General features: G+C 45.0%; 2 protein-coding genes across 2 annotated transcripts; one reads left to right on the forward strand and one right to left on the reverse strand.

Annotated features, from left to right (window-relative positions):
- Positions 1 to 532: 532 nt before the first annotated feature.
- LOC141737954 (vitelline membrane outer layer protein 1-like) lies at positions 533 to 2199 on the reverse strand. Its single transcript, XM_074572966.1, has 3 exons — positions 2029 to 2199; positions 1346 to 1449; positions 533 to 827 (listed from the first exon to the last, which is right to left on the reverse strand). The coding sequence occupies exons 1-3, from the start codon at positions 2197 to 2199 to the stop codon at positions 533 to 535; spliced, it is 570 nt and encodes a 189-aa protein (XP_074429067.1).
- A 25243-nt stretch (positions 2200 to 27442) lies between these two features.
- LOC141737955 (vitelline membrane outer layer protein 1-like) lies at positions 27443 to 29352 on the forward strand. Its single transcript, XM_074572967.1, has 3 exons — positions 27443 to 27613; positions 28253 to 28347; positions 29064 to 29352. Exons 1-3 carry the CDS (start codon positions 27443 to 27445, stop codon positions 29350 to 29352), a joined length of 555 nt encoding a protein of 184 aa, XP_074429068.1.
- Positions 29353 to 71439: the final 42087 nt, after the last annotated feature.

Below are 71439 nucleotides of genomic sequence, written 5' to 3' on the forward strand. Positions count from 1 at the left end.
ACGAGCCTCAGGGGCTGGAGGTGCCGGCACTGGGGAAACCGGGGCCTGAGGCCGCTCTGGGGCAGAGAGAGTGGCTAAACCCAGCTACCGGAGAGACACATTTTCCATCTGTGAGTATGTATTTCACTAGTGAACATCAATCCTGATCAGACAGAGAGGAACGGTACCTGCCACCCATGGTGTCCATGTGTGTGTGAGTGCTCTGTGTGTGAGTCTATGGGGGTGTAGACACAGTGTACAGACATTGCTCTCTGTGTTCATCAGTGGCTGGCTGTGCGTCTCTGTGTCTGTGTGTGTGTGTGCACCGTCCTCAGCCTCGCTGCAGGCTGGACCTGGGCGCCGGGAGCTGCAACAAACCCACCTCCACTGGACGGGGGCAGGAGGAAACGCCCTGGGTACTGTAGCCTCAGGATCTGGCTGCCCTTTACAAAATGCAACGGAGAAAAATGCACACTGCTCCTTGTGCAAGGACAGATTCAAGGTTTAATGGTCGATCACTTTGTAGATGCTGGCATGGTGTGGGGGTTTGGGCTCATTCACAGCAGAAGACTCTCATGTCGTTGAGAGCTGTGTCATCCCCCTTTCCCTGGGGTTCCTCCACCTTTGTCTGGAGCCCACAGATGGCTCCGGAGGTGCAGTTGCTGCTCCATGGGCCGAAGTGACCCCACAAAAGGCCCTCGCCCTCCAGCTTTGTCCCATCTGAGCAGGTAAACCTCACGTTGTTGGCTGCTGTGTTGTCACGCAGGTGCCGCATCTTTTCCACACGCAGTGAGAAGGAAACCAGCTTGTTGCTGGGGCAGAACTGGGCCTTGGTCCAGTTTCCCCACCTGCCAGAGAAGAAAACAACTCACCAAGATGTGTTCAGCCTCTGCTGTGCTGCAATCAACACCACAACTTGCCTGGGATCCTGGAAGTCCTGGGGTAGGGCTGGTGGGTTTCTACAAGCACATTTCACTCTGCTTCCCCATCACCCCCTAGATGCCTGGCCACCATCAACCCTGTTGCTGCAGGACCCCATGGGAATTTCATCTGCTTGCTTTGTCCCTGCTACTTAATAGCAATGTCCTTTTCAAAGTAAGAATTTGAGGAAAAGGAGAAAATACAGGTTTAAGATCTGCATTTTTGAACTCCTTCATCTTTCAAAATACTGTCCCCTTCCCTGGGACCAGATCTCTACCCTAAGACCTTCACAGTTTGTGGCCAGGGGGACCTCACCCACCTCCTCAAGTGGGATGGGGAGCCACCGTCACAGGGGTGCCTATGGAGAAACCATCACACTGGTTTTCCTTCATGCTCCCCCAAAGCTGCTGCCCTGAAGGAGGATGAGAAAGCGAAGACTACTCACTGCCCCACGGAGGACTCGATGGCTGTGCCGTCCGTGCAGAGCAGGCGGATGCCGTTCAGAGCTGTGTCGTCACCAAACAGCCAAAATCCCTGGTAGGGCTGCACCTTAGAAGAAGGGAAGAAAATGGGAGAGGTCAGTACCCTCCCCCTTTTAAAAGAAGAGACGAGGTGAGCCCTTGTCATGAGGCGTGGTAGGAGGCTTCAGGGACAGAGCCGGACACAGGTAGGGCTGTGAGGCAGCTCCACGGCATTTCTCAGGGGGGCCTTTTTGCTGTTGCCCACCTCTACTTTCTTTCCAAACTGCGGAGCAGAGGCTCTGGACACAGGAACACCTGGTGGCTGCTGCCTTGGGTCATACCCACCCTCTTGCTGTGTGCTGACACCCAGAGCTGCTGAGCTGGCAGCTGGGAGTTGTCCCAGCCCCTTGGGAATGGGCTCTGCAGTACCGACCCCAAGTCTTTTCTTACCCCATGGACACCTGCTAAGAAATCGCTCGCTGGCAGAGAGCCTGGAGAGCTGCTCTAGGCTAGAGATTTCTTCCTGACAAGCCTGCATGAACGATGCAGAGACAATGCAAGCTGCTATAAGGGGACAAAGTGTTGTGGCCAGCCCTGCTGAGACCAGAACAAAATAACATCATTTCACAGCATGACTTTTTTCCACCCCAAAGGAGTGAAATCTTACCTTCACTTCAAATCCCTTAGCATAGCCGCTGGGGCAAAAATGTTGGTGTCCCCAAGAGCCCCAAGGGCCTCCGTTGCGCACCATGAGGATGGACTCATACTCCCGTGCCTCAGTGTCCTGGAGGCAGCAGGAGCCCAGCAGGCAGAGGACGGCAGGAATGAGCAGCTGCATCGCGGTGAACCTGCTTGGGGCCTCACTGCATGGAGGTGATGGCACAGGGGAATTTATGAACCAGCAGAGTGGGTGGGAGTCCTTGGGGAGTGTCAACAAACCCCATGGGAAGTGCTGGTTGTTGCTATGTACTGCTCCTGTTGCCAACCTGTCCCTCGGTGGTGGGGCCACCCTTGCCAGGCAGAAGGGCTGTCGCTTGTTTGCACTGGACAGGGGGCTTGCAGGGCTGTGAAAACTTGTGGATGTGAGGGAAGGGGGGGCAGAGCTGGGGCCACTCCCCAAGAGGGTGCTGTGGTTTTGAGGAGGGTCCTGGCAATGCTGCGAGGAGGGTGTTGGAGAGGGTGAGGTGGGAGGAGGAGTGGTGGACTGGAGAGGTTAGAAACCTCTGAAGGGGCTGAGGGAAAATGGAGGTGGAGGGTTCTCAGGGTCCTTTGTACCATGGAAGTCCTCGCTTACTTCCTCTTCCTCACTTTCCTTCTCTCCTTACCATCCTACTGGGGCTGAGGAAAGTGCCTGACTGGAAGCCATTGCATTTTGCTCTGGGACGTGCATTAAGTGTAGGTGACTATGTAAACGGTGGCAACCCCTTCTCACAGGGAAACTGCTCCAGCTGCCAACCATCTTGTGTGGCCTTCACTGAACTCACTGCAGTTCATTCATGTCTGTCTTATACTGGGGGCAGGGGAACGAGAGCAAAACTGCATGCGGTCCCATCACCCCATGGACTTGTGCAGACACAGCTCCCAGCTGCTCAGAGGTGTCTTTAGGAGGTGTGAGCACACAGAGCGGGTGGCAGTTCCCAGCAGGAGCAGACCCTGCTTCTGCTGTTGTTCCGCTCTCAGATGTGAGTTCCTGTTGCATGCCTTGTTCCTCCAGAGGGACTAGCCAGAAAAGAAACCCCTGCTGGCAGCAATATTCATGGGTATCCTGTGAGTAGTTGCTGAGCAGGAGGATAAGCTGCCCATGGTCCCACTGAAGAGTCAGTGATGGTGCCACCTGGGAGATATGTCCTGTGAGGTCTATAGCAGCATTATGTCCTACACTATAAACACAGCCAACACAGGGAGAAAGAGTTATTCCAGGCTTCAATTTCTGAAGAATGGAATAGCCTGCTTCTATAATAGCCATTTTTTGCAGGTGAGGGAGGAAGTGTTGCTTTCAGTTCAAATCTGCTGATATTATCCCTTGGGTAAAATCGTAAAGAAACCCAGTTACTCACGGCACCCCACAGGAGACAATGAGGATGAAAATGTATCTCATAGGCAACAGGAACCCAGCAGAAAGAAGACAACAGGGATGAAGGGCTGTGTGGTCAGGGTCCCGATCTGGAGAATGGACACTTTTCCACTACATCGAGATAGGACTTTCTAAGCTTGAGGTGTCAGGTGGATTTCCTCATAAGAGTGGCAGTCACCACAGCAAGAGCAATGGGCGATTGCCAGGTACCATATCCAGTAAAGAGCTGTGAATAAGTGATATGATCAGCCCTCTTCATTACCGATGATGGCTGCATGATGAGGCTTTCAGGATATTTGGAAAGTTATGGCTTTAGGGTGGAGCGGTGGCAGAGACACCTAGAACCATGGAAGGATCTTCAGGAGAAGCAGTGAAGAGGAGCTAGGTGGAGGAGGGGGCCCTGAAATGGCTAACCCCAAAAGATAGAGATGTTTTACAGTTTGTAGTTATATCCACAGGGCTCAATCTTGCTCTGTTTGGGTCCCTCTTATTGAGAGGGCCTATTTTTGTTGTCTTCCACTTTCACACAACTTCTCCTGTTTCCTCTCCGTCGATCAGTCTGAGCTCTAGTCCCAACGATCCTGTCACTGCAGGTAGGAGAAGGGGGATCCCGGCTGGGAAAAGACACTGTTCAGCATCTTTGCTGTTTTTTCTGCTGCCTGGGGAGGAGGCAGCCAGCGGCAGTGGCACCGGGTCAGTGGTTCTGAGATACTCCATCAGGAAGCAGTGAAAACAATTCATACTGGTAATGAACTCTGCCTGTGGGAGAAAGCAGACACGCAGTATGCCTTTCTATAACTTCAGAGTGGGGAGCTAGAAAACAAGCAGGGAACGAATCTCGGCTTTATGTTTCCCTCTCTTGTCTCTCATTAATTTTTAACCCTTCCAGAGTGATGAAGCTCCTTCTTCAGTCAAAGAAATTTTATTTTTTTTTCCCCCACAGAAAACCTTCCCAGCTCTAGGAGTAACACATGGACTGGAATGAAAATGCTGGGATCAGTATCAGCAGCTGAATTTGTGCTGCTGGGGTACAGGGCCAATGGGTACTTTGGGATAAATCTGCGTATACGCTGAACTTACCTGAGTATCCAGCGATGTCTCCAGCGTCCCTGCTAATGGACATTTTCTCATCTGGGGAAGCTCTTTCTCTTAACTCTCTGCTTCTTTTTCTCTTCCGTTAACCTGCAGTCCTCCAGTCAGGCAGGGAAAGTACCAGCTTGCAAGCCCAGGATGGGTGGACTTTTCATTATGTTAGATTGGGAAGCTGGAGTTTGAACTTCTCAGTGAGCCTGTCGGCTTCTTTGCTGGTTAGCTTTGGCAGCTAGTTGTAGGGTCATGTTATGTGACACATCTTTTTTTCTTTTAATTGAATTATTGGAAGACAGGATAGCATTAGACTCACTCAGCAGTGGAATTGAAGACATGATAGCAAGCGTAGAACAAAGACCAGTTCTGTATTTTTGCAAACATATAAACCAAAAAGAAATTTATCTTATTTTTTGGACAACTTAAGTGCTCCTCCCTATGACAAAAAATAACTGAGAGTTACAATGAAATCAAGATCTTTGGAAACAGTGCAGGTGTTCAAAATAATCAGAAATCAGCAGAATAGAAAAAGGCACTCACAGAGCCAAAATATCAAGATAAAAGCGTGAAGTGCTGCAGTAGCTTTGTTGACATTGCATATATGCATTTACATTGTAGATACTGAAGTGTAGGTTAGGTGAATCCCACTTTTGGTGTGCCAGAAAGTATTTAATTATTTACTGCCCATTTACAAGATGGATGGGCTCTCCAGGGAAGGCACAGGAGCTGTGTTCTCAGTTGGCCGCCTTCTCTAGCAACATAAACCTTTTTAGATGATGGTGAGAAAAAGTTACTTTAAGTTGTATGTGGACTGAAAACATTCTTGGAATGTCCTTTGTAATGTCGTTGGAGATAAAGCCAGTTAAATTTTTTCCACATTTGGAAACTAAAGATTTTGGATAAAAGACGTAGTTTCAAGCATTCTTTGGTGCTGCCAAGGCGCCAGTCAGCCTTTGAAGCATGTAGCACTCCCGCCGCTGTCATGTCAGTTTAAAAACAGATGCAGAGGCTCAAAGCTTTCTATGCTACTAATGGTGTTCTTTGAGGGACAGGGGACAGGCACTGGCCGACTTTGTTGGTGCACCTAGACCAGATACACAGGCACATTGCCAGCTGGGTGGGGGACAGCACTACTTGTCTACAGCACAAGAGTGGTGACGTGTGATTCCTGTGAATATGAGAAATATATATGAATATATATGAGAATATGAGAAAAGTGATTAGAAACATCCCTAGTAACACAAAGTCATTAGACTGAGGCAGAGTCTGTGCCTTCTCACCACTCCCAGTGCAGGGCAGCTGGTACTGAGAATTATCTCTCCAAGGCAAAAGTAGAGGCAAAGACATCTTTCCTCTTCACAGTTTCTTTCTTGTTTCTGCTGCTTCTTGCTCTTTTCTGTTGACTGGTGAGGCTGCCAGAGCTGTGGTTCAGGTTCATCTAAGTTGTGACACCCCCATTTATTTGTCTATACGAGAGTCCCCCTGTGACCTTTGTGTCTGAGTTGCTGCTACAGTCAGTGGGGATGCACACGCTTGGTGCAGTCTAGACGTTGAATCCACTGAACAACCTTTATGCACCTTATTCAGCTGCCCAAGGTTAGGTGTCTAGTGCCACTGGAGACTGTTTACCAAGCCAGAAGGTGCACGCTTTTTTTTAAGCCTGGTAATAAGAAACTAGGTTCTACTTTATGTTTCCCTCTACTTATTTTTTTTTCCTATGGTTGTCTTTCATATTTCACGATAACCATTTCTCATGGATCTTTTTATCTCAGCTGAATACAATTTCTATGGAGAGTCTCCGTGAGGACAGAGTGGGTTGTTTCTGGAGAGAATCTGTAATAGAGAAATGCTGTCAGTGGTTAAAGTATGTATTAAAAGATGCATGTGAAATAGGTAGCAAGCTTATCACACAGCTTGCTAGCTGCCAGGTACCCACCTAGACACTCTTTCTCTCCCCCTCCTCATCAGGACAGGGGAAGAAAACAAGATGAAAAGCTCATTGGTCAGGATAAGGACAGGGAGGTCACTCACCAGCTAGTCAGGGGCAAAACAGATTTGACTTGGGGAGGGTTAATTTAATTTATTGCCAATGAATAACAGAGTAAGATAGTGAGAAATAAGATCAAAACTAAAAACACCTTCCCCCCCACCCCTCTCTTCTTCCTGGGCTCAACTTAAGTCCTGACTCTCTACCTCGTCCCCTTGAGCTGCGCAGGGGGACAGGGAATGGGAGTTGCGGTCAGTTCATAACACTGTCTCTGCTGCTCCTTCCTCCTCATGCCCTTCCTCTGCTCCCGTGTGGGATCCCATTCATGGGAGACAGTCCTTCACAAACTTTTCCAATGTGGGTCCTTCCCACAGGCTGCAGTTCTTCACAAACTGCTCCAGCGTGGTTCCGTTCCATGGGTGCAGTCCTTCCGGAATGGACTGCTCCAGAATGGGTTTCCCATGGGAACATAGGTCCTGACAGAAAACCTGCTCTGCTGTGGGCTCCTCTCCGTGGGCTGCAGTTACTGCGAGGAGCGTGCTCCAGCATGGGCTCTCCACAGGCTGCGGCTTCCTTCAGAGCACATCCACCTGCTCTGGTGTGGGATCCTCCACAAACTGTAAGTGTGGCTATCTGCTCCTCCGTGGACCTCCATGGGCTGCAGGGGGACAACATGCTTCACTATGGTCATCGTCATGGGCTGCAGGGAAATCTCTGCTACAGCGCCTGGAGCACCTCTGCCCCCTTCTTCTTCACTGACCTTGGTTTCTCTCACAGTTTCTCACCTTTCTCCCAGCTGCTGTGCAGCATTGTTACCCTTTCTTAAATGTGTTACCACAGAGGTGCCACAAGCATCACTGATGGGCTAAGCTTTGGGCAGCAGTGGGTCCATCCTAGAGCTGGCTGGTGCTGGCTGTGACTAACACAGGGGCAGCTCCTGGTGTCTTCTCACAGAAGCCACCCCTGCAGTCCCCCCACTACAAAGACTTTGCCATGTAAATCTGGTACACATTGGCAGACCCTACTGTAGTATATAAGCTGGAATAAGAAGTCTGTAGTTACTCAGATCACCCTTGGAACAATTTTTTAAAATTGACCTCATGTTTGCCCCTTTAGCCTTCCAGTAATTTAAAATGACACGTTATCCATCACTGCAATGACCTTAGCTCTTCCACTTTAGAGACATCTTAGACCACTTGAGTGCTTAGTATCAGTTCTAGTTATTTTTTGCTATTCGCTCTGTGAATTTTTTTCATCTCTCTTCTAAGGTAATTTTAATTTCTATCTATTCTTTCCTAAGATCCCTAGCGCCCAAGAGTGGTTAGAACCATCTGAACTGAAAGTTTCTTCCACTATGAGCATTGGTGCAAATAAATAATTTAAAAATGGACATATCTACTGCAATCTTCTTTTACACCATCAGCTGGTCCTACAGATTTTCTGACAGCTGCCTGAATCTTTGACATGAAGAAACATTATTAGCATTAATTCCCTTTGCCATTTGTTTCTCAAAGTGCTTTTTGTCTGCTGTGTTTTTACATGCAATCTGCCACCAGATATGTTACTTCTATTTTTTTTCCATTTGGCCACATGTTTAGCTTTTACTGTTTCCCGCAGCCTCCCTTACCTTATGCTTTAACAATGCCTAGTTCCTTTTACCCTTCCTCAAGTCCTTGTTAATAAGTTCTGTGCACTGGTCCTGTACGTCCAGCACCATGACCCTTAGGCTGCTCCTGCTGTCGGTCAATGTGCAAGCTCTAGGGTTTCCTTTGCAGGCTGCCTTTTGGCAGGAAGAATGGAGAAGGACCCCCTGCAGGGTCCGTGCCCATGGTTTGTCTGTGAGCAGTGGGGAGAGAGAGCCAGGAGCTATTCCGAGCACTTCTGAGGACTTGGTGACAGAGACCTTCAGCATCACCTCAGCCCTGCGATGGCAGAGAGAGACATGGGCATCCTGCGACTGTGAACATGCCGCGTGCCAACAACAATCTCTACTCCTTTTTATGAGATTACTGAGAACTTTTTTGAGAAATAAAACGCTGCTGAGGAGCATGATAACACAAATTATAGCTGTTGCCCGAGGAAGCTGGCAGGCAGGTCAACAGCCTTTCCCAGGGACCTGCCTGCCTGTTGCCCACTTTGTTCCCACCCGATCAATGAGCAGGAATCCTGGCTGCAGCTGGGGTGGGGAGTGAGGGGCTGAGGCTGCCCCACAACCCCATGGAGAGCTTGTGGGGAGGGTTTTCTGCAGATCTGGAGAGGAGAGAGCCAGAGTGACTGAACTGGTACAAAACTAGAGATATCACAGTGTTACTGACATAACTGTGAAAGCAAAACTCTTCTCTTGGCTTGCCCTCTGCATTCCAAACACATTTCCTTTCTGATTTATGCTCTTCCTTCCAGTTTACGCTGTCCCTTCTCCGCTTTCATCAATTTCCAGACACTATCTCATCCCTTCTCTTTCCTAAGTCACACAGATTTATCCTTTTGAGCTCTTCCTTTGCACTTCCTTCTGATATTTTCTGTGTTGTCTGGGAACTTTGGACATTTGAAGAGTTAAACCCCTGTTAAGTGTTGTCTGCAAAGTCTCTAATTTGTTCTTCGGTCCCAGATCTGAATTTCAGGTGTTCTTTAAGCTAACACACAGCAAGCTGATTGCAAACCAAGGTGAAGAAAAAAACCCAGCCAAACAATGAAAATACCTCAAGCACAAAGGAATTCTCCTTGTGAGACTGGATATTGCAAGTAGAAGGGCAGAAGGGAGATCATGGAAAAGCAGACTTTTTTTTTACTGTCAATGCAAATCCCTCGGTATAGCCACAGGAGGAAAAGTGCCTAATCCCTTTGTTTCCCCAGGAGCCTCCGTGGGCACAGCAGGGATGGAGCTGTGCTATTGAGCTCCTTTGTGCCGAGCACGGCAGGAACAGAGCAGGCAGGCAGAGGGCAGCTGCAGGAGGGTTACGTGACACCATTCATCTTGAGCCTACTGAAAGAGCAGGGGCTGGGTGGCTCCCAGCTTTGGAAACAGGGGAACTTATACTCCAGCAACATAGGGTGATCCAACCTTTATAACCGCTGCTGGTATCTGCTCCTGTGTCCTCTGAGAGCAGCTGTCAGGCCGAGGAGAGACACTGCTCAGTACAACAGCAAGACAGGAAAACTGGCCATGTTTGCTGGCAATGAGGTGGCACGGTTGGGCAGCTCCTTGAAGTTCGTTGTTAGGAAAAGTAGATGTTAGACGGAGTGTAAAACAGGTCCTCAGTTGGTCAAGTAAAGGTGCAGCCAGAGAACTTTTATCTCATCACAGTCCCATACGGAGGCTTGATGGCTGTTTCTATTGACCCCCAACATCATTGGTATCCCCTTTCTTAGGGTCCCCCAGGCTCCCTGTTAATCTGTGCTCCAGCCACTGCATGCACCGACCTCTTCTGTCTTTCCACTCCTGTCTCTCTGGGACACGCTGGCATGTGGGAGGTGATCTTGATTTGGTGGCTATGTGACATGCCCGCAGCATAAGGACTTTCTGACTTGCTACTGGCCAGGACCTCTAAGATGAAGCACGTGATGTGCATTATGTGTTATTTTTTTTGTCCTCAGATGGGAAACAGATAATAACCTGAGTTTAGCTTTGTTTGTTCATATCTCTTGCTTTGTCTTGTTTCTTACCAGCCCCTTTGTATTCTGTTCTCATCATGAATCCTCTTGCCCTGACCAAATCCAATTTCCACAGAAAAGCTTCATGAAGAATGAATAGGGTGGCTTTTGGAGAGAAAGAGAGTAGCAGGCAAATGTCAGGCCAGGTCATTATTAATGGTTTCCTATAAAATAAATAATAAGCTTATTAACTTTGTAGACTACAGCAAGCTGTAATAGGCTGCAAGCACTTTGGAGGACACAGCTTGAGCCTGACAAATGGTCTTTTCGAATTGGAGAAATAGTTTGAGAAAAATAGGAGGCAGGTCTGCAGGGACAAGTGCGAGCTCCCACCTTACGCAGAAATAAGCATCTGCATGTGGAAAAATGCCTGCATTAACATCTCTCTGCAGAGAAGGGCCCGGGGGTCATAATGGACCAAAGGCAAAGCATGAGTCAGCGGCGTCAGGTCGTCTCCATGCCGAGATATATGAACCAAATTACAGCCTGCAAGACAAATGGAGTGATTTTTCTTCTCAGCGTGTGTGAGCCCCCAGCAGGGATGCTCTGCTCAGCTGAGGGCACTGAACTTCCAGAAGGACGTGGCCCAGTTGGAAAGAGTCCAACGGAAAGCAACAAAAATGGTCAGCGGTCTGGAAATCATGACCTGTGAGGACCGAGCGTGAGAGCCGGGGCTGTATAATTGAGAGACGGGAGGCCTGGGGAAAGGGAGTCATGGGAGGAGCAGTTCAATTAGGGCTGTGCAGCTAGTGCTGCTGTGGGAAGACGTGGGGAGGGCAACGCAGGCAGCACGGGGGGGAAAATCTGCCCCAGCTTTTCCTATCTCCTTCCTCATCGGGCTGCCTCTGTGCCACGTAGAGCCAGGCTGGGCAGCAGCTGTAAGGGGCCAAGGTGGGCTGCAAGGAGAGTCTGCGTGTGGGGCTCGGTGGCTGTACGGGAACCCCTGTTCAAGGGGGAGATGTAAAAAATATATTGGGGAGGTAAACATTACTTCAGGGCCTGAGAAAACATGTCACAGTATGAGTTGTGTCACCTAGGGTACGTACAGAATGAGAGGATCAGCAAGTCCCCACACCCTGCATTACGAACAGCCCGAGGCCACTGCGGGGGGGCGGGAGAAGAGCCTGAGACAGTACAAAATACTGCTGCAAAGAGAAAGGGAATGACCTGGTCTCTGTCTGCCTGGGACAAAGAGTAATGGATGAGCATTGCAGCAGGCAGAGATTGGACACTGGGGTGCACTTGATAACAATAGTTATGCCAAGGGAGGCTGGGAGAGCGCCGTCGCTGGAGGATTCTTGGCAAAGTTTGAGCAGATGTGCGTCAGGGATGATTAGCATGCAATGATTGCCTTGGAGCAGGAATGCGCTAGAAGACTTCTTGATCATCCTTCCAGACCTGCATGCTCTAACTAAATGACTCTTCGTGCAAGTCCAGCAGTTCAAAACAAGGAGCCCGCCCTGACCTTTGGATGGTGAGTGGGGGCAGAGCCCCCAGGAGCTGCTTTCTCCTCTGGGGACTCACTGGGCATGTAGCTGCACCTGGGACCAATGGGGACACGGGTGGGAACAGCACGAGAGAAGACCCTTATGGAGACCAGCGCAGCTGTCGTGGACACAGCTCTGCTTGTGGACCCTATCTGCTGTCAGCGCTCACCACAGGGTGTCTGCAGCAAGGGGGGCTTTGCTGAAGCATGGGTTGCTGGAACCCATGCGGAATGCATGGGTTGCAAATGGACCGAGGTGGGAGGGAGGTTCCACGTCTCCCCCTCAGCCACGCACGATCATGTCGTATTTGTCTGTAAGCTCGTTGGGGACAGCTTTCCCTGGGGCCTCGCCTGGCTGCTGGCCTTGGCCCTGGCACTGCTGTGCTCCCAGGGAGCAAAGCCTCCATCGGTGTTGCAAAGAGGGAGTGTGAAATAGCAAGTGACAGGCATTTACGGGAGCTTCACACCAGAAATTGGGTGAAGGCTGCTGCCAAAAGCATCGTTACAACGTGTATCTTTTCTTTGTATTTGCAGGGTAAAATTGGAGAAAAAATATGAGCAAAGGCAGTTGGACAGCTGGGATCTAACTGTTTACACAAACTGTTGATGGAGAATGCAAGTAACCAGGGTCTTATATACATTACAGCATGTGCTGCATTTATTAGATTAAGTATATAAAAATATTTATTAGATCACATTTTATTATGTTTTACTGTGATCATAAGCTTGTACTGAATTTCCCAGCTCCTCTACAACTGGCCAGCAGAATGGAAGTACTAAATAATCTTGAACTTTTATTAATACAAGTTGGACAAGGGTTGCAGATAAGAAAAAGTTGGACATCAAATTCCTGCTGTGCTGGGAGTCCTTTTCCTGACCAGTAACACGAGCCTAGCAAAGGGTAAATTTCCCCCAAGCAGTAGTGAAGAAAACAAACAAGGAAATAAATCCTGCCTAGCACTGACAAGCGAGAAATACCATAGAGCAAATTTTCTAGGGATACTTGGCACTTCCCTCTAGCTACAGCATTGTTTGTGGATCTGGGTGAGCCTGAGTGTACCTGCCTGGTCTGGCCCAGGTTGGGCTGAGGAAACATCCCTCCAGACTGGCATGAGCTCCTTTCGAAGGTAGGGATAGGAAGTGAAAGGACATCTGGGGGTCAAGCAGGGGAAGGAAAAAAGAGTAGAAACAGTGGTTTCCTTGGGCTGAGTTTCTCTGCCGTTGCCAGATCTGGAGCAGTTATTCAAGTGAAGGAGCTGCTTGTGCGTCCTGGAAAAGGTTCACTTCTGTGGGACTGGAAAGCCTCGCCACTCTGGGTCCCTGGTGGTGCAGCAGCAGTGAAGACCTGATGGGGGAGCAGGGACAGCAAATCTCCAAAGCATCTGTAGCAGCCAATGTTGCAGCAGTGGCTGGCTGGCTCATCACCGCTGCTCTCCTCTGCCTTTGATACCGTACATGGATGCTCTTCGGAGCTGTGTCATCACCTCTACTTTTAGCAGACTCTGCCTGGGAGGAAGTAAAGATCTAGTGACAAGAGAAAAGACGGGAAGATTGGAAAAGTGTCACCTCAGTTTTATTCAGGGGTTCAATAAAATTCTGTGCATATTTCGATTTAAATGAGCCTCTTAAAAAAATGAAATTAAAACTGAAGTTGACACACCACATGGTTTCAATAGTGATCCACAAAGCTGTTTCCTGCACATTTCCTTCTCATCCAGGCTGTAAAGCTGAGGTCCTGGACCCCGTCTGGAAAAAAATGAGGGGGCTGCCTTGCCCTTGTCTCCCCTCTCATCAGCTTGCTGTCCCCAGGCTCCTGCAGAACTTTCATTTCTTGCAGCAACACAGAGATCACGACAGCTCCAGTCGGCATGGGAGGGGAGAGCCCAGGCTTGATTTGCATTAATTTATGCACTAAGGCTTCCCTTTGTCTGAGGAGCTTTTTGCTAATAGATCCCTCATTGGCAGGAGCCAAGGTCTAATTACATGATAAAATTGTGCAGCTGTGGCCAAAGAAGAGACACACGCTGCTAATAGAGTATTTTTCCACAGTGGTCTGTCCCAGTTTGGAGAGAAAAATAAACTCTCTTTTTTTTTTTTTGGCTTGTATGACTACATCTCATGTAGGCATATGGTCAAAATAAAGAAGACCTCAGCCTCACTGGTGAAGCTCTTATGGCCAAGGTGTTTGGACCTGCATTTCAAGAAACTCAGGGGCTTTGCCCTTCTATACCTGGCCATGGGTGAGGAATGGACACAAGGATTGAAGCACTGAGGAAATTCCCCAAAGCAAGTAAAGATGAGGGGAACAGAGCATTTGAAAGGCCGCCAGCTTCCCATTTCTATGGGGAGTTAAGAGGGTTTGTGGATAGGATTACCCTATTTTTGTGAAAGTTGTTCTGGGCAAATGTCCATAAGTTTCCAAGAAATTGAGAAAAATCCATATTCCAGCTGCATAAAATTACTGAAAAGCTGGACATGCAGGGGGACATGTAGATATGGGATAGTTTTTGGCATGCAGCCTGGGAAACTGTGAACTGCTGTTGTCACCACAGATGGTGGTACCTGTGAAAAATCATGTGCTGGGATCAAGGAAGGTTTTCAGAGGGAGTTAATGAGATGTGGGCATAGGACCATTTTCTCTCGTTGTTGAATGCGCAGTCCAAGTGTTTGTGTGCACACTAAAGCCCGTTAGAGGCCTCATTGAATGCATCACTTTTTTTATTTTCTTTACAAAATTATCTTCTGGGGTTCCACCTGAAATAAATTTCAGTTTTTAAGAGGAACTGCAAGATATTTGGAGTCAGAATGATGCTAACATTTTCTTCTAGGAAGAGTTATATGTGTTGTTGCTGTGTACAGGCTTGCTAGCAATACCTGTTGAGATTTCCTACTGTTTGCTTCTCTAAGACTGATTTCAGCTGCTTGTAGCTTTTCCAGTCTACAACCATTTGTGCTGAAATTTTCTATTTGTGGTTGCAGTGCCTGACTCAATGCAAAAGTTTTTCCTGGAAATTTTTCTGGAATGATGATAAGGCCGTTGCTTGAGGGAGATGGGCAGAAAAACTTACATACTAAAAATGGTAACTTACTTCTCCTTGTTGTGAGGAGTAGTGATCTCCACTTGTGATCAGTAGTGATCCCCACTGAGATGGTGGAGAGTTGTACTATGAATTTGCAAATTTCAATTCTACCGATGCCAGTGCTCATAGCTTGAGGGGTTTAGCTCCTTTTAAAAATTCATTAGAAAATTAGACACTCTAAGAGGTAAATGGGAACTCAAGAACTAGCGTAGGAGGAGTAACCAATTATTCATTTCATTTAGTATTTTTAAGTAATTAATTTAATACTGAGGTCAAGACAAACTCATCAAAGTGATGCAAGAAAATGTTTTTTGAAGGGATGAAGGGTGGCAAGACTGGGACAGAAAGACCCACTCCAAAAGGACCTGTTACATGGGAATTTTATCTGAGTACAAAAAAAAAGAAGGGACCACAGCACAGCAAATAGCTGAGAAAGGGAGATTTTTCACCAAGGCACTCACCTTTTGTCCCTGAAATAAGAAACCAAGCAAGAACCCAAAAGAGCATCTGAAGGGCCAGGTGTGTTTGCTCAGGCAGGGTGACACAGTGGCAGCCAGGGGACACCCAGACCTGCCCTTTGGCTGCAGCCCACACAAACCTGAAGGAGTGAAGAGAGTCACTGAGAAAGGGCTTTGACCTGGAGGTAATGCCATAAAAAGAAAAAAGAAGGTGTCTGCTTGCTTCTCTCTCTGCTGTTCCTGAGATCCTTCCCCCTACATCTATGTGGCAGGTCCTGCGTGGGCCACCCTACAGTCACTCTCCCTGGTATCCGCCTTGTCCCTGCACTGAACATGAGGGTATCATCTCCCACGTCTAGTTGTGAGTATGTTATGAGGGATGAACACTGGGGGAAGGAATGGAAACAGCAGTGTCAAGGTTTCAAGGACATGCCAAGAGCAGCATGATGGCAAGCGCATATAGGCAGACTCTTTCAAGTTAGAGCAGTGAGATAAATAAGCAGAGCCTGACACAGTCGATGAGTGTGAGAAAGTGATGAGTCTTTCATGAGAAGAAACTCTTGGGGCTGTCTGAAAACGTGCATGTGGCAGCAAATGGAAAGAGTTAAGTGGGCTTCCCGTAGGGCTGCTGGAGGACACATGCTGTGGGCAACACCCCGTTCAGATCGCCAGTTCTCTGTTAATGCTTCACTGACAGCTAGAGTGGCAGGCTTCGGTGGGGGCTAAGCAAACTTACACTTGCTGGAGCATTTAACCCTTTTTTTAATACATGCATATAAATTTACAAGCACATTATAAAGACGAGATGTCACTCACGTGCACCTAGCCTCTCTCTGAGAAGTTCTCAGGACAGGTGATTTTCATTCATACCCACACAGAGATTTGAAGTGTATTCAGAGACCGGCAGTTCCCACCAGCGTGGGACGTACCTCTGCTCTACAGTGACTCCAGAGAAGAGGGGATTGGGAAGCTTGTGCCCATTGGCTTCAGCCAGGATAGTGGTACATTTTAGTGGGTAGGGGTGTGGGTAAGTGGCTTCTGATAAAAAAAAAACCCAAAGATCATCTGAGACTTACAGAAGCAGTAGAGGACTTAGAGGAAACTGTGGAGGGGAGGTAATTGTTCCTCTTTTCCTTTCCTTTCCAAGTCTCTCTGGGCAAGGGGCAAAGCAGAAAGTGTTGCAAGAGGGACTGCATCTTGGAACCAGGGTCATGTGCAGGGAGCCAAGGTCTGGATATGATCAGTCTGGGATGACTGGGCAGCAAGACAGGGCCTGGGGACTGCAGCCTGAAACCCTGCTGAGTGTGAATGCTGCATAGGGCACTTCTGTCATGCCTCCCTTGGTGGTTCAACGTAGATCACTTCAGTCATTCATAGATGATTTCCTAATCATTGGTTGTTTTCTGAGTTGTTTGCACTGAGGCACTAGGGTCTCAACTGCAGAACGGAGTTTTCTACAAGCAGCTGTAGCTCTGCCCTGAATTTATTATGTCCTATGTACTACCTGAAACCTTGAAATCTAGTCAAGGAAATCTAGCACTCAGAGCAAATGGGTTCTTTTTTCTTTAGTTCATGTGCCTTGGTGCCTGGACTATTATACAGAGAAATGTCACTCCGTTTCACAAGAGTAACTAATGTTTGTGGAGCCCTTGGATACCTCAGTGAAGAACACTATGGAAACTCCCAAAGCAAATAACTGAACCTTTCCAGATCAGGGTTTTAACATGGTGTAAATAATAAATAGATCATGCTCTAAACAGCTACCATTGTTTGCAGGTGGTGACCAATTCTTGCTCTTGACGTTTATGACAGAGGTGAGGCAAGAGACGAAGGTTCGGATCAATGCGTTTGCAGGAATTGAAGCCAAGCAGATGGCAGGTTCAAAACTACAGAATAAATACCTATTCACAGCTCAGAAAGAATAGCCTTCATGTTTTCACTCCAAACTACATCCAGATAAAGCATTTCCACTATAGTCATCTGTTCCTAACAGAGACCCCAGAGTAACTCAACAGCGCTGGTCATGCATGATTTATCTTCTGGTTAGTCCAGAGCCTCCCGCGTAGTGTGAGTCCAGATCCCCACGCAAAGCTGTTGGCTCCAGACCAACACTGTGGTTCACATCATATCATGACAAGCGAGAAATGAAGTAGTGTCAGGATCAGGGCTGCCTCCAGGTCAGCCATCCACTGGTCACTGGTGAGGGCTGTGGGACTGAGGTTTGAAGGCTGCTAATTGAAGGTCTCAGCTTTTAAGGTGCTGCAAGCTTAAGTACAACAAAGCCCTTTAGCACTTGCTGAACTTTAAGAATATAAATGAAGTCCAGAAGATTAATGCTGTCCTTAAAGGCTTTGCTGGATCAATATACCTTGCAGCAGCAGTTCCAGAGGTGGATGGCTAACTGTAGATGACAGGGTCTGTTTCACAGTAAATTCTCTGGATCAGCATGACCGCCTGTGAAGACCTCTTGAGGGAGAGAAGGCTTTTGCTTGAGTTTCCCCGTGTAAGTATTCAAACTGCAGTGGCCAACAGTAATTCCCAATGACCATCAAATTCTTCTGCCCTGCTCCAGAGTGGAAGGGGACTGTAATTCCACATGTGCATTTCCTGTAAGAACATGGTCTCTCTCCCATGAGTCTTCATCTGAAGGCCTCAAGACTCTTTGTCAAAACACGTGGTATAGTAGAGACCATCATGCTGCCTGGCTCTGGGTGTAGGCCAGGGTGCAATCTGCTCTGTTTATGAGCATCTCAGAGTGGTGGCTAAACTGTTTTCAGCCAACACCTGAATCACCTTAGGAGATACAAAATTTTGATATAAGTAACAGGTCTTTACAGATATTAAACACTTCTTTTAGATATTTTGATACCAACGACATGTCTTCTCCTTTCTTTTCATCCTCCCCTTCACTTGTGCTCAGGATCTGCTAATTAAGTCCTTTTTAAAAATAAAGATATACTTTGAATGATCTGCTATTTATCAGACTAATCTACAAATATTCAATTTTCTTTTCAGAGCTTTGTGCGCAGTTTCTTTCTTTCCTTTCCTTCTTCCTTCCTCCCTCCCCTAACCCTGAGCAGACCTCAATCTGCTCTTTTGGCGTTACTGAGCATCCATAGCCACCCTGTCGCTGCAGGCATGGCCAAAACCCAGCCACAGCACAGGCTGCCTTTTTCCACAAGGCAGTTAAAGGGTGAGGAAAGAAACCGGGGAGGATGGTCAAGATCCACCAGTAGGAGCTTGGGGAAGGTGGCGTCAGCGACAAGAGCAGTCCCAGCTCTCTGCAGGGGACACTCTGGGACTGAAGTACCCTTGCTGGCATTGCTGTTATCACCACACAGGTTTACACGGCCAAGTGGTGAGGACTGAGTGACCTTCATTACGCTGATTGATCTGCATCCCCATGCAGAATATGCTGTAGCTGGTGGCAGCCTGTCCCCACCAAGGGAACCCCTTGGTTTGCTAGGGAAGAAAGCCCAGGTATGCATTGGTGTGTCCACAGCATATACAGCCAGGGGAGTAGGACCTTGACATGGATGAGGGGCATGAGTCACTTTTGGACATATTAGATACATCACAACACTCATGTTAGGGGACTGAAGAGCTTTGCGGCTGTGGTTAAGGCTAATGCTGAAAACTTTTCCCAATGCATTTTGAGGATAAGTTGTTAGGAGTTTTCATATGTGACCTTTAGTTGAAGATATGGTCATAGATTTGTAGTGGGTGTAAATTGACCTTTGGTCTCTGGCAGTCAGTAAATCTGCACCACAGGAGGCACAGGAGGGGCTTTTTTTTTTTTTAATTAGCTTGTAGAAATTTATACTGAGCGATGTTCCACAGGAGACTGTTCTGGGTCTGGAATTACTCGATATTTTTATTAATGACTTGCATGGTACAATAGAGAGTTTGCTTATTAAATTTATAGATGGTACCAACCTGGGAGATGCTGAAGACACTAGAGGATGGGGATCGAATTCAAAATAAGCACAGGTGCAAAGTATTACACTACTGTGAGAATAGCCACCTTCAGAGAGAGCAGAGAGAGAGTGACTGGTGAGGCAGCAGTTCTACAGTAAGGAGGGTGCGGGTCCCACCCTTGCTATATAATTGGGCATTTTAACTAAATAAGCAAGTAGAAATTTTCCACCTTTCCAGTACCATGCTGCAATGGCCAGGTCTCTATTGAAATGCTGTTCAAAACAGGTGTGACTGGCTGGGTACAGTCCAGAAGAGGTCAGCAAAAAATGATGAGAGGTCTCGAACACGGCATATGCAGGATTAAACCTTCAGAAAGAGTCAAGTGTCAAAGCCAAATGAGACAATGCCTTAGTTTCTGTTGTCACCTCATGGTGTCCTGTACCCTGGGTATAAATGGACTGAGTTGTCTGCTACGGCCTTATCTGCAGGTCCCAGCTATTCTCTTTGCAGCTTCCCTCCACCTCCTTCCAGCAACCTGGGCTGCAGCCAGACAGCACCTCTCTCCATCCCCGGCTGCCCTTGTACAATCCTGCCTGAGCAGATATGCTTACTTTTTTTAGCTGCTATTCTCTGGTCCTTGTTTGTGAACCTCCTTTCCTGCTGATTCCGACCCCTAACACAACCCTGAGGAAAAGAAGTGAACGCGTTGGTGCAAAGAGTGTAAACAACTATGAGACATAAGCAAAACTATTTCTTCGTTACTGGCCATGGTCTCTGCTTTCTTTCTGCTCAACGAGTTTCTTAAGGATGTTTGATTTGCTTGCTGGCCACCCTATGCATGTAGAAATCACAATGAGATCTAGTGACAAGCGGACCCTTTATATGTTTGCAGACCTTATGTGGGCATGACGGACAGCAAGTAATACTGAAATTAATTTAGTATGAAGGAAAAGGGCAAGGATCCTCTGTAGCAATTCTGAGTGTAGCGAATCGTAACTTAAGCATGAGAAAAAGCGTCATACTGTTGTGAAAATGACAGGAATCGTACTGGAAAACATAAACAGAAGTGCAAGCTTGCAGCCATGCTGGATAATCTTTCTTGTCTCCTCAGCATTTTGGTTCATCTTAGCTGGGATATTGGGCATGGTTCTGGACAATGAAATTCAAGGAACCTGTGGACCTACCAATAACAGAGAGCAAAAATTATCCCCAAACCAACCCCACAAAACACCAGATCTAGAAAATGACATAAACAATAGGACTGAAAGAATTTGGATTATTTACTAGGAAGACAAGACTGAAGAGGGATGTGCCAGCAGCCTTCATGTGTGTCAATGGCTGTGGAGGGAAGAAATTAATAAACTATAATATTATGAACAAGAAAAAACAATTGTCTTACATTTCAGGAGATGTTAGGAGAGCTGGTCCAAGAGTAAGGACAGCTGAGCACTAGACTGCCTTGCTTAAGGGATCTGAGGTGTGTTTATCATCGAAAGTTTTTAAGCACAGGTTGGACAAACATCCTTCATCCTTCGGGAACACTTATTGGTGGACTGATCCTGCCTTAGGGCTCCAGGCATGGACAAACTGTCTTGTTACGTCGCTTCAGGTTCTCTATCTCAGATTCATTTATAGAGAAGATTGTTCTGTGGCACTCTGGCAAAAATAAAGAGTTTTGGTATGCTGGAATCAGGAACTGAAAGAAACAGAGAGCTCCCACTGCAGGGCAATTAGGCTTTCACAAGAATGTGTTAAAATAATCAGTCATTGTAAACAAAAATTAGAATAAGCAAATAAAGAATAAGGCTATACAAAGAACATGTACATAATTCATAGATGAAGGAAGTTAGTTCTATCAATAATACAGAAATAAAAAATACAAGAAACTGTAAAGATTGTAATATCTCTGTTAGAAAACACTAATGAACGCTCAGTCTAGTAGGTAAGGTAACCAAATTGTCTAAGGTTCTGAGGAAAGTTCTACGTGAAAGCTGGGGTCATGGGCAGGTGGGAAACTGCTTGAAAATAAGTTCACAACAAGAGGAGGACCATCTCGGAGTGGAGCTCTTCTTTACACCCCATCCCTAATGCAAAACTGTCTCCTCCTACATCTGAGAAACAGCTGTACTTACTCTGTTGTTTGCTGTAACGCTTCTTTCTCTGCTCATACATCTAGAAAATCCTGGCTCTTGTCTCACTTCTGACATCTCTCACTTGCATTTTTCCTCCTATTCTATTCTGTATTAATCTGAGTCAATTTAACAAATGAGAAAATGAGGACCAGGCAGCACATAATTTGATTACTCATGTTCTCTTAAACATTTGCCCATATTACTGAAAACTAATTCTAATTCAGCACTACTGTTTTTAGCCTACTAAAGCCTAAAAAGAGATTGAGGTTATAAGACTAGTCCAGATGAGGATCATGCCTCCCTGTAGTCAGCAGAGATGAATGGGTATTTTTAGGGAGAGGTTTGTATCTGTTTCTCTCTGTTGTCGTCATATTGTCTCTCCCAGCAGCTATAAAGGGAGCTATAAATGGTGATTACCTCAGATGGAGACATATGCACTGTAAAAGTCTACATTCAGTCAGAATCCTACCTATTTTTTCTAGATAATGCAACCCTACGCTTGTTCATACTTTCATAGAACAGGATAGGCTCTCTGTTGCCCTTTCATGTTTCTTTGGCAATAGGTGTGATTTCTGTGTTTGCTGATGTACTGTTTCCATGAGACAGTGGGTTCTTTTGCAGGATTCAACTACCTGTAGGGTGTGTCATCTTCATTCCAACCTGCAGGTGAGGGAGGTTTGACAGAACTGGGCTGTGTGATTTGCACATGATTTATGCCTAATTGTAATGGCCAGTGAGGGACATACATGGCTACTGAGAGCTGGTTTGTGGTAACCAGGATCCTGGTAACAGAATAGGAGGAGTATAAAATGGCCTGGATCACACAGAAACACACAGTCATTCAGCCAAAACCACCCCTCTGCACTTACTGACTTCTTTGGTGGATGCTGTCTACCTTCACTCCTCTCCTGAGATCCTGGGCACACGTTGCCTTCAACCCTTCCTTCAGATCATTCAAAACACATCACAGAGATTATCTTTGTGGCCATTTATGCTGCCTTGTTGTTCCTATTGACATCTCTCTTCCAGTTCACAGAATCACAGAGAAAGGTTGAAGGGACCTCTGGAGGTTGTCTGCTCCAACTGCCCGCTCAAGCGGAGTCACCTAGAGCCGGTTGCCCAGGACCTTGTCCAGGTAGCTTTTGAATATCTCCAAAGATGGAGACTCCATAACTTGTCTGGGAACCTTGGCCAGTGCTCAGTCACACTCACCACAAAAAAAAGTGTTTTCTGATGTTTAGAAGTCACCTCCTCTGTGTCAGTTTGTGCCCATTGCCTCTGGTCCTGTCACTGGGCACCACTGAAAAGAGCCTGGCTCCTTCCGCTGTGTATTCTCCATTCAGCTATTTATATACATGTATGAGGTGTCCCTGAGCCTTCTCTTCTCCAGGCTGAACAGTACAAGATCTCTCAGACTTTGCTCATAGGAGAGACATTCCAGTCTCTCAATCATCTTCATGGCCTCCCTCTGGTATGTCCCCATCTTTCTTGTACTGAGGAGCCCAGTATCGGCCACAGGACTCCAGGTGTGGCCTCAGCAGTGCTGAGTAAAGGGGAACAATCACCTGCCTTGACCAGCTGGCAATGCTTTGCCTGATGCAGCCCAGGATACCATTTGCCTTCTTTGCTGCAAGGGCTCATTACTGTCTGATGTTCAACCTGGTGTCCACCAGGGCCCCCAGGTCCTTTTCTTCCAAGCTGCTTCCCAGTACGGTGGCCACCAGCACGCACTGATGCCTGGGGTTGTTCTTCCCCATGTGCAGGACTTGGCACTGCTCCTTAATAAACTTCATGAAGTTCCCATCAGCCCGTTTCTCCAGCCTGTTGAGGTCTCTCTGGATGGCAGCGTGACCCCCTGGCATGTCAGCCACTCCTCCAAGTTTTGTGTCACCAGAAAATTTGCTGAGTGTACGCTGCCCCATTATCCAGATCGTTAATGAAGATATTAAATGGATAGGACCCAGTATTGACCCCTGGGGTACACCGCTAGTTACTGGCCTGCAACCAGACGTCGTGCTTCTGATCACCAACCTCTGGGCCTGGCCGTTTGGCCAGTTTTAAATCCACCTGAGTTTCCTGCAGGCTTTATTCACTTGCAGAGAAAATGAATTCACCAGAAGTTGCCCAGAGGACCTGCTGGCAGCTCAAACAATGATTTAGGAGCGTATGTAGACCCCAGACCTCAGTCTAAGATGGAAATTCTCTCCTATTGGCACACAGAGAATCATAGAATCATAGAATGGTTCGGGTCAGAAAGGACCTTAAAGATCATCTAGTTCCAACTCCACTGCCATGGGATTGGACACCTCCCACTAGACCAGGCTGCTCAAAGCCCCATCCAGCCTGGCCTTGAACACTTCCAGGGATGGGGCATCCACAACCACCCTGGGCAACCTGTGCCAGTGTCTCACCACCCTCACTAAGTAAAGAATTTCTTCCTAATATCTAAGCTAAATCTCTTCTCTTGCAGTTTTAAAACATTACCCCTCGTCCTATCGCTCCCCGCCCTGATAAAGAGTCTCTCCCCATCTTTCCTGTAAGCCCCCTTTAGGTACCGGAAGACATAAGGTCTCCCTGGAGCCTTCTTTTCTCCAGGCTGAACAATCCCAAGTCTCTCAGCCTGTCTTCAGAGGAGAGGTTCTCCAGCCCCCTGACCATCTTCATGGCCCTCTTCTGGGCTCATTCCAACAGGTCCATGTCCTTCTTGTGCTGAGGACTCCAGAGCTGGACACAGTACTCCAGGTGGGGTCTCACAAGAGCAGAGTAGAGAGGCAGAATCACCTCCCTTGATCTGCTGGCCACGTTTCTTTTGATGCAGCCCAGGATGCAGTTGGCTTTCTGGGCTGCAAGCGCACATTGCCAGCTCATATTGAACTTAAAGAAGAAGATTTAACAAAGGAGGAAACCTTTTTTAATTTGTCAGACTGGAACAGAGAAGTTCTTCTTCGCATCTGACCAGCTGATTCATGTGTTTGTTTCTGAGTTATGGACACCAGTGTACAATGCTTGGCCTTTGCTCCTGTTTCTTGGCACACCATCATACTAGACCCCTCCCTTCTCCTGGAAACTTCTGGAGTGAGCTGGATCCTGTGAAGAAGGGAGCAAGAATGTCCAAGATGGAGGGTAATATGAATAGCTGAAAGTTTTGATGCAATTCTCATTTCTACTTATATGTCTTGTTGATAAAAGAAACTTCAAACTTTTTCTAAATTAGTATATTTAATCTATTGCAGGGAATTCTACAAAGCACTGATTGACACAGAAATAATATTCATTACTAGGTTTTAAAAATGCCCAATCCTTACAATTTTAAGGATGTAAAAAGCCGAAATGACCCTAGTACATGACCTTCTTCAGAACACTGATGAAGAGTACCACACTGAAATACATCAGGATCTCCATGGGCTTGCAGAGCTCCTGACAGACCATCAGGAGCAGGGTGGAGGTATGTGGGCTGTGAATGGAGAGCAGAGCCCTGGAGACTGAAATGGGAGTGAGAAAATTGAAGCAGTTGTGGTCTTGCATGACTTCACAGTCTATTGCTGTGCTTTTCAAAGGCTATAGGACGAGGCTGGACAGTCTGGGAAGTCTCTCAAACAATCACTGCCCTTTGGGCAGCAGCAGATGCACATGAATATGAGAAACTGAGAATATGAGAAAGACAACACACAACAGTGTCGAATAAAGTTTGTGTTCCTAAGTGTGTGGTATTTTCAGGTGTAAAAATCTGAAATAAATTAATTTTCATGAGCGTATAATTTTTTTCAATAACTTCATAAAATAAAACAAATTGTGTATGGTATATGTCTTTATATGGCATGGATATAAATTTATTTTGCATGTTCTATATAGATTTTTAATATTTCATTGCATCAGAGTATTAATTTTATAAAATGATTTTTCCAATTAATATTGAATTAATCTGTTTATTTTTAAATTTTTAGAAGTATTTATAAAAGCTGAAGAATAATGGCATAATTTTTATGCTCCTCTGCTTGCAGAAATAATTGTATTCAGCTGGATGAATAATGAAAACATGAAATACCCTGTACCATCATCATTTTAGTGCAGTCATGTTTTGTTAATCAAATTCATCACTTTGCCAATTTTCTTTAAAACTGTGTCCTGGCATTATTTCAAGGATATTAAAATACAGGAAAGGGAGTGAGGGGTACGTGTGTCAGTAAGAAGTCCGTATCTCACCACAGTAAAGTTTTTTTTTATTTTGATATGTGAGGTTAGCTGATCTTAGAAAACTTTTCAAGGCATCCAAAAAAAATTAGCACCATTACATGGTAACAGAAATCAATGGCATTTGTACATGTAAAGTGCTATCTCAGCCATGTACTCTGAAACCAAGTCCAAGGCAGCTCACATTGGCATCCCAGGTTACCAGGTACTTTCTTTGGTTATGAATGGGGACAACGATACTTCCCAAGCCCCAGAGTGACCACGCTTGTCCTAGGACTGAGTTTTCTTAGGGGCCTCTGAAGCGTGCGTTTCTCGTAGCCAGATGCCTGAAGGTGGCCTCACCACTCTCCTGCCTCACCCTGCTTCCCTGCCACAAAGGGGGCTCACCGTGCCCTGGGATCCTCCCTCTGGGGCTGGGAAGAGGCGGGAATCTCCTGATCAGAGCAGAATCCAAGGGTAGGTGGGTCCTGCCAGTCTGTGGGTCCGCATGACTGCTGCCAGAGGTGAAGCAGCCAAGGAAGATGACTTGGGGCCAGCAAAGGTGAAACGAATGTGGGGATCCTGCTGCTTCTTTTGTGATGTTAACACCAGGTCCCAGCCATTTCTTTCTGAGTCCTTCTGCTTCTTTCCATTCACGTGCAGCCAAGGGCAGGTCTGGGTGTCCCCAGCTGCCACTGTGTGACCCTGTCTGAGCAAACACACCTGGCTTGCCAGCTGTGATTGCATGGCTCTTGTGTGGGAAAGTACTTTTCCTCTGGGTTTTGACACCCTCCTTGGAGAAGCAAGATGAAAGCCCTGGTTTGAGAAGGAAAACAGGCTGTGTCTCCATCACATGACGTGCTGTTTGGGTGCCTTCCACTGAAAGGCTCGTTCAGCTTCCCGTCATCTCCATTTGCAGATATTGTCACCTGCACAAAGCACTGACAAGCAGAAGGGGACTACAGAGCCAAGGGTGGGGAAGACAACATGGTCTCCTAATGAGAAGGGAACAGAGGGAGCCGAGCAGAGATTGAAAGAGAAAACTAGAAGAGGGAGACTCTGTGTCTTCTGATAATTGAAGGTTTGGCACCCCATCTTGCTATAAAATCCTGAGCCTTGATATAGTTTCCTCAAATATATTCTCCTCTTTACCTCTTGAACAGAGAAACAGCTTCTGCCAGACTCTGCAAGCCTAAGAGCCCTAGGAAGAATTGCTTATCTGTATGTTAAGAGAGTCTCAACTCCAGGGTTTCAAATTCACCTCTCCCTACATCCTGGCATCCCCAAAGACTGCACAGGTTCAGTATCACCTTTCTGTAAAATCTGCCTTCCATCTCCCCTCCCAATGGCATTTATTTTACCGTCTCTCTGAGAATCACTGTGGGCATCCCAGCATGCCTGACTTCAGTTAGGCTTGTCACAAAGCAGAGTGTTTTTTATTGAAAAAAAATTCACATTTCAAAAAATGACATTGAAACTATGAATAGCCTACACACGTGTCAAGCTTACCAGGAATCCTATTCAACACAGGGTGCTGGGAGACACAAGGCTTGAGTCTACTTATGCTTGTTAAAGACCAGGCCCTCTGTGTTTCTTAATATAGTTTCACCTGTCTTGCCAGACATCCAGCAATAACTAAAATGATTATGACAGTTTCCCTCAAAAGGCAAACATCCCCATGGCCAAGTATATGCGTGGCCAGCAGCAGGAATCGATATCAAGCCTCTGCCAAGTTGCTCCACAGGCACCATGAGCACTGCAAGGATCACACAGGTCTCACTATAGCCCTTTAGTGGTGGTGGATACCCCTGCAGCCACAGCATCTGCTGCATGTTGGCTGTGGAACCCTCTGTGCTCCAAGGAAGCTTTTCATGGGCACTACGAGCAGGTCAGCAAGTGCTGTGTCACTGCCCAGGTGGAAACGATTGTTCGTATGGTGTTTGTCGATGGACCGGTGGGGAAAGGCAAGCTGCCTTAGCAGGGTATAAATTCCCTTGTCCACATGCCAGCTCTCCTTCAGCACAGGCAGAGTGCAAGAGATGAAGGTCCTCGTGCCAGCTACCCTCATCCTACTCCTCTCTGTCTACACCCCAGGCACAGGGGCACGTAAATACACCTCTGTCCTCACTGTGCCCAATGGAGGCCACTGGGGCAAGTGGGGGAGTCGGCAATTTTGCCGCCGCGGCTATGCCAATGGATTTGCGCTGAAGGTAAAATTCTCCCTATTTCCCACTGTCTCCTGTCCCTGCGCCCTGGTACGCAGCTCTCCACCTCCTATAGTCTAAGGACTTTCTGCAGAGTTTTTCCTCTTCCTGAGTACAGTACTCTGTACATAAAACTATGAGTCTTTTGGGAAAATTTGGTCTAGAAAAAAAGAAAAAGTAAAGAAAAATATGTGTTTGTTTGTTTTTTTTTTAAGGACAAGAGGTCTCCATTAGATACAGCAAAGCTAGAGCTACTGCCAAAATTGTTTTGCTTTCAAACTGCATAGAGGTGCGCTGGCAGATGCATGGTCTCCACGTGGCTGATTTTGCTGGGAGAAGCCATGTAAGTGCCAAAATCTGCTGCTGCAGCCTCCTCCAGCATCTCCCCTGGGACTCAGAGTCTCTGCCTCACACCTTGGATCAGAAATAGTTAGAAAATACGAAGAAGAACATGTTACAAATGTTATATAGGTATATTATGGTTTCTTAGTATGACAGACATCTTTTTCCATGTGCTTCCCAAGGAATTTTCTCTTTCTCTTTACAGGAAGGGATTGAGACTTTATATGACTGGCACTTAAATTACTTTTCCTGAGTCTTCTACCTCTTGCCTTCACCTCTGTCCCTGTGTATCTTCTACTGCAGGTGGAGCCCTCCCAGTTTGGAAGAGATGACACAGCTCTGAACGGCATACGCCTGCGTTGTCAAGATGACTCAGTCATCGAGTCCTTCGTGGGGGAGTAAGTAACACTGTTTTTTGCCTTATTTGTTGTGCACCACCTCAACAAAATAACCATAGGTGTGACCATTTGCAGGGGTCTCTTCTCTGACTTGCTTTGTCTGCATAGTGCTGGGATATAAAGTAAATTAAAACAAGTGGTTGGGTTTTTTGTTCATTCATTTTTAGGGTAATTAAACACAGTTACTTCACACTATCACCTTCTATTTGCTCTTGAGGTTTCTGCCGAGCACTATGAACAACCCAAGCATCGTCACAGGGCTAGAGTCCCCCTTGGAAATATGCAATCCATGGGGCAGATGCAAGGAAAGGGGGTTTTAACCATACATTTATAAACTGTTTGGGTGAAGCCCTGGCCCTGCTGCTCTGGATGGGACAGTGTCTGCTCTCCCTGCTGCCTGGTGCGTACTGGTCAGATGGGGTCAAGGTTTCATCATAAAACAAGTGCCCAGGCTGTCCTTAGAGTTTCCACCAGAATCATAACAGTCTAATCTTGGACTTCCTGGTGTTTTTCTGATGAGATACCAATAAAGAGAAAAGTACACCCTTGGAAGGAAGGAAAAAAGGAGAAAGTAAGGGTCCCCAGACTGCAGCAGGACATTGTGGTGGTCACTGCTGTGAGCAAGGAAGTGTTAAGCTTGAGGGCAGCAAGGTTAGGAGAAGGAGCATTTTGCAGTGTTCTGCAGCACCCAGATATTCCTCTGTCTTTTTTGTCAGGTGGGGTACCTGGACCAGCTTTCATGTTTGCCCTAGAGGCTACCTGGTCTCCTTCTCACTGAGAACAGAGAAGTACCAAGGAGGAGGAGGTGATGACACAGCAGCCAACAACATCCAGTTCAGATGCTCAGATGCAACTGTGCTAGTAGGTGATGGACTATCGTGGGGTAGATTCGGCCCATGGAGCAAAAGCTGCAACATATGTGGTCTCCAGACCAAGGTAGAGCCCCCACAGGGGCTTCAGGATGACACAGCGCTCAACAATGTGAAGTTCCTCTGCTGTAGATGAGCACTTGCTCTGTCTTCATCACTGCCTACACATCACATATCCCACAGCAAGTGAAACATCAGTAAAGCTTGGGTCTAGCTTCATACAGGGTCTTGTGATGTTTTGACTGCTTGCATCTTGCCGTACTGGACAATGCCTTACATGATGATGTCTTTTACAGCTACCACTATGTTAGCATAGCTTCTCATAGTTACTGAAGCGTATCATATTCACAAGAATCATCACATCACGTAACTGCTGGTATACCACTGTGAAAATGCCCAATCTCTGACAATTGCTCAGAGCTGAGGAACAGATTTCTCAACTTTTTTTTTTTTTTTTTTACTTTTTTTTTCCTGAGAGCTAAACGGGGTGAAATGGAAATTTGCGTGGGCTCATGAGAAGCATCGGAGGTTTGGTATCATTGCCCACTCCTAACTTGTATTGCCTCAAAACTTGTACATGTTTTTTACAATAAATCTGTTAGCTCATACCTGAGCTCCTGCCTTAGGGAACATGGTTAGAAAGCGTGCTTATGCTGAGCATCCACCTAAGCATGGCTATGGTGCCAGCTGGGTGAGCTCCCCAAACCTCCCTTGCCGCTGCTTTGTTGTGTGCTCCACTGGCTCACCCAGCTGTTAATGCAAAACTCATTTTCATGGGACTTGTTTTTTCATTTGCTGCCTCTGGGCTTCATGCTCTAAATAGAATGGGGAGAATCCAAACTAAAAATAAATTCTATGTCATTCATCCATTTTTTATGCTCCAATTTACTGGATAAGCTTGAATTTATTACCTTGTCCTGATGGGCTAGCTGTAAAGAATGCACTCTCGATTTGGGGAAAAATCATGCCTGGAGATTATTACTGTGCCCTAATGTCTGAGGCACCGGGCCTCTCTGGCAAGGGTTCAAGAAGACTTATTGCCTCTCTGAGCACCTTTTAGGAAGTGCAGCTGTTGCTCTTCCCTCAAACCAATGCATTATGCATTTTTGTGTACTTGAAACAAGGTGGGAGCATGGTGTTGTCATTCTCTATGTGACTGGTTGGGCTGTGGGGGTATCGTGTACAGGACCACATCCACGTGGAGCAGCACAGACCTGATGGATGGAGGTGCCTTCTGCCAGTTCACATCCTCCGCTTAGCACACACACAGCAGCTATCACTGCTCTGGCTCTTCATCCATGTGAAATTTTCTTCCTGTCACTTACCTCAAAAAATACTCAAATAATAACAACTGTACTTTCTTTAAAAAGGAATGGAATACACCAGGCAAAATAATAGAATAAACATGGTATGTTCTTTGGTAAAAGGATTTCGATAAAAAAAATCAGGGGTTTGCTTTTGAGTAGATCACTGGTCTGTCTAACTCTGTGTACTGTCTCTGGTGGCAGTGCTCAGTGTCTAATGCTCGCTGCCATAAAAAGTTTCTCTGAGTCAGGGAAGTGATGATTATGAATTTTATTGGCAAAGCCGACAGCAGTCATTGGATATCTGGTCTTGGAGCTGGCCTTTGGAGCACATTGCAATTTCTCAGGATGCTTGTGTCATTTTGCCTCACAGTCCCTATTTTTGACAACGCAGGAATCTTCCAAGTAGTGGGTGATGAGCGGAGAAGCCAACCATACAGAACTCAGGATTGATTGCATCTACTGCAGCCAGGCGGAGAATAAAACATTTCTCTTGGCTCTGGCTGTACTGTACAGGGTATTGCTTCTTGTCTTTTGCTTCCTGAGGCACCGCTGGAGTAAACTGATGCATCTCCAGCAACCTCAGTGGTGCAAGAAGAAGTCTTACAAAGATTCCTGGGTTTGAATGATTTTATTTTCAAAAAATTAATACAAAATCTTCCAGCCAGACCTTCTGCTGCAGATTTGCATAGCTCTGATTTTTTGAATATCAGGATCTGATTGATTTCTTAACCTTTTAAGCTGTTCTGTTTTTTTGTTTTTAATTTTGGTATATTTTAGGTGATTCTCTAACTCCTTTCTCTCCTCTTCTTGACTACAGACATTTTAAGCATGCAACTGTTTTTTAAAAGAAATGCTTATTTTGCAAAAACAGACCTATCAGCATTTGAAATACAAGGGATTATTAGCTTCAAGGAAGCATTTTATAACTTCCATCTCCATTTGGGAGTTTCTGAAAAAATCCTTATTTGTCCTATATTTAGCTCTCTGTAAACATTCAAATCCCCCAGCTCTAGTACTTAGTAGTAAAAAAAAAACCCTGAAGTGGCAACCTTTTTCTAACAAGCTGAACTAAACTAAATTAAAACTAAATTCTGATGCTATCACAGTTAACTGGGGTTTTGAACCCCCACACATGGACATATCTTAATTTGCACATAGTTGCTTGACTTCCATTTACTTATCACAGAATAACAGAATCACAGAATGATTAGAGTTGGAAAAAACCATGAAGATCATCTAGTTCCAACCCCGCTGCTGTGGGCAGGGACACCTCCCACTAGACCAGGCTGCTCAAAGCCCCATCCAGCCTGGCCTTGAACACTTCCAGGGCTGGGGCATCCACAGCTTCTCTGGGCAACCTGTTCCAGTGCCTCACCACCCTCACAGTAAAGAATTTCTTCCTGATATCCAATCTAAATCTACCCTTATGAGATCGGCACCATTTCAGTTTGCAAACTGACCTCCCAGTATAATTAGTGAGGTGACATTTGAGGACATAAAAATAAAAATAGCTGCACTCTAAACAAAACAGGCTTCATTCAATGAAAGTGAACAGGAATCATGGTGACATTATCTGCATCACTTTCCAAAGCCTGGGGAATCCCTTTGCTCAGGCAGACGCAGCTCCATGCACTTCACAGTAGTCTTAGAGGGACAACTACTGGTCACCTTCCACCAGAGCAAGTAGGACAAGCAAAAATCACCAAGTATTTTATATTACAATATTGTATGATCAGTGTCACCAGCAAATGCAGCAACATGATATTTAAAGTGCTTTTTTTTCTTAACATGTGAGTAAGTTGTGTGTCTCAGAGAGATATGCTGTGTGAATCTAAGTTGTGTGTGCAGCCAGTTATGTGTGGGGAAAGAGGTCTGGCAGTTTCTCTGTTCTCCAGGAAAAGGTGGTTTCTAAGAGAGTTAATTCTTCGAATGGCCATTATCACTGAGCTGAAGTGCCTAAAAGAAGGAATTACTTTTCTTTTGAGTGATTTGTTCAAGAAGTGGTGCCTGTTTTCTTGTGTGTATGTATGTGTATATGTAGAAAATTGAAACACTTGAACTTGGAGTGCAACTTGGAGTGTGTCCCTGGCACACCTAGGAGTCAGGAACATGTTGCCAAACACTTGAACACTTGAAGTGCTGGAGCGTGTCCAGAGGAGAGCTACCAGGCTGGTGAGGGGTCTGGAGACCAGGTCATATGAGGAGAGGCTGAGGGAGCTGGGCATGTTTAGCTTGGAGAAGAGGAGGCTGAGGGGAGACCTCATTGCCCTCTACAGCTACCTGAAAGGAGGTTGGAGAGAGGTGGGGGTTGGCCTCTTCTCCCAGGTGAATAATGACAGGACCAGAGGAAATGGTCTGAAGTTGTGTCAGGGGAGGTTTAGATTAGATATGAGGAAGAATTACTTTGCTGAAAGAGTGGTCAGGCGCTGGAACAGCCTGCCCAGGGAGGTGGTTGAGTCACCATCCCTAGAGGTATTTAAGAAACATCTAGATGTGGCACTTCAGGGCATGCTCTGAAGAGCAGAGATTGTAGGTTATTGGGTTGGTTTTTTTTTGGTTGGTTTGTTTGTTTGTTTTTTGGTTTTTTGGTTGGGTTTTTTTTTGGTGTGTGTAAGGTTGGACTCGATGATCTCAAAGGTCCTTTCCAACCATGAAGATTCTATGGTTCTATGGTATTGTACATTTCTTCTCCAGAGGGTAGGCCAAGCTGGAAGGCTCTGAACATATGCTTCTTCTCTGCAAATGAATGATTCTGTTAAATTTTGAGGTTGCACTGGGGGAAGAACTATTCACAACATCAGCAAAACTGACCTTTTATACTTCCTGTTATGCCAGGTGTAACATTTCTTCACATTGGTGCGTGAATAGACACTCCAAATGAGAGCTGTTCCAAGAAATGTTTGGAAAACTGGATACCACCTCCTCTTCATGTACTTTCTTATGTGTTTGTCAGCAACTTCAAAATCAAATTTTTTTCATCATCTGCATACTGATGGAATACTTCCAGCTGGGCCTCCTGTGACAGTCCACTTATATAACGTGGGTCATATATAGAAAAGATGGGGTGGGACTACAACTTAGAATCTCAAGCTGAGCAGGTCTCAGCCATATACCGCACTCAAGGTAGAGGAATCCAAGGATTCCAAGGAATCCAAGGTAGAGGAAACCCAACTGAAACAAAGATATAAAAGCATCACCAAAGTGTGCTGGCACTGATGTGACTGAAACTGTGCATAGCTCAAAACTGTGAGTAACTACAGCTACATGACTTCAGAAATTCACTGTGTGTCCCTGGCACACCTGGGCGTCAGGAACATGTTGCCAAAGAACAACCAGCCAGTTCCTGTGGGATGACAATGTGACCAGTGGCAAGACCAATGACCAAGCAAGAACTATCCCTGCACCTACTGATAATGTGGTAATTTTGGGGCTGGAGTATGAGTAGGCTTGAGGAAGGCAAAGAGGAGTTTCCCACCCATCCACGCACATGTGGCACAGCTTCCAGGGAGACTGGCAGAAGCAGCAGGTCTGGAGCTTTCCAGAAGTGATTTTTAAAAGCCAATTCTATTGAAGAAGACTAACTCAGGTCCAGAACAAACCTGCTGGTAGTGGTACTCGAGTGAACTAAGCTTTGAGACTACTTCTAGAAAGTTGGCCTTACAAATCTTAGCCTTTATGGCTGCATTGTTCCCTCTGCATGAGAAAAATAAATACTCAACCCATCACAGGTATTCTGAAGCTTAAGTTACTAGGTTTTTTGAGTTGCAGAGAAAACAGCTGAAGATGCTTTACCTTCATACTATTGTTAATGCTGTACACGATGAAGATGTGCACCATGCAGCTCATGCTTAATCTGTCATAGTTACGTTCGTTAGCCCTTATAGCCAACCCTAATTAGCTAGCACAATTAGCAGTGAGGAAACAACTAAAAACATCTGGTTTAGAATTTTCTGAGTATAATTATTTGGAAAAGTTGCTATAGAATGTAACAGCACCAAGACCAGGCTGGATGGATCTTTGAGCAACCTGGTCTAGTGGGAGGTGTCCCTGCCCATGGCAGGGGGTTTAAAACCAGATGATCTTTAGGATCCCTTTTAACCCAAACCATTCTGTGATTCTATGACTCTATGAATATTAACCTGTGGGTCCTGAAGAGAAAACCAGTAAGGCCTTGGAGAGGTGAATCATGAAGGACTGAATTCTGGCTTTCACCCTCCCTTGCAGCACTGAGCCTGTGAGTACGCCCTTGTCCCACAGGACCGTGTATCCATGATCTTGTTCTTGAATCCAAAATTTTTGTCTGAGAAGTTGTTGCATGGTTTTTACCTGCCTGCTTTTTCTCCACCTCTGCAGAAACGGAGCCTACTCGAGGCAGTCCAGGCTCTAGCTAGTGATGTTAGAAACTGGTGTCCTGGCAGGAAGAGATGGTAGAAGTTACCTCCCTGGCTCAGTGGAAGCTAGGGAGACTGAATGAGCCAAGAGGTCCCAGGGAAAGTGTTGTCTGGCCGTTCAGAAACACAACAGCAAAGTGGCAACACCAGATGTAGAAAAAACATATTTTTCTTGAGCAGAAAATACAGAACCTTTCTTAGAGACTTTCTCTTCTAGTGCTTGTTTCCTGTGCTTTCCATATCCTACTGGAGCAAAAATTGGTAGACCTCAGTCACCTCATAGCACCTTACAACATAGTCGGACTCTTTATATCTTGCTGAGGTTTGGCGGATGCTGTAACAATTCAACTAGTTTGATGGCATTTGATGCACTAACAACTGGGCCTCTCCAGGAAAGAGCAACAATGATTTCTTTTTGATCACTCAAAACCAGCTCAACGTCAGTAATGGAGTAGTGGTACTTTAGTGCATTACTTCATGAACATAAATCATCACTACAGACATCAGTGGCCTCTTTCGTGGTTGTGTAGCAGAAACAAACAAGTGAAGGTGCTGCAAGAGCACTTGTATGAGTTTATTAACTTGGTCTGTGGAAAACAATGTTTTTAGAGGGAACATGGCAGAATGAAAAGTTAGGTTACTGCGTTTCAGGATCAGGCCCTAAACAGGTCTGAGATACCCCTTTGTGTTTCTGCTGATCTCTTTCTCAGGGGGAGCATTCTGCAGCTGTTTCGTGAATGGCTTAGACTTGCATTGACACAAATGTAAGTGACTAGCCTTGTTAAATCCAGAAAGGGACACTCGTACCCTAAAGGACAATGTCTCTTCGTGCTGTCAAAAAATATTTTAACTTATTGCACCTTCTCAAGAAGTGGGAGTAGATTAAAAAATTAACCCCTCCCAATCTGATGTTGTGTCTGAATGCCTTTCAATCCTTGCTCCTCCCTCCAGCAATTTTCTTTATGTCAGTGAACTTTTTATGGTGAGATAATCAGAAGTAATTTAAAAAGCAACTTTCCTTCTCGGCTTTTGCCAATATAGTGATTATCAAATAAGAGCAGTTCTGTTATTTCTAGTTTATTGCTATAACATCCACAACATGACTGGGATTGCTCGCAGTGGGAAAACATAAAATATATTCTAAAAGTTGATTTGAACATCTTTTCTGAGCAGAAAATACAAAAGTAAATTCCGACTCCCACCAGCTACCATGTTCGTGCTTGGCTGCAACAGCAACTTCTGTGTGCTTACTGGGAAGAGCAGTGTCAAGGGGACAAAGCTCTTCTTAATGTCAAAGGAGACATTCACCTCAGGAAAAGTAGTAACTTAGTCAAGAAAATACCACTTCTATTTCTAGGTGTTTGCAAACAAACAGCTGGGAACAAACACTTCGGTGTTTTATGAAAAAAAACAAACCTGTATTTCTCCTCTGGGTCACACTGGAGTCAGTGAAGTTATATATGTGTAAAATAGGGGATAAGTGAGAAAGACATAAACTTAGGAAATCATTACTGTATGATCTACCTGACGAAAAATGTCCTTTAAAGCCTAGCCAAATGACCGTGGCTTTCTGTGTGAGATTATAACACCAATGCTGCGGTGCTAAGTAGTTATCCAGCAGTACCTGCTGAGTCTCACTCCTATTAGAGGTGTAAGAAATCCACTGGTGTCCTCCCAGGCTTTAAAACCCAGTTGGAAGTTTATCAATGAGTTATCTTGGAGGTGGCTCACCTTGAATGAGATACAGTGTCACACTCTTGCTTGTTAAACAAGGTTTTATATAAGTGTTATGGTTTCCATAGAAACATAACTAAATCTTTCCTCCAGCATAATCCCAAAGGCTTTCATAGACCTGGAAAATGTGTGGTGAATAGTCAAATCATTTTTTTATGCTGACAAAAAGAATGCCACAGTTGTCACCCAGTGAAGTTTCTCATGTGGGGCAAAATATGTTTAAATCCCACATTGCAGAATTGCCTTGCAGCATTCAGACATTTTCTGGAATCCCATTTCCCTGCAAGCTCCGGTTTATAAACCTCTAATGAAACCTTACAGAACTGCATAAGCTATAGATGGGAAAGACCAGGGGGGTTATATTGGATATAAAGAAAAATTTCTTCGCTGAAAGAGTTATCAAGCATTGGAACAGGCTGCCCAGGGAAGTGGTTGGGTCACCATCTCTGGAGGTATTCAAAAGACGTGTAGATGTGGTACTGAGGGACATGGTTTAGTGGTAACTTGGCAGGGCTAGGTTAACAGTTGGACTTGATGATCTTAAGGATCCCTTCCAACCAAAACCATTCTATGATTCTATGATTTATCTTCCAAAAGCATGTTGTTGAGTGCAAAATACATGAGAACAGAAACAGTAATTAAGTTGATGAACTCTTTCCCAGGTCTATGGTGTGCAATTTCTAGTGTTCTTCATGTCTAGTTTTAAATGTTCTTCTTAATTGTTGGGCCTCTCACCATGTAACAGGGATTTGCCAGTTAGAAAGTTTTCCCCTGACGGTCAGTCCAGTGTCCTCTTGGGTATTTTCACCTCAGTTCTCTTAGAGGTTTAGGAACCTGTTTGCTTTTCTAGGTCATGACTAAAGATGTTTCTTGATACTGTTTCATAACAGAAATGGGGCTGATATGTACCAATTGCTTAGTAGCTTGTGGACATTCTAGTGCTATCAAATGAAAAAGAGACAGGCAATAATCTTGATCATTGGGCCCAGGCTGTTAGCTCCTCCTTGGGTGAGTTTTCCCAGGCATGTTTTTTTTTTTTAATCTTTTCTTTAGTGTTATAGAGATGGATAATATAAAAGAGTTTCTGGACTGTTTGTGGTCTGTGTATTTTGTTCTTTCAGTGCTGAGTTGTGCTGATTTCATGCCAGCTGAATACCCAGCAGAAAGAAAACCAAGAATTTTCAAGGTCTTTACTCTTTGTGCTCCCCTGTGATACCAATGTATTAGGAGAGGTCCTTTATATACTGTTTCCCACCTCTTTACCTCCCCAGTTAGTTTTTCTGCCTCGTTTATGTCAATACAAAGTTAAAGAAAGTCCCTATCTCATTGCTTCTGGTGTTGCTAAAGCAGCGTGCAGAAGACGGATTCTGGATGGGTACCTGGAAACATTTTACATCTTTTTTTTTCTCACCATTAGAGCACAGAAACACTAGTGAGCTCATCTAAACAGCTTTGAATTAATGTTTAGGGTAAGATTTGCTGCATTACAGTTGCTGGACGCATTAGCAAGAATTTCTGCATTATGAAGCTGATTTAGTAAGGCCATTTGACTGAACTCTGAGATCCTGAGCCATTTGTCATGAAGTCTTCCTGCTCTCCTTATACTTCTGTAGGTTTTTTATTGAATCCCTGCATATTCAGTAACTAATCTGTCACAAGAAGGCTTCAAATGCAGAGTTCATACCCAACAGAGTTTTCACAGATGGTCTGCAAATACGTAAGGCCAAGAAATGTTGAGCTTGATGCTGTTTGTAGCAAGAAGCATGTAGCAACCCTCCTTGCTCAGGCAAATCCCATCCCATGGGTAAAATGTAGGTTAAAAACAGGGCAAGTCCATAGCATAAAATACTGAAAAAAAACCCCACCTTACTACTGTGTTTAAGAATAAAGGATTTTAGAAAAAAGGTCAGGCTGTGCAGTGGGACCCCTGATCTGTCTCCCAGTGGAGTCCTCTGATCTGTTTCCCACAGTGGTCAAAACGTGTTGGTGCTGACTCCTGTGTTGGACTGCAGGTCTGTATTGCACCAAAGGGATCTCTGGGATTACTGTCTTTTCTGGGCTTGTGCACTCAGACTAAGGAATGTGCTCACTGGAGACTGCATCGTCGCTTCACTCACCCTTTCAGAGGCTCATGGGAGGATCCCGGAGGAAGACGTTCCCATCCCAAGAGGCAGGAATACGGGAAACAAGAGTGGGATGTTTGTGCATTGTTTTAAAAGTCCATTCATACTCAGTTGGGTTCTGTTTCTCATAGGAGATGTATTCACGTACTCCTGTCAGGGGAGGAAATTCTGACAATATTGATGTACCTTCTTCCAGCTCTTACTGAGTCTGCTAGAAACTGAGGATTCTTTCTTTGCTGCAGCCAGCTACAATTCTCCCAATCTCCCAAGTATAATGACCCCTTCCAGCCTTCTGCAGTATACTGAAGAGCTACTTGGTGATTGTCTCTGTTGAGTGTCTCTTTGGCATAGGTATACCCGTGGCCACATTCCGAGCCAGTGACAACACTGTTTCTTTGGCATAGATAGTGCCGTGGCCACATTCAGAGCCAGTGGTGACCCTGGCAGGTAGGAGGATGCAGTGGTGGCTGAAGAGGAAAAGCCCGAGGCTGCAGGAGCAGAAAGGGGTGAGTGTGCGGTGCGGGAGCGAGGCCTTGTCCTGTGAGGGCAGGAGCAAGGTCTGAGCAGGGTATGGTGATCAAGAAGGGAAATACAAAATGGAGAGGAGCTGGGAAGGGGTTGCATTTATGAAGAAGCTACATTCGTGTAGAAAAGCCTAGAGAAAAGGAGGCTGAGGGGAGACCTTATCGCTCTCTACAGCTACCTAAAAAGAGATTGCAGTGAGGTGGGGGTCGGTCTCTTCTCCCAAGTAACAGGTGATAGGACAAGAGGAAATGGCCCCAAGTTGTGCCAGGGGAGGTGTAGGATGGATATTAAGAAAAATCTTTACACCGAAAGGGTTATTAAGCATTGGAACAGGCTGCCCAGGGAAGTGGTTGAGGCACTATCCCTGGAGATATTTAAAAGATGGGTAGACGTGGTGCTTAGCGACATGGTTTAGTGGTGGTTTTTGTCAGAGTTAGGTTGAAGGTTGGACTCGATCTGAAAGGTCCCTTCCAACCTAGGTGATTCTATGATTCTATGATTTGATAATGATAAATGCATTTTCAGGCCACCTCCCTTGCAGTAGGGATGGCTGCTGCGGTGGCGGCGGTGGGGCAGTGAGGTGCTGTTTGGTGCAGCTGGTTCCTGAGACTGCTGGTACAGGCACAAGAAGCTTGAAAATCCTTCTGGTATGGGGCTGCTCCTGTTACTGCCATTTCCCTCTAGCAGTGTGTAGGGAACACTGATTATTCGCCTTGTTGGGATGTTGGATACAAAAAGTGCAATTAGTTGTGTGTTGGGTACAACAAATGCCAGGTGAAGTAGCTGCTGTTTCACAGAGGCTGGAGTGCAGGTGTGTACCAGGGGGTCATTAAGAGGTGGGTGAGCCAGGGAAAGAGCATCTGGGGGCTTTAAGGAATGGGGGATTTGGACAATGAGAAACAGAAGTGTGAGCGTGGCACTTACCTAAACAAAACCTGCTCATCTCATGACTTGGCTATTTATAATGGACTTCACAGTGCCATGAAAATCTTAGAGGCCCCATAACTCTCTATCATAATGACTGAACTCTGTTTGCCATTAAAAATGCCTTATTTTCCTGCAAAAGATTGTTCTTCTGCTTATTTATACTTATGGAAAAGAACAACCCACCTCATATTTTACCTCAACTTTTCCTTGTTTAGCTTCCTACTACTACTTCTTGTCTTGAGACTCTGAATACCTTTTTGGTTTTGAGACTATGTAATGTATATCATTTTCTACGTATATTCTTACCTTGCAGGTATATGCAGTCTGTGATTATTGTTCCTTTTATTGACCACATAAATTTAACTCCTTCAATGTCTATATGATTTGTTATTCCCTATATAAAGCCATAAGAGCTATGCGGACTTGATTTCTCTTGACTTTGAATTTTAAAAATAGTTACAATATTTTAAACAATACTTTAAGTAACTCTAGAGCACACCTTAGTTCAGCGCATGCAAAGACGATACGTGTCAATACCAGTTTAGAGGAGCTGAAAGTATGATCCTGTGAATTCAGAATTTTTTCACAACCTGAAAAGACTGGCTCATAAAAGTGGAGCCCGGAAATAATAATTTTTTTCTGGAATGATGGAGAGGGTCCTTTCAAGCAGCCAGCTCAGCAGTTCTTAGAAAATATAGGGACTAGGCTGATGGCTTATCAAGAATCTGTATTTAACCCCGCCTGCTGTTTTGCTCTACTCAGGAATGCGAGAAGACTGAGCTGAAACTCTACAAAATCCAGACGAAACTATTATGATTCATCTAATTTGCATTGTATATAGCTCCCCTTTTCTGAAGTTTTAAATATACACTGCTGCTGCAATTCAATTAAGCAACTGAGCATAGGCTTAATGTAGGTGCATGAATTGTCCTGTCACTTTCAATACTTAAAATTAAACACAGCAGGCACTTTATTAGAATGAGGCTAAATTTCCTTGCTAAAATTATTTATTATGAATGACAGATATCTGAACTGCCGTGCCTTCAGGTGGAATATACCTGAGTAAATACGGGCACCTGTGATGTATATATAATCCATGTGCTCAGGAGAGCACATCCTTGTCTTCTGCTCCTGTTACAGGAAGAGCATCTGAGATTTAGTAATAACCTAACCCTGTTCTTTCTCTGTTTAAAGGGTGGAAAAGCAGCTCTTCTAGCTTGGTGTTAGGTGATACATTCCAGTCTGAGAGAGAGAAATCTCTCTAGGAGCTGATTTAGAGCTGTTGGCTGTGGATGACCAACCGGGTTGACGAGAACTGATGGCTTGGTCACAGGTCTCCAGGCACTGGGTGCTTACTGTGCATGCTGTCCCTGCTGCAAAACAGATGGTCTAGTCCACGGTGAGGAGCCAGGTGGGGGTCAGAGCCGGACGCAAATCTCCCAGACTCCTTATACATCTCCTTTTCATGTGGGAGCACGGCATGGTTGTCAGCTTTCATTACATCCCCATGAGTGAATTCACCGCCTTCACAGCCAGGCTGATGAAGACCTGAGGAGCAGCAGCCACTCTGGAGTCCCTCTGCTTTCATGGGGGAAAATCCCTCCCCAGTTTTCTGGCTGTCTGACATGCTCTCCTTGGGACAGAGCAGAGGGGCAGGGAAGTGGGCTGTTCTGAGTGTCCTCATGGCACGGGGAGAGGAGGAGAGGAGCTAGCAGTCCTTGTTAGACATGTCCTCATCCAGGGGGCGACACTGAGCCCATCAGGAGGACCGAGCTGCAGCTTTGAGGAGCTGCAGAAATTATCAGGAGCATTAGCTGGGCTTGAGAGGGGACACAGACAGTCTTGAAGCTAAACCAGATGGAGAAGCAGCTGTGAGACGAGCTATTTTTTCATGTCTCTGTGCTTACCTCCAAGTGTAAAAGCTACTTCTTTAAACTTTGTTTTTCTAATAAATTCATTTAAATTGGAGTTGAAGATACCTTAATATTATAAAGTCCCAGGCAGGCTGGCAGTTGGTACTGGTTTGCTCTAGCAAGGCCAAGGTCCCCCAGGAGCTGCTTGGTATCTCCACAGGGGTGATCTACACATCTCTGCAGTGGTCGTGCTCCAGCCAAGCTGCTGAGCTACCAGGTGATGTGTCTGCGGAGGACCTGAGCCCACTACATGGCATCCAGTAGGATGAACAGGAAGCTGCCCCTCAGCGCAATACCCCAAGCTCTGTGTTACATGGAAGGATGGATAGCGAAGGGCAATCCTTAAGCAGGTGTAGGATGGAGAGTCCCATGGTGGGGATGACTGGATGCTTGTGAATTATTGTAATAGGAGGAAGGCTCCTTCACCACCTGCAGAGGTGTAGAACCTCAGCAGGTGAGCCCAGAAGGTTGAGTTGGAGGAGGCATCTGGGCTGGTTGAGCCTGATCCATATGTTGGAGCCAGGAAGCTGTTGGTGGCAGTGGTGGGAGAGTCCCTCCTGTGGGTGACAAAGACACCCTTGGCCTGACAGACTAGATGTCTCAGGAGGTTTTCTGCTTGACCAGGGTTGTGATATGGGAAGTATTAAAGAGATTGACAAGACTTATCCAGCCCTCAGACTACTACCCCTTGCTTGCTCATCCACATGGACACTAGTGATTCTTCTGGGAAGACCTTCAGCATATCAAGAGTGGTTACAGGACCTTGGTGGCAAGGGCCCAAGGCCATGGTGGCCCAGGGGGCTTTCTCTTCAGTCCTGCTGGTGGATGGGAGAGGCTGAGGTCAAAATGGTTGCATCCTGCGGGTCAAGTTTTAGTTGTGTAGCCTGTGTCCAAGACAGGGCTTGAGCTCTGATAATTTTCTTTGAGGAACGAGGGCAGCAGCGGGGAAAGACAGGATCCATTTGACAAAGTGGGGCAAGAGCAGTGCCAGGAGGCTTGCTAACCTAGTAAATAGGGCTTTATACTGGGACTGCCAGGTGACCAAAGCCCAAAGAGAGGTAGAGGAATCCATATACTTATCTCAATTTATTCACCCAGCACTACATGTTAACTTTGTGCACAGGCAGGCATGTGGGATAACATGGGGTGCACAGCTGCAAGTGCAGCACAAGCAGGTACAACTCTTCCCAGAGCCATCTGCTAGCAGTGGTAGAAACTGCTGTGTTCCCAGTTAGCTCCTCTCCCCTGACTCAGCCAGGGTCAGTTGTGCTGAATTCCCTGTTATAGTTATACTGGGAAGTGGAGGTGCTAAGAGTAGTAGGTAGGCTCACCCTGAAATGCATAAAATAGTTTTTATTTCAGTCTTGTTTCTCATAACCTGCAATAGCATGCAGAAACCTTTGAGATTTTTTGCCTTTGCAGTGCCTGGGTGAGTGTTCATGGGTCTTACAGCCCTCATGCTCCGCACAGTGACTAACGGCTGGGCTGTTGCCTGTGTTGGCACACAGCAATCATCTTGATGACTCAGGGCTCTGAGGGAGAGAGTAAAGAGGGTAAAGGGTGAGTGAGCGCATGGGTGGCACATCTCAAACTCCAGTGATGGGTAAACAGTTCCTTTTCTGCGAGTGCTTAAAAGGACTGGGAATACACTAAGCAGTTCTTTTGTAGATCGCCTGGAGGTGATTCTCAGAGTCTACAGGACAAAAATGCTGTAGTAAAGCTCTACTGAATTTAACACAGCACTTGGCGCCCTCATGATGATTGACAGAAAGACCTTGAGGAGTCTGCTTAATAGATGTCCAGAGAAAGTATCCAAGCTTTAAGCATCCCCTGACCAAGCTCTAATCCAAAGCTGGCTTTTGGCTCAGAGGCAATCAGCAGAGAGGCACTCGGTGCCGAATCAAAAGTTGGTCATAAAAGCAATGTTCACTTCAAGACATGGTAAATAGTCATCTAGGCTGCTGGTATATGTCTCTGAACATCTCTTTCTCAAGATGTTGGACTTTAATTTTTGCATTTGTCCTTTAATATAAGCAGAGATTGGTCTTCTTTGTGGTTGTCATTGCTACAAAGAAGGAAAGTATATATCCTCAGCACTCTGGAAGTACTTGACATGTTGCGTGTGCCTCACTGTCCAGGGCTTTCAAGGAGGCTGGAAAGTGGCACAGGTGGTGAGCAGTTTGTTTTGATCTCAGTAGTAGGGACAGTCATCTTCCTTTCTAAGGTGGATCGAGCATACCCCTTGTTGCTCTGCTCTTTCCATATCTGAAGATCCTGACCAACACTCCTTGCCTTCGTTGTTCCTGCAGTCCTGTAGCTGGGAGAGCTGTGACATTGCCTCACCTCCGTTTGGGATGAAGTGTCATCCAGCTCTGGCTGTTTGGATCAGCTGAAGGATGAGATCCGACTTGCAGCTTACCCTGCTAACTAGCTTTTTTCCTAACAGGTGGCTCTAAAACCTGGGAGAGAGTCAGTGGCATTTGCATCTTGGTCTGCATGCCTCTGGTCTTTAGTAAAGATTTAACTGCTGGTTATGGAGTTTCTAGATGCTTTTTCCTTTCTCTCACATCCCAGGAGGTGGCCTGTCCTTGCAGTGATACTAGAGAAGCACTTTCTTTCTGCTGAGCTCTCTGTTCCTTGTTTAATTTGGGTATTTATCCCATATGTCAGTGGCTCCTCTTATTTAATGCTGTCTAGCAGAAACTAGGGGAAGGGTTCATAAGGCCGTGTCTCTGAGACATACTCCTCATCTGACATCTCACAAAGCCATCAGAGTGCCTGGTTGTGGCCTGCATGTACCTGCATTCAGAGGGGATACCGGCAGGCAGAGCAGGTTTGCCAAGCTGGTGCATCCCTCTAGGTACAGCAGAGAGCCTGGCTCTCCACATCGCTACAAGTTTGCTGCTGCTCCTGCAGCATCGCTGCCTATGTTGAAGTCAAGGACACAGCTTCCAGGGCTAATGGAAATAGGACACTTGCTGTGTTTCTATGTGAAATGTACTCTAAAATTAAATTACATCATTGTATTACTGCTCTTTATTCGTCTCATGAAGTTTAGTCCCTCAAAGGGCAATTATAATACAGACTGCATGTTATAAATCCCCATGTGAAAAGAACTCAGGCTCTCCTTGGGAAGAGCATGCAGGGAGGTTAAACTATGATTACCTGTTCACTCCTGTTGTGCTTGCAGGAGGAGTCAGCTTTTATGCCATAATTTCTTTCACTAATTTGCTGGATACCATCAAACAAATCACCTCACTTCACCCCACTGCCTGTCCATGTTTTTCCTGTGTATACTCTAAGCCATTTGAGATCAAGATGGTTTCTCAGTGGGAACATAGATAATGATGCCTTTGAGACACATACAGCTCATGGACAGGAAGCCAGATTAGCTTCAAATTAGGTAAATCCAGTGCTACCAGGAGCAGAGTCACAGCAGCAGAAAGCTCATAAGAAGTGACAAACCACTTCAGACGCCCATGCCACATCAGACATGCTTCACCTCAAGCCCACCTCCAAAGCTGGGACAAACACTTGGCTCTCCAGCCCATGCCAAGCCACTGCAGCAGGAATATTCACTGCTGAAGTATTTTAACATGTCAAGAGCTAGTTAGGCTAAAGCAGACTCAAGCTCAGCTAGAGAGCTGTAGGATTCATTTCACCTAACCATAGACACATACAAGTTAGGTATCCAGTCAAAACCAAGTGTCTAGGTTTCTCCCTCCTTCATGCTTCCACGTGATGATTCAGGTCCACCACTTTAGACGTTGTGTCCAGTGTCTATGCACAGAGCCCAGACTAGTTACCTGGCTTTGAAGTGTATAGATAACTGAGACAAATTAAATCCTATGTGGATATTTGTCCCATGGTGTTGTTCTGGCTTCCAAGTGCTGCTCCAGTTCTATCCCGAAGCAGTAGCTTTGGGATATGTATGCCAGCTCAGTGCCCATGACAAAGCACTGCTTTCTCTAGGTGAGATATTTGTCAAATTCTGATCTAATGTCAGGATTTCTAATTGTCAATGACAGTTTGAATAATCACATAAATTAGCTACTCTGAACATGATCTCAATAGGTGTGAAGCTGCCATTGTGCAGTGGCGGTTGACTCATCACACACACGGGAGGATGTTTTTCTATGAGTATTTCACCCTTGTGCATTTATCTGCCCTGTCAGTGAGACTGAGGCAATTTTAATGATTATTTTGCAACTGCATTTTATTTTGATGCAAAGAGAATTTTATATCGCAAGCAAGATACTTGAAGGTGTCTGCTGCTTTTTGCCTGTTTTCCTTCAACGGTTATTCCTTCAAGGACAACAGAGGCAGGTAATATGTTAATATTTACAATGTCAAGACAGAGAGTGATTGCAGTGTTGACAGCTTACCTACAGCTATATTAGATATGGCAAACAATTCTTTCTTCCTGCTAGGGAGATTTCTGTGGCTGTATTTTCTCAAGCGTTTCCTCTGTGGTTAATTAATAAATGACTTAGTTTTTAAGAAGCCTAACTCTTGACTCCATTGGCCATAAAGGAAAGGAAGAAAATCCTTTTTGTCCTTTGCCAAGACATCAACAGGAGTTTTGCCTAAAGAAATGTGTTGGAAAGCTGCCATGGGTTGCAAGGTGATGTAATACCTAACGTATCAGCATGGACCTTGCAGTACATCAGTTTCTGCTTTGACTTATACAGTCAAGGGCTAATGACTTGGACTCAGGCCCTTGGTAACATTTAGCTGCCTACCTTTCACCAACAGAAATACAACGGAGGAAGTGTGTGGGTGCTCCAGGCACACCCATGTGTGTCAGTTCGCAGTGTTTCTATCTATCACACTCTTGGGAGACAGCATCCAAGGGATGTTTTTGCCAGAGAACAATTTCTGAATCCACACAGGCATGGGGTGGGCAGGGAAGGGAGTCTCTCTTGGCAGAGGGTTAGTGTCACTAAGCTAATTGGCTTAAATTCATTGACTGCAGTTTTCAGACTTTTGGCACTGATGGTCAAAAATGCTTATCACCTGGACAATTGTAATGGGAAAACTTTGTATTATTGTCCAGACCTGATTCCCTTTGTTCTTCACTCCTGCTCCCTTTCTTCCCCATACAGTAGCATGCCTGGCACTAAGCTAGTTAGTTGCTGGCATCAAATTCTCAGGATTGACCTTTAAAACTGATACTTAGTGTAATGAATGTGAACGAGTGAGATGGGTCGGTCATACCCTTCAGAGCTGTTAGATGATTTTGACAGGCAACCTGGGAATCAGGTAACACTTGCTATGTCTTTACAACTATGATAGAAATTTTTATCTCTCTTTAACAGAAATTTATGATTTTGCTAAATCTGAATGACACATAAATAGATTATATTGATCAGATGACAACCTGCAGTCTGCATGCATGACCATCCTCTTCCTCTTGCCTCACCAAGATGGATGAATATTCACAGAAAACGCAGACTCATTTGTATCTGTGTGTGAATTCAGTCTTGGATAATGGGGGTTCCAACAGTGAAGTTCTCGAGCTGTTACATGATTGGGACATGTTTTCTGGAGACTCTAACTGCTGAGGTTGGAGTGACACATATCACAGTTGCAGTGCAGTATCACTTTGCTTTTGCTAGGGCAGACCAGTTGCAGTAAAATCCAAATGTTTTCTCCTTTGACCTTACAAGTAATCCAGAAGCTTTATAATTATTAACTATAGCTTATTTCTCATTCAGAATAAGAATTGGAATATTATATTCCTTAATAACTGCATTATATTCCCCTTTATTTGTAGACTCTCAGCAGTGGTTTGATGATTAAATTCATCATTTTAGATTCTGCTCCAAAAGGATCCCAACTAAATTCAAGATTAGTTGCCTGGGAGATCAAATAATGCAATTAAAAATGCAATGTGACGCAGACTAGTTGCATGCTGCCAAGTAGATGCCCAACTTTTTTCTACAGAAGCCCCTTTTTCAGAAGTTTCTGGCTACTTACTGCTCTCTCTTACTGCTTATTCCAATGGGAATAGGAACGTTTAATCATATCTCAAACCTCATCTTTTTGTTTGTTTAGTGTCTTGTCTCTAAGAAAGATGATGAAGTTTTTCTCATACTGCTGTATTTCTGTGTGTTTATGATTTTTGTAGACACCTTCAGCATTGTTATCGTCTTCTGCTTTAAATGTTCACGTGAAGATTTTCAGTGCTGGGTACCATTGGAGCCAATGAGAGCAGCAGCTCTGAAAAAATAACACATTAACTGGATTAACTAGTTAAGTAGTATTACTTCTTACTTACTAATGTCCAGAAACACGAATAAGATACGTGTCACATTGCCTGGAAAAGGCACAGGTAGTTCCTGTCTTGAAGAACTTATTGTCAATAGATAAAATGAAAATGCATCACAGTGATTTGGCTAAAGTGAATTACAGATGAGTGGGAGCATTGGGGAAAGAAAAAGATCCTTTGAGCTCCATGGTCCTCTCCTTCCACTCTGCCTGTTTGCTTTTTCTGCTGGTAAATATAGAATTACCCAGTTTGGGATATTTCCTCCTTTTTTATTATTCTCTGTAAACCATTCTAGGTCATTCAAATGTGTTGCTGGGTAGGAGAAAACTCCTGAAAATCAGTGTAATCTGCAGGAGCATCTCTGTGATGTGCTGACTCTGCCAGCCTCCACCCACGCACACCGGCATTTTGAAGAGCGGAGCATTGGATCCCCGATGCCAACAGCTGTCTCATTGTGCACTGATTCATTTGTCAGCAGTGACTCTGACTGCTGGAGCACATTTGTGACCTATGAGCTGCCTTGTCAATGCATAAACACTGGCTGTTTAAATTGACAGGAGATAAGCAGCAAGTATCTAACTTTACAGCCCAGAGCGAGATTCCTCTCTATTGTGCCTCCAGCTGGAGCTGGGGGATCCTGAAAAAGGATGTAGAAACATGGTGTGCAAACAGAGCATGCTTCAAAATCCCTAACCTATCTTGAAATGGTTTACTTTGTTTTATGTGATAGCATGAAGCACCTGACAGACGCTGGCAATTTCCATGGCACATAACCCCTGCAAGCAGTGATACTGCCAGGTTCACCGGTTCAACAATACCTAGGGAAGTGTTGCAACAATTTCTCCTGAATATTGGCCATAAACAAGCTTTATATCGCTGGTAGCTGACGGGTCATTTCATGGGTCTGTATTTAGAGGACTGGGAAATTTTGTCCCTACTAAAAGCCAGGTTTAGTACGATCTAATAACTCTTCTCAGAAAATATGCTCCGTAACATCCTATTTCTTTTTGGATTTTCCTTGGGTGTATTTTATTAGGTTAAAAAAACCAACATCTTTTTATTTCTATTTGTGTATCCACTTGTCCTTTACATGGTATCTGAGCGATGGAGAAGTCTGGGCTGCGTTGTCTCCACCCCACCAAGAAGTTCCAGTGCTACCAAGGTACAGTCACAAGAAGAAGACATAATAAAAAGGAACATATGCAGGATGGAGCTGTGTGCCTAGGGTGAAACAAGAAGCCAAACAGGAGGGCATCAACTGGTGAAACCATCAATCCAATTCAGCAGCTGCTTATGATTGGTGGTGACATGCTGCAGATTGCTACCACTGTCTGGCTACCAATACAGAGCTCCTTTGCAGAAGGATGCTGGTGTGAAATAACCCTGTAAGATGACTGAAGGAAAAAGGTTGAAGGAATGCAAATTGTATGGAAATGCCTGATTTAGACATGATGGGTCTTGATAATCACTGAGCAAGGATTTTATAGACTCTGCTCTATGCCCAGCTCTGCAAAATGCACTGTTGTTTACCTCTTATTCGTACGCAGAGTGCTCTGCTTTGTGCTGCGCTTGTTAGGCCCTTCTGCCTCAAATGAAGATACAGCTTCCCTTCATAGAATCACAGAATCATAGAATTGTCTAGGTTAGAAGGGACCTTTCAGATCATCGAGTCCAACCATCAAGATAACACTGACAAAACCACCACTAAACCATGTCGCTAAGCACTATGTCTACCTGTCTTTTAAATATCTCCAGGGATGGTGCCTCAACCGCTTCCCTGGGCAGCCTGTTCCAATGCTTGATAACCCTTTCGATGAAGAAATTTTTCCTAATATCCAATCTAAACCTTCCCTGGCGTAACTTGAGGCTGTCTCCTCTTGTCTTATCGCCTGTTACTTGGGAGAAGAGACCGACCCCCACCTCGCTACGACCTCCTTTCAGGTAGTTGTAGAGAACGATAAGGTCTCCCCTCAGCCTCCTTTTCTCCAGGCTGAACAACCCCAGCTCCCTCAGCCGCTCCTCATAAGACTTGTGCTCTAGATCCCTCACCAGCTTCGTTGCCCTTCTCTGAACACACTCCAGAATCTGCTCATTCCAGGTGAAAACAGTAGCAAGGGAGATCTGCATTAACACTTGGTATCTGCTGTCAGTGTCCACTGAGTGTACGGCCATGCCCGTGCCCCTCTCCTGCTCCCGCGGCAAGCTCTGGCAGCAGCGCACAGGCTGCCGTTCCTGCCTTCCAGCCACCTGCCGCAGTGCTACCCACCTGCAGGGCTGACACCCTTCGCCTTTGCTCCTCACCTTTTGTGGGGCTCTACTCAGGCCTCCCTGTCCTTTGAGGCCAACAGGAAAATCTCTGCCATCAATCAGACCTGAAGGCATAGCCCCCATATCAGAGATCATCTCAGATATCTCAGATGTGGAGCAACCAAAATATTCCGTGATACTCTGCCTGCGTTTCACAGCTCTGCTCCTCAGTCGCAGGTGTTTTACCAGGCATTATCCTGTACACAGATTGTAATGGTATGTACTTACCTGTGTCCTTTAAGAGCTCAGTGTTTAGTTTGTCTTAGTAAGCAAACAGGCTCATCTTGTTTTAAATTAAACATTTGGCTCAAAAAAAAAAAAGTTAACCGCATGAATATAGCAAAATCTTATAAAGTATTCCAGGGCTCTGTGGTATTGTCTGCAGCGTGAAGGTTAAACAGCGTTTGTGAAGACAGTGTGCATTAAATGGATGAAGTGCCGCTCACTGTCGGGAACAGGGAGCGCCTGGTCGGATGCTCCACGGATTGGCACTGCACCCAATGCGCCGCAGCGTTTCTACCAGCTTTCTTGAAGCAAATCTATAAGCACTGATAATAAAAAAGTTGCAGTTAGGCTGGTGTGACACCAAGGAGTGGTAGGAGCTGGGCAGCCATTCAGAGCAATCTGGAGCATTTGGGTCTGTTCAGGGAAAAACAGTTTCCCTTGCTGTTCTGCAGGGCCAACCTCTGAGGCTGGCCACGAAGCCAAAAGTGTGGTCAGCCCACATGGCTGAGATAGTGGTGGGTGCTCGGAGCAGGCCTGGTGGGTATTTGTCATGCGGGGAGTCCTGACTCCCTCCTGGAAGCTGGGGCATGCAGAAGGATAATGTCATGTAGATGCTGTCAAGCAGGGGGGATGGCCTGCAGTTCTTCACGCAAGGTCCCACTGAGAAGAAACCTTTGCTGAGATGCTGCAGAACCAGAGAGGATTTGCAGGCAACCAGCGTTTAATCCCCATTTGGGTTGTCCATGAAAGAAACAGGGAAGGGAGATGGTGGTGCTTTGGAGTACTTCTCAGCTGAGCAGCACCAAGGTTCTCTCATGAAACCCACAGAATGGGGGACTACAGCCTAGAAAGCAGGCACTCGAGAAAGGATTATGGTGACACAGGGGTCCAGCGTCAGCCCCTCTGAGACACTTTGAGAAAAAATGCATTTTCTGCGTTCCTCAAGAGAGGGGTAACGAGTTAGACTGGGCCAATGATTTTATCTCTGTATGCATGGCATTGGGAGACCACATTGAGGACCTGGGAATGGTTCGGGGGGGGATTCAGGTGACTACAACTAAATGCACGCATGTGAGCCAGGCTCTCCTGCTTTCCTTTTAGTCACTGCAGGTGCTTCTGGGGAGTGACACATTACCTCCTAACATGGGCTTTATAAAGGATGGAAAAATGCTGCTGAAGACACGGAAAAGACTGCAAAAAAGGGTGTAATGTATAGAGGAAATACTGAAATATGTGAGCTTCAAAGGGTTCGGTTTGTTCAGACTGTTGGAAATAAAACCAAAATGTCATTTGATTGTGACCTTGAAAACCCTGACAGGAAGAAACTATCAGTTAGCAAATGGCTTGTTGAGCTCAGGGCAGAAGAAGGTATAATGAGATCCAGTAGCTGGATGCTGAAGACAGAAAACATGAGTGAGGAAAAATAATGCAGTAATACTAACTTGGCACAAGTAGCTATTAGAGCAGGCAGTCGGGGAAGGAGCCCAGCTGAGGACACCCAGCAAGAAGTGGACACTTCTCTGGAAGATAGCCTTTGACTCTGGTCAAACACAGATTGTTAGGCTCGGGGAGGAACACAAGAATATCATGTCATAGCTGTGACACCTGTGGCGAGGTGAGGGAACCGGCTGATTCCTAAGGGGCTTAAACTCTCTGGATCAATGAGCGAAAGGATTAGGAACTCATTTTGTCTTGCAGCAGTCATTGATTGTTTTTTGAAAATCCTCAATTTAGACATACACATCAAGCAGAGGGACATGCAAAAAGGCTGGTTAAGTTCATAGCCTGTTGCTGTGCTGAGGACTCCTGTGGGAGTTATAGAAATGCAAAATCTAGTTATTGAATTAAATCAGTCCCACTGAGGTGTCGATAGACAGACTGGTGCAGTTTTTCAAAAAGAAGGCTTGCTGCCGGAGCTGCCATTTTCCAGTAAAAATAACCATTATGTGCCAAGTACGCCTTTTTCAGACACTCCTCTAACAAATACCTGCTTACATAAAGACATGGTTTGAGTGGGAGATGCAGAAAATAGGGCAGCCTCATCAGAAGAAGGCTGAAATCAAGGTCACCATACCATATTCCAGGTTAAGATATAAACCACCTATTCTCCAGGACACGAGTTCAGCCCAGCAGGTAGGACTGCTGCTTCAGCACGCAGCCGATGCTGGCGTACCACAAACGTTCCCACCCTGTTTGCAGTGCCTCCCCTGCCCCTGCCTGCTGTCCCCAGCCTTGCAACTCTGCGCTGAGCTCTGTGTCAGGCAAAGGCAGGGGCCTTTAGGTTTTATGTTTGCATTCTCAGCTTCACCCCAGCATTAATGAACCCACACCTTAATCTAATGCACTAGTTCCACCTTTACGCCAGTGGTTTCTCTGCAATACCAAATCCAGGTAAGGACTTTAAATTAACTGCAGAGACAAATCTGTGCATCAGACATCCGTTTGATGCTTGCCTCAGTTTTCCCACCAACAAGATGTATGTAATAATTTAAGTATAACAAATAAATATCAAAATTTGTAGGCCCATAATGAACAAACCCTTTTGAAATGATCTGACATCCTCTGGACAAAAGCTATGTTTTCTGTTTATTTTTTAAAGAAAATCAGCCAAGGATTCTGGGTGACCCAAGCTTCACGTTCGGAAAATAAACTACCCGTGTTATGCTGAACTGGTCTATTAATATGGATGCCAAAAGGCATTCTGCTCATCGGTTACACAGAGAATGAATGATTTCACATGCTAACGCCCTTTCCCCATCAGTATCCTACAAATGGAGTCATAACAGCATCTTGCAGTCTTGCTTGGATGCTTGCAATTGTTTAAGAATCACAGCAGATTCTTAATCCGCACTAAATCCTCACCCTTGCCACCTGAGAAGAGGGTCAGTTTAAAAAAAGACCCAAAACTGCTACTGAGCAGCGCAGGCCCTGGAAGACGCAGTGTCTTGGTGCTGAACAGTATTATTTCCAAATGGGTTCATGTCGATTTGAAATAACATTTTGAAGAAGACAGAACAGTTCCTCAGAAATTACAGCTACGCCAGCTTAATTTACAAATTCCTGTAAATCTGTTGACACATAGTAATAGTGGTATTTCATCATGGCTCTGATGTCAGATTTCTACTGCTGTGGTACACTTGGTGCTTTTCTTTGCTGAGCACTCTTTCTTTTTCAAAGTTGTACAGAGGGAAAAAATTCTCTGAGACTTGATTGTCTGGAAATGCACCATGAGGCAGGTTTCATTCTACTGGGAGAGGGAAATGGTTATATCAAAAGCTTTGTATTTTCCAACAGCTTTGTATTCTAGGAAGTGCTGAAGAAATGTATTTTAGGAAAAGGGAAGGAGAGGAGAGGAAGGGAAGGGAAGGGAAGGGAAGGGAAGGGAAGGGAAGGGAAGGGAAGGGAGGGGAAGGGAAGAGAAGAGAAGAGAAGAGAAGAGAAGAGAAGAGAAGAGAAGAGAAGAGAAGAGAAGAGAAGAGAAGAGAAGAGAAGAGAAGAGAAGAGAAGAGAAGAGAAGAGAAGAGAAGAGAAGAGAAGAGAAGAGAAGAGAAGCCACTTTAAATGACAACTGCTCAGGAACTCAGACTGCTCATAAAATGCTGAGGCTCTGCTATACAAAAACACAGACTGCCTGTCCCCACTGATCCAGAAGGGAGTTAGTGACTGCTGGATACCCTTGAGAATCTGTGCCTGAAAATCTGATTTGAGAAACAAAAAAATGAAAACTCAGACTTCTTTTGCATCACAGTTTGCCCATGGGGGAACCACCAGATGCACTTTTAAGAGTAACAGAGGGCAGGCAGATCTCTCAGTACTAAGTGAGAGCCATAAGTCAACCACATCTGTTTTTGATGCCGTAGTTATTCAACACATTTTTCAAATTATTCATCAATTTCCCTCAAATAGATCAAATTAAAATATCTAAAACTCAAGCCCTAAATATGTTTTTTTTAAAAAAAAAAACAACTATCACCACCACACAGAGTTGCTCTCCCTCCTGCAAGCAGCAATACTTTTAGCAAGGGGAGTAAGTAGGCAGAGTAGACATGGCCATGCTGTCCGTGGTGGAAATATTAGTTAGTCCAGAGCTCTGCTGGGGCCACGGGCAATGCTGGGGCTCAAACTGCTGAGCCTGATGTTCAGGTGGGTTTGGTTGCCCAGGAGGCACCAGGAGCCCCAGAACCAGGAGGGAGGCAGGAGCTGGGGCGGGTGGTTGGACATGCAGTGTGACCCTGGGGTTCCTGCTCCTCCCCTGGACCTGCTCCAGGCAAACCTGGGGAGCCCGGTCACAGCCGTATGTCCACATGGCTCCTGCACCCATTGCCAGCTGCAGGAGACAGAGGTCTCGACCCACACCCTTGGGCTGGAGCAGGGGTAGCGAAACCTTGCTGAGAGTAATAGGAACAATATAGAAAAAAATCATGTACTTCAGAAATTAACTACATAGTCTGAAGTATTTTGAATACAATTAAATTCCACTTTCCCTGGAGCTTTCCCTGATATCAACCAAGCCAGCTATTAAATATTTTTTATGTGAATCTTAGGAATATTTGATGCTATAAACCATGAAATCCAAATATTATAACGTATTTCCCCCCAATGCCCAGTATAAACACCTTTTAAATCATGCTGCACCCACTGCAAGCTATTTCTACCTTAATGTTTTTGCTCAGTCTCCTAAACTATTGCAATCCATCTACCACCTAAATTTCCTGTAATGGATTGTAAGGATTCCTCTGTGCAGCATGCTGAGTGAGCGATCAGAAGAGTTGAATTTTTTCCTTCCTTTTCAACATGTTCGTGCATTATCTTTAGTGACTCATGTGCTTCAGTTTTTCCAGGTGTGCTTCAGGGGAAAATGAAAATACCCCACCTCCAGCATATGCTCAGCCTCTCAGGAGAAACTGCAAGTTTTTGTTACTATTATAAACAAGATTTTCTGCTGTGGAAGATCCACTTACAGCCGTTCCTGTTCCCTGTATCCTCTGGGCAGGAAGTGTCTTCTCAGGCTATTAATGGTTTGCTTTTTTTTTCCTACGGAAAACCAACGAACAAAGAAACAAACAAAGGACCATCGTTGGCAATGCTGTTCATGTTACAAGTTCAGTTGTCAGAGGAAATATATAGATTTTCATATGAAAATTACTCTACAAATCTATATATAAATATAGAGATTCTTATTCCTTTCAACATAGCCATTTGCAGATCTGCAGTAAACAATGAATTTCAATGCCACTGCTGTAAAAGTGTCAGTCAGCAGCTCTGTTGCTTCTGGGTCTGATGGTAATAGAGTGGCTAAGAAATCTGGACACGTTCATTTTGCCAAGGGATTGTGTGCTGCTGGAGGTAATGCACATCAGATGAGATGTCACACTCTCAGAAGAAGTGCAGAGGCGTTAAGACAAGCCAAATTCTGGGCTGTTTATATTCTCCTTTACCAATCAGGATGTCAGGATGGGGGCTGAATTCATAAATACTGGAACGGGGTTTGTTGCATGACAGAAGCTCTTGGAGAAAAGAAACAGGTTAGCCTTTTTGCCTTATCATGTCCCAATGAAAACTGATTATCTGTGTTCACAGTTTAAATTGAATAAATATGTTTGGATGTGGAACTGTAGAGAGATTTCAGAAAAAAATATGGTGGTTCAAACATCGCATGCTGAGGGCCGCTCTGTATGTGAGAGGGTTGTAAGGAGGGAAGCAGAAAACAGCAGCTGGCTGCATTTTGTGCTGCACAGGTTTCTGAATGGTTCGGAACAGCCCTGTGAAACTCCGCAAGTGTTTTAGAAACAACTGTCTTCAATTAGCACTAGTTCTTGGCTTACATTTGAAAGTCGGTTTCGGGTCAGTAGTGAGTTCCCAGAAGAAAGAGTGAGGGGAAAAAAACCTCTTTGCTGGGGAATTGGTGAGACGCAGAGGCATCGCTGTGATTTCATTGCGGCTGCGGAGGCACGAGTGGAACAGGGAGGGAGGACTGTGGCGGGATGTTGTTTTGGGTTTAGCTGTGGAGACCATGTGTAGCAGCAAGAAGATACAGTCTGACGTGCATCTCCTTAGCTTTTTGCCTTTCAATCTTTTTGCCTATCATGATTTGACTAATCCTTTAAACGTATTTTGCATTCATTTCTCAAATAACCAGCAGACATATGGTGTTAATAAGAACTAGAGAGGGTTTGTTTTTTTAATGAACAAGAGCAGCTGGTAAGCAGAACATAAAATTAAAAACGGAGGGAAAAAATAAGCCCAGGGGGATAGATACAGTTATTAATCACAGCAGAATTCCTCAGCTCTTTCCTCTGATGAGAAGAATCAGGTGGAATGGGACACTGGTGACCTTGAGATAATACGTGACAGCCTGTTGCACTAGGTGAAAAATAAATGACTGTCTGATACGCTTGACTGTGTGAAGGCTTGCCATGGCAGTGGAGATGCTCTGCCCTGTCCCCATGCGGGCAGCCTCGCTGGCAGTGGCCCCTCCAGTTGCCCAAGCCTCCATCACCGCATGGTCCTTCCATGGGGAGGGAAGGCTGAGACACCCGTAGGGGTGCAATCTGCAGCGGGGGCAGGTGAGCCCATATCAGCAGCCACACGTCTCAAAGGAAGATATTGGGAAAGGGGAGAAAATTGATACAGTACATCCAGGGGTAAATTTGCCATTTCTGAGTGATGCTGCGCTGCTGGGAGGGTTTGTGGCAGACGCTCACAGCTTTTTTTAAATGAAACCCTCTTCATTTTCTGCTATTTAAACATGTTGTCCTAACTAATGCAGAACAATAAGGGAGCGTTCTCGGGATGCACTGACTGAGAGGCTGGAAAGGCAGTCACTTTCCCAACACAAACTGCCATTCTGCCCAGTAGCCCAGAGTTTCTGCTGCACTACATTGCTATTTATTTAAATCAAGCCTATTTCATTTAACGACTTGAGGCAGACAGACCCCAGCAAATGGCTTCAGTGCTAACTTACCTTCATCATAAATACATACTTTTCAAGACCGCTGTGAGTCAATCTGCCCCTTCCACTCAACACAACTTGTCTGCGATGCATTAAAGCCTGTTCCTGCTAGAAACCTCCTGCTCACATAGTTACTGTCAGCCTGCAGTCAGGGTACCTCATAACCCCTCCTAGACACCACCTGAGTCAGGACTGAGGTTACTACAGGCATTACTCATCCTGCGATGCGGGGGGCCCCAGGTTTTCAGAGGCCCTGCGCACCTTTGGCTGCACTGGCTCTGTGGCCATGGTTGTCCCCATTTATCAGACCCTGCATTCTTTGCCAGAGAAACATGTTTTGTTTGTAGGTGCAGCTAACTATTAAGGCAAGTCAGGTTGTCATCTGGTCTTTGCACATGTCTGGCCATAAAAGATAGAAATTATCTGGCCTAGTTTTAGATGTCCATATGTGATCCAGTCCATAGGTTTCTCCTACAGTTCAAAGACAGAGAAAGAAGGTGCGACTTGTCTCCTCCTGATACAGACATGATATGCCGTACAGGTGTCCTGGTTTGAGGTAGAACAGAAACAACTTTCTGTTCAGTAATTTCACTTCTTAGCTAGGCCTCTTCTAACTCTTTGATATTAACGGCACATTGTGCAGAAAACTGTTCATTCTCAGAGTGGTAAGACCAATGCCAAGGAATGGTATGCAAAGACGTTCTTGCTTATACTTATTGCTATAATGACGAATGCCAGATAACTTCATTATTTGCCCCATTGGAGGGTCAGAAATGGAAAAGCGTAGAGGGGTCCCACCCGTTAAGAGGAGCGGAAAGGACAGGTAACCCAAAACTGACCAACAGGGTATTCCATCCCATCTGCCCCACGCTCAGTATACAAGCTGAGGGATCAAAGGGTCAGCCCTCTTTCTTCAATGTCCGACAAGGACCCTGTCTGTTCATCTGCTTTTGATTCCAACCTGTTGGTTCCTGACTCCAGATCTGGAATCAAGTTCCCATCCGTCGCTGAGTCCAGTCTGGGACTTTCACAGTGCCTGCTGGTGATGTCGTCCTGGGAGCTTGATAAGGTTTTGTATATATTCTATCTATTTCATGATTTTATTTTTATTCTATTATTAATATTTCTTTAAAGTATTTTAGTTCCTTCTGAACTCGTAAATCTCTTAATCCCTCCTCCTCTTCTTCTTGGAGCAAGAGGTGGGGGAGAGCATCTGTTGTCTTGTCATTGGCCGATCTGGCCTAAACCACGACAACAGCTTTAGAAACCTTTCCCTACTGTGGCCCTGCCAAGGACAAAGGACAGTCCTGGCCCTCCATGTGCTTACTGGAGCACCCTTCAATCCCAGTAACTGTGGGAAGAAATAAAGTTGCTGTCCCAGATTCCTGCTCCCCTTGGCAGGCTAAGGACATTATAGCAGCACTGGTGGCACTTTCAGAAGACAGTGTTGGTCCTTTTGGTGCTGGGAATGGTGAGAAAGGACAGGCATGGTCCAGTGAATCCTATAGCTAACTTTCATTTGAAAGGACCCCGTTCGCATCCACTGAGACCCACTTCATGATGTAAACCAAAGTGCAGGAAAAGGGGCGGCTGCAACATGCACTCTTGATCTGGACTGAAGCACCAATGTGGACACACCTGAAGAGCATTTAACAGGCTGCAGCATGAAGGCTATCCATTGCTCGTTTCTATGGCAGTATTGATCTCACAATTATTACGTTGAGAGTGAACGATTATTTACACAACACAAAAGCAGCCTCTTCTCCAAAAAGCGCCTTCTTTGGCAAATTCCTAAACCCTCTAACTTTGTCCAGTTCATGCTCTGAATTTCCCGAGTCAAACAAATGCTGAAGTAAAATGACCGCTCCAAGCAGGAGTCTGTGCGGTGCCTTTTCCTCCTTGAACAGTGTAGGCAGCTTTTACTCCTCTGAGGTTTACTGAAGGGTGCTTTTTCTTATTATTGAGTGTGATATGTACATGGTTATAGCTACCAGGGCAGCAGACCAGTCACTGTAACAAAGGATTATGATTTCTTTACAAGGTGAGATTGTAAGAATCTGGTTATATGGGAGAAAGCCCTTGTTTGAACTTGTTTTCACCAGTAGCAGAGAGAATCCTCCCAGCCGAACAACTGTAAGTGGCTTTTTCTGTTTAGTGAAATATAAAAAATCGGTCTATATGATCTGGATGACTAATGGAAGTGCTCAAGCCCTCTAGGGACACTCTCACTGTCTTGCAGGACTGGGTTCCTTTTGCATCTGGGAAAGGAAAAATTGAAAAGATAACAGTGGGAGATGATTGCTGCTGCTGACAGCGGTGAAGAATGAGTGCAGCTGTGTTGGGTTTTGCCCCCTGCATGGTAACAGCCTTTCTGGGAACAAAGAGATGCTGTGTGCCGTGGGATTAAATGGAAAAGCAGGGGTGGCGGTGTGAAACTTCAGGGGCACAGCTGAAGATGATGGGCTCAGAGGGAGAAGGAAACTACTGCAAATCCATTTGCTTCTTAAGTCAACCTGGAAAGCCTTCGGTGGACATAAGCATCACACATGCTGCAGCGGCCCAGCTTTGTGCCTAGAAAATGGCCTCCTGCTGTATGCTCAGCACCAGCAGTCTCTTCAGGAAAACGCTCCGCATGGCACACTCACACCGGGGCTGAAAAATGTGATATGAACTGTTTGTGCTGTGAGATTCCCCCTAGCCCATTGTGGGGGATGCAGCTTTCCAAGATCTCTATTTTATTCACTCCCCTATTACTATTATAGTGGTATTTTTTGCTACATACTGTGCTGAGAGAGAAAGGTCCCTTGGTGTGCCTGAATGTCGCGCAGTGTAACGCAACACAGTGCTCCCTCCCGCCTCTCCCAGACCCCCCATCAATCTCTCAGCAGGGAGAAAAAAGCTCACGTAAAGGGGATGTTTACACTGATGTTATTCAAATGAGCAACAATACAAATAAAATTATATTTAGGCATTGCCGTTGCTGCTCAATAAATTTCTCTAGGCAAAATTACCCACAATGGTACTTACACCTCCTCGGGGGGTCCATAGTTGTTGGCAGTATTTTCTTTCCCGCCTGCTTACAGTTTGAGGGAAAAGAATATTCTTTACTGTACTAGCATAGCCCACAGACTTGCTGAGGCCCAGATGTGAAACACTTGCCTTAAGAAAAGCCAGGAGGAGGAAGATACCTGAAAAACAGCAAAAAACATGCAAAGACACTTGTAGTTACACAAAGTTCATCCCTCTGATTTAAATGTTTCCATAACTTGCTAAAAAATACAGCATTTGTAAGTAAGAATAAAAACTCACTGTATTGAACAGTTGTTGGATAACATGTTTGTGCAGAATAGAAATATTCTAAGGCCAAAAATGAATACTCAGAGGGGAGTGTTGAGCACTCACTCAAGCTATGGGTGAGCATATGGAGGCTACTATGAAGAGCTTAGCACTTTGAAATTCACCCCAGTGTCGTGGTCTCAGTTGGGACAGAGTTAAGGTTTTTAGTAGCAGCTGGTATAGTGCTGTGTCTTGGATTTGGGATGAAAACAGTGTTGATGGTGCACTGACGGTTTTGGTTGTCACTCAGCAGTCAAGGCCTTTTCTGCCACTCACACGCCCCACCAGCGAGCAGGCTGGGGGGGCACAAGACATTGGGAGGACACACAGCTGGGACAGCTGACCCCAACTGATCAAAGGGATATTCCATACCATGGGACGTTGTGCTCAGCATATAAAGCCAGGGGAAGAAGAAGGAAGCGGGGGGATGTTTGGAGTTTTGGTGTTTGTCTTCTCAAGTAACTGTTACGCGTGATGCAGCCCTGCTTTCCTGGAGATCTGTCTGCTGATGGGAAGTAGTGAACAAATTCTTTGTTTTGCTTTACTTCTGTGTGTGGCTTTTGCTTTACTTATTAAAGTGTCTTTATCTCAACCCACAGGTTTTCTCACTTTTACGATTCTCTTCCCCAGTACCAACCAGGGAGAGTGAGCGAGAGGCTGTGTGGTCCTGTCTGACGACTGGGGCTAAACCGTGGGACATGGTCAGAAGGAATGGAAACTAATTTCCAAGTAATGCCTTTTCTGAGCCTATTAGTTAGAATCTGTCAAGTTAATATGACCTTTCTTTCCAATTTCAAGGGGGCAAATGCTTCTATTTCCTATTTACAAGGTGTCTGCCGCTAGGGCAAAAAGCAGTCTTAGCTATTAGACCAGAAAAAACACTAGCAACAGAAATAGAAACAGTTCCTCCAAGGCAGGGCAATTACATATTGTAGGAAATTTGTGCAGCCATGGATCGTGCATTGGAGAACGGTGTCAAGTGTAGTCAAACTTCCATGAGCTTACGTGAGTATGGGGTTTGGTCTGCTCTATGTGAGGGTCAAAGAAATAAAGGAGAGGTGTCTCTAAATGTGATCAGGAGAGAGGTTGCCTATTTTGCTTTTGTATCCACTTTGGCGGGGGGACACAGGAAAGGTCTTCAGCCTCACCACCTGAGCAAATGACAGCATAGGCATCAAGTGCAGGTGACTGACTTGACTGATTATGGGATAGAAAGGCAGGAGAATAATACTGACAAAAGGCTTTTTAAGGAAATGAAATGATTCCAGAAGAGCTTTGCTTTTCCTGATTAAAAAAACGAGGGCTGCGGAGCAGGGCTTACCTCGGTCACACTCATTGCTCCAGCTTCATCAGCGGTTGAACTCTTCAAAGAAAAAACCCCACCACTAAACCCAGACTGTGGATGTGATGACAATTGTAATTCATCAGACACTGATAGATTCAGCATATGTTGCAGCCCGGGGATTTTACCTAACTCCAATTGGGAGCTGACAGGTGGTGAGTAGGTCTGGCTTTGCCTGCCAGAGAAAAGCTCCTTTCTGTCCTGCTGCAGCATAATTAATTTACCCCCCAAATAAGACCTTCTGCTCAGAAGATCAGATGGAAAGTGTTGGCTGGGAGCAAATCCTTAGACCTGCAGGGCAGCTGTGCTATTGCCTGGGCAAGTCAGAAATGCCAGAAACAGCAGAATTATAGATGTGACTCAGCTGGCGATGTTTTGGGAGGAAGCCCACTGAGGCAGGGCTGGCCGGCTGTCAGCCCCCGTGACCTGCAGTACCACTGGGAATGGGAAAGTTGAAAGATCCCTCTCTGACTGGCCCAGCTCCAGCAGGAAGATGTCCATGCTAGGTACAGCTAAGCTCACAGGCAGTGGGTAAGGTCACTGTCATGTCCTGGTCTTAATGTGAGTGACCATGGCATTTGTAGTTGTGAGGCACGTGTAATGCAGAGCACAGAAACCTGTGAGATTGTCCAAGACTTCACTAGAGTGTGTTCCTTCTGTGCAGACTCAAGCTGGTACTTTCAGATCTAACGAGAGATTTTTTACACATTGGGTCACTTGGTTTCTCTATAAATAGAGGAATATAAACATATTAAACTCTCTTTGCATGTCCTATTCAGGAGAATAACATAACCAGACACTTTTTAGAGATAGGGTTGCTATTTCTCTTTGCTTGCTGAGAAGCTGCTTACATAGGGTTCTCATTGCCTCAAGCCTGACTTAACTGAGACAGTGGGCAGCCCACCATGTAGCTGTTACTTGAGCCTTTTCATAAGACTTTCTCATTTACTTTTGCACAGAGAAACTTCAAGTCTTAGCAACCTACTTTCAGGTCTGTTTATCTGCAACAGATGAGAAGTGGCCCATACCCCTTGTGTTTCTGCGCTTCACTGGCTGAGATGAAGTCCTGCACGTGCGCTGAAGTGCAACGGGCCGTGCTCCTCGAGAGACTCCCCCCCAGCTGGCTGACAGCCTCCCTGTCCTCCCTGTGTCCTCCCAGCAGGAGGGGAGGTGACACTGTGGCCACCACAGCACAGTCCCCTGGCAAAGCACAACCTGCACAGGATCATGCCAGTATCAGCCGGCTGTATTAGTTTCTTTCCTGAGCACCAAGAAAAAATATCTTCCTTTTTTTTGCAAGCTGACTGTATGTGCTGTAGATTACATCCGTCATATTCTTGTCTGTATTACCTGCATTAATCTAGTACAGCGTGGGATGAAAATGTGCCCCTGAGACTAAGCATGTACGTAATTTTAACTACCAGCTGCCAACGTGGATGCAAAGTTATCTCTTCAAACTACGCATAAAACCCTGTGGATAGTGACATTAAGTAGCTATCTTGTATGCAATGCAGGCATTACATTTGTGTTAGTGTGTTGACACATCATTATATTTCTCAACAAGGCAAATTAGAGCAATGATATGAAATTTTGTCTTGAGAGCCTGAGGATTTTTTATGGTTCTGGGAACCAGCATTAAGACAGTCTGTAAAATGGGGTGTAAATATTGTAATGATGAGTTATTCCTTCCTGCTTACTAAGAAGAAACAGACATCACTGGTAGAAGCCAACATATCCCATATGGATAACTTGCATTGTATTTTAACAACTGCTGCGTGTACTGGTTGCTTTTAGTTCATAGGGACCAAAGATAATGTTATGAATACTCAAAGAAAAACTTACGTTTCATACACAGCAGCCATGGCTAACCATCTCCTCCGCTGGCTCTTTTGTCCTGCTCTTGCTGTGAAGACACCCATGTGGGATCTTCCTTTTCTACCTTTTTTTTAAAACTTTTTTCTGCCATCAGTTTTGATGTCACTGTGAACATGTGCAATAAACCTTGAAACTCTTGTTTCAGGGCCCATCTGCGTAGCACCCTGTGCCTGTACCTACAAGGATGGATTCCCTGTGTCCTTCAGATTGCTGGGCAGATGGTGCGTGTTGCCAGAGTCATTGTGGTATAACCTTGGTCCTGCACAACCCTTCCTCCTCCTCAACCCCAAGATCCAGGGGCATCATTTTGTCTGTGGCACCACAACCTTTATTAAGAAGGAGGACTGGGATGGTGGAGGACTGCAGCCACCAGGCCATGTCACCTTTTTTGAGCACTACCTCTCCCTGCTAGTGCTGTCACGAGCCTGTCTACTTGCATTAGCCAACAAGTACCCCGACAGACTTACTGTAACACTCCCCACAGAAAGGACATTTCCACATGAAAGGTGAACAAGCATACGTAGAACTTAATATTCCACAGGAGCCCTCATTCCCTGCGTAGATATCTGCTTGGTTTCCCCTCTTCTTGTTTGCAAAGAGGCATATTTAAACATGAAAATAATCAGGGCCAGGCCTCCTGAGATCTCCTCCTGCAAATCCACTGTGCCATGGACATTCATAGTTTCAGTGGCTATGTTTAAGCTTCCAGGTTGCTGGACGTTGGCATCTGCTCGGACTGCATCCCACCTCCCAGTCAGGGGAAGGGATGGGTGAGCACCACAATGCCCTGGGTTTTGTATGGAGAAAGCCTGACTACAACAGCAGGGCACAATGCTGCATGCTCTTTGCCCACACAGGAAGCAAATGGGGATTATCTCCTTACATATATTTAGTAACATATACATTTAGCATCAGTTGCTGTTCATTAAATATTGCTGATACCTGGTCTGACCTTCTGCATGCTGCAGGACCCATCACTCCGCTTTGCACCCAGCAGTTTGTGTTTGATCACAGAAGGAATTGTGTTTTTCCACAATTCATGTTACAAAAAAGTCACGCAGTCTTCATGTGAAACCACAAAGGGGAAGAGAACATACCATTTTCCTTGCTCATTTGTTCTGCTGGTTACCTATCTTTGTTCCTATACTTGTATGCCTTATTTCTTATTTAAATGCATCTGACTTCAGTTTCTAGTGGCTGCAACTCATTTTTTTCTCTGTAAAATGAAGAAGGCATGTGGTACTGAACATCTCTGCAGCCAGGTCACCCTCCAGCCTCCTCTTTGATACAGGAACCACAATGAGTGCTGTAGACCTTATGAGGTATTTTCCCTAGCCCTCAAATTAATTTGTCTTTTTTAAAAATCTCTGATTTTTTGTCAGATCCTTGAGTTGAGCAAATTATTTCGGTAGCAATTTCTGTAAGCAGGAATGTGCTGAGCTGCAACTGCTGCCTGCGTCCCTGCGCCGCTGCTGCCATCCCCAGTGAGACCTCGCTGCACTCCAGCTTGTTCGCTTTGACCCCTCACGCCTTCTGCTTCAGGAACCGCAAAGACTGCATCTCTTGCTCCTAGATACAGACCTTTATGCTTGAGTGTTCCCAACAATAAATTTTGTATTTCACTTGCTGATAGTTTAAGGCAAAACCAGATAAATATCTCAAGAAAAAGGCCTCAAAATCCAGGTTTCTATCCATGCCCTCTGCCTTCATTACTGGGCTACAAAGGCTCCTTTTTGTTCATTTTCTTTCTGATTCTTCAGATCTGCTCTTGCAATTGTGAGGAGAGAGTCCCCAGGAGGAGTGAGAAGTGACTGTTTGGCAGCCCCGATGCCGTCCCAGGGGTTTGGGTACCCCCTTGGCAAGAGGGGGGTCAGTCCAAACTCATCCAGGCTGAGGAGGGCTCACGTCTATGTCTGACCACCAGCCTTTTCAATCATCTTCAGCTTAAAACGAGGAGCGAGGCAGTGTTACGTACCCAGCAGAAAGGTGACAACCCGGGAGTAGAAGCCTGTTTTGGAGGGTGCATCTCAAGCCCCTCGGTAGCGAGGCAACAGACTTAAATCTGTTTCAGACCAGACCTTAGCATTTGCAAAGAAAACATGGACTACCTACGCCCCTGTTCCCGGTGCTTTCCTTTCCTCATCTGCTGCAGAGGAGTCCAGGTTTGTAACCCTGAGCTGTGTGGCCAAAGACGCTATTTAAGCCCTTTCATGCAGCTGGAGTTGAGACTCCCAGTTTAACACAGGATTCCTGCTGTAAAACAGATCTGGCAATATTTCCCCACCCCAAAGGAATGTTGTATTAAAGGACCTGAGATGTACAGATATGATGGGGTGAGGGTCAGGTACATTTTTTAAACAGCATTTATTTAATATATAGACAACTTTTCAGCAACAATATTAAATTTTACTTAAATCCCCACAAAATAGTAACTATCGTCTCATTTAATACAATTATTAGGGGTCATAAATCCTTAATTAATGGTAAAATAATTGCAAACCCAACACTAAATTCTCCTCTTGTGTGCATCTGTGTAGCTCTGGGGAGTAAAATGTTAGTTTAATGCTGTGAATGAACAAAACTTGACCCATAATTATTTTAGCTTGGGTTTGAAATGTCTTCTTTGATTTTTGTTACTTTTTTCTTTGAGAGACAGGCAACTGCTCCAGAGGTGAAAATGGAAGGACACACGAGTGAACAAATAGTGGCCAATGGCACGCAGAATTCAAGCGTTCATGCATTAAGGTATAATAACCATTATGCACACTGGATGTCTTATAAACACCTTTGCGTAGAACTGCTAAGGCAGGTCACAGCAAACCCAGACAGCTGATCCATTTGTGCTGCGTGCTTTTTGCTTAAAAAAGCTGGAATTGTATAATTTGATTGCATAATGCAACAGAGCTCTGAAGTTTAGGATGCTGGACTGTGTTTTAGGAAAAATGAAGCAAAGAGAATGCAGACCAGATTTCTGGATCATAGGACATAAATGCAGCAGATTTCAGCTGTGGATGCAAATTTTTTCTTCTAATGACCAGCTATTAAAAGAGATTCAACAGGAATATATTTCCTTTGAGTGCCAGCCAACATTTGATTTCCTTGCCCTTCTAGTTCTATGGAAATTAATTTTTTTCTAGACAGTTAATATCAACTCGTGAAACACTGGTTCCTTCTCTCTCTTTTAAAAGCATTTTCTAGTGTTGTTCACATTTCTGACTCAGCCAAGGTCTTCTCAATGAAAAGGTAAAAGGAATCTGTATTGAACTAGTTAGTTAGAAGCAGCCTGTAATATGTACCCTAGAACTGTGATATACACTGGCACTGGTTATCAAAACCAGGTGAATGTGTGTCTGCTGTAAACAAGATTGCTTGTAAAGATTTGGCTGGCCTGAATTAAGATGTTTTATTTCAGGCATTGCAAGTTTTGTAGAAGAAAATTTTCAGATTCTTTCCACCATAGTCAAATGAAGGGTATTGCTGGTATAGCTGTATTATTCTCTTCTTTGGAAGCAAAAAAAAAATAAAAATTACATATTCTTGGACATTTCCTTTACCTTCCAAACCATACAGCTGGACGTCTAACGACCTGTAGAATATGGCTCATGACAAGAAAACAGTCACCGACACCTAAAATTTATAAGGATGCTTCTAGTAGAAAAACAGAACAGGAAGTTCCAGGTTTTATTTTGCATGTCTTGTAATTCTAGAATATTGATCTTACCATTTATGGGCTGTCTGGCTCTTCTCACCTGGTAATTTCCTAAGTACACACAAAGGCAGAGCTAAATAAAAGTCAAAGTAATTCCAAACTAAGAGGTATTTGCCTTCAGCATTTCTTTTCTTTCTCCAAAATGAAAGCATCTAGTGAAAAATTATCATTAACACCAAAGACAATAATTTTGTTTATCACTTGTCCTCCAGAAGAGAAACTTCTGGTTCCTACTGAAAGCCAGAAGAGTACATAAGGGTCACTGGATGAATATTGCTATTTCTGCCACATTAGTGGGATCAGATGGACCTTTGATCTGACCTAGAGTGGAAGTTCTCATATTTTTATTTAATCTAAAGATGCATTGAACAGAACAAAAATTGGGGGGCGGGGCGGTATTGTAGTTCTGCAGACTAAGAAATGTATGTCCCAGTTGTTATGTCTTTATACCCTTCCATCAAATAAGAGTAAGAAATTGCTACAGCATACTTTAAAAGAACATATCTGCATATATGCCTTCTATGTCATAAGAAAACAGGAAAATCCATGCTTGAATAAGAACATTTGCTTTTTGTATCCATTAGCCACTGTTCACCATTCTCCTCCCATTGTGTCACGTAGGTCTCCTGACCTACAAGGTCAACCACACAGTCCAAAAATCCATTGGCACACATCACAGATGATCAGCCAGCTAAAAATGACTCAGAAGTAATGGATTATATGGATTGTTTTACAAAATCACTAACTGAGATAAGGGGCAAATTCATTAGGAACAATTACTTATTGGTGTTGAAAAATTAGATGGGGATTTTTGTTCTTTAAAAAGCACCTGGGGGAAGCTTCCTGAGCTGCTGCATTTGGGTCGCAGCAGACTGGATCCATATTTTCTTTATTTTCTCCTCATCTGATTGGACTGTGGCTCATTTTCTCCTTTTGGCTTCTCTGCCCAGAATAGGCTCTTTGCGTCTCTCCTCATGAGATGTGGGTATGCAGCCCAGCAGCCACCTGTACTGAAGCTGTCTCTTCAGACTGCCAGCAGTTGAAATACAAATTTTTTACAAGAGATTCCACCATGAACAGTCTGAATTTACATTTTTCTCTCCAGGGACAGCCATGTAAGAGCAAACTATGCCCAGGCTTTGTAAGATCTTTCAGAAAAAAAAAAAAAAAAAAAAAAAAAGGCTTTCAACTCAGAGTTGTACACATCAAGACTCACCTATAAAACACCTGTAGACAATTCAATGCTTCATTTCCCTCCTCATTCATAAGTCCTCCAGGGAATATGGTGCATTTCTGCATATGACTTCTCCTTCAAGTCACACACACGTGTCTCCTACAACCCATCTCCTCCCTCCTAAGCTGTTTCCACAGTGAAAATGACCTAATTTCTGCAAAAGTAGATCCCTCAGCTCTTCTCTCCCGCTCCAGCTTCCTTGATGACTTGAAGCCCCTACAAGTTACCATTTGTTGAGGATTCCTTTAATTTGCCTTGTCAAGTGACCAGGTCCCTACCAGAACAGTCAGTTAGTTAGTGAATAATTAGTGACAAGCCCACCTGTGGAATTATAGCCTGAACCATGGCCTTTTTGCCTAAGGAAATACCTCTTAAATGGGCAGCCCCCAACATTCACTGGCCCTTTTCTGCTGGTCCTAGCCAGGTGCAATCACTTCTCCCGCCGTCTTCTGGGGATTTTCCTGTGTGATGCACCCCATGGAGAACACATGGCTTCCCCTGAAAATGCTACAGCTGTAAAATGCCAAGAATTCAGAAAATTCTTTAGTTTTGGTACCTTTAGTGCATTGTGTTTGGAGCCACCATGGGTTTTAAGCAGCTGATTAAGACCCAGTACTTTGAAACTGGTTGACATATCAATTTGTTTAAAGCTTGTCCTTTCTGAGGAGGAGCAGCAGCAGAGATTTTCAATCTCTGTGACAGTTTTCAGTTAAATTGGTGTGAATATGTTTTTGACTTTTCCTAAATCTACCTTCACTCCTCCTTTAGTAAACACATGCCAGGAGCAGCTCAGGCTGGGTTTGTTATAACATTTGATTTTCTTCATCTACCTGTAGCAGGACCAACTCTTCTAATGTCCTTGATTTGCACGTGACTGCCAACACTCGCTTTGCTAAAGGAAAGATCTGACCAAATGACACCCTTGCACCTTCCCACTGGCAAGCTTCGTCACCAAATATCTGCTTCATTGGTATGTGCCAGGTTAACTTCTTGCAGAGGTATCACTTTGCTTCTAAATCTTGAGCAAATACAGGTTTCTTTTACTAAACAGGTATGCTTCTCCCATGCTTCATCCTTGCTTGGGCAAGCTGCTAAATGAATAAATGATTTAAAAAACCCACATGGAAAAATAAGCAGCATAGGAATGGGTGACGTTCCCCAGCAATCAGCTTTTTCATACCACACAGACTTTCTTGTCTTTTTTTCCCAAACTGACAAAACTATTTCAGACAGATGCCCCAGTAACCTTTGATATTCCCTACAGATCTTTCCTTGTCATAGAGAATCTAAAAGCGGTTCCCTCAAAGAAATCAGAAACCTTTTTTTTCTGCAAAAGCTCACTTCTTGATCTTCTCCAAGGGAATAGAATATAACTGTAAGTCTCCATTCCAGTTATAGCAGCTACTGTGACTAGAGGGTACCAGATAAAGGAAACTTATTCTCTGTACCACCTAATTTTATTTCTACATCAGTATATTTATAAATCCTCCTTTGTTAGTATCTGCAGAATGTAAAAAGTGAATAAAAGGGATATAAGCTATATGTCATTCTTGTCAGGTTCAACTCTGGGAAAAATGTGTGAGAGATCATGGCTCACCCAATAAAAGATGAACAAGAGGCTTGGATTCCATTGGATGTCTGCCAGCGGATATCGGCTGATTCACTTTGGACAACTCACTCATATAAACAACGTCCTTCTTGCAGCAAGCGCTTTGAGACTGTTGATCACCACGAAGTGGTCAGGACCTCAGCTATGCACCTCTTCTGAAGGACGGTCTCCGGTGCGACACTGTAACTTCAAACGCTGTGTGGAAGCATTGGTTCATAGTGCCACCTACAGAATCAACACTTCCACTTGATGGTGAATCAAGGGGACCACACGTGAATTGCCCCTCTTTCCTTTTCTCTTTTAGGGCCTGTAACTTCATTTTGCATTATCATGAAATTGTGAAAAAAAAGAGCCTCAAACTTTAAGTGTTAAATTGACAAAGGTTTTCAAGAGAGCAACAATACAATGCACCTGGGTATTTTTAAGCATCTCCCTTTAATCTA

The sequence above is a fragment of the Larus michahellis genome, chromosome 1 (genome assembly GCF_964199755.1).
Source record: "Larus michahellis chromosome 1, bLarMic1.1, whole genome shotgun sequence".
In the NCBI taxonomy this organism is placed as follows: Eukaryota; Metazoa; Chordata; class Aves; order Charadriiformes; family Laridae; genus Larus; species Larus michahellis.

Excerpts from the sequence above, each read along its gene's own strand:
- LOC141737954 (XM_074572966.1), bottom strand. The coding sequence starts at position 2,199 with ATGCAGCTGCTCATTCCTGCCGTCCTCTGCCTGCTGGGCTCCTGCTGC. Across the intron at positions 1,450-2,028 it reads CTAAGGGATTTGAAGTGAAG|GTGCAGCCCTACCAGGGATT; the intron begins GTAAGATTTCAC and ends CCTTCTTCTAAG. Across the intron at positions 828-1,345 it reads ATCGAGTCCTCCGTGGGGCA|GTGGGGAAACTGGACCAAGG; the intron begins GTGAGTAGTCTT and ends CTTCTCTGGCAG.
- LOC141737955 (XM_074572967.1), top strand. The coding sequence starts at position 27,443 with ATGAAGGTCCTCGTGCCAGCTACCCTCATCCTACTCCTCTCTGTCTAC. Across the intron at positions 27,614-28,252 it reads CCAATGGATTTGCGCTGAAG|GTGGAGCCCTCCCAGTTTGG; the intron begins GTAAAATTCTCC and ends CTTCTACTGCAG. Across the intron at positions 28,348-29,063 it reads ATCGAGTCCTTCGTGGGGGA|GTGGGGTACCTGGACCAGCT; the intron begins GTAAGTAACACT and ends CTTTTTTGTCAG.